Genomic DNA, 72,089 nt, shown 5'->3' with positions numbered 1-72,089 from the left:
CACTATTCGTGAAAAGTTGAAAACAGCCCAGTCTCGTCAAAAGAGCCAATATGATCGTCATCATAAGGCTATGACCTCTGAAATTGACGAGAAGGCTTACCTTCCGGTTACACCTTTGAAGGGTACCCATCGATTCGGTATCAAGGGCAAGTTGGCTCCTCGTTACATTGGTCCTTTTCGCATTCTTGCCAAACGAGGAGAAGTTGCCTACCAGTTGGAATTTCCTCTGCATCTTTCCAAGGTTCATGATGTCTTCCACGTCTCGCAACTCAGGCGTTGCTTTTCGGATCCTATCCGTGAAGTGGACCACGAAACGCTTGATCTCCAAGATAACCTTTCTTATCGAGAATACCCTCTTCGTATTCTCGACCAAGCTGAGCGTACTACTCAACGTCGAAACCTTAAGTTTCTTAAAGTTCAATGGTCAAATCATTCTGAAAAGGAGGCAACTTGGGAAAGAGAGGATCGTCTCCGACTTGAGTATCCGGCGTTATTCCCGATGACTTCTAAATCTCGGGACGAGATTCTTTTGAGTGAGGGTGAGTTGTCACATCCCTGGAACCCTAACCAAGGTTTAGGATTGTGCTCATATCTTCTTTGCATTGCATCCAAGAGAATTGCAACAAGAACAAGCAAGTGGTGAAGGAACACTCAAAAACCCTAGCCACTTCTCAAATTCAAAGGAATTATAAACTTGTTCAAATCAATGAACTCAAAATGGCCTCAAGAAAAGTTTAACTTTTCTGATAAATCATGGAAGCAAATAAGCAATGAAGAAAACCATTTTCATAACACTTTTGGCATTTTAAATAAATGCAAAAAGCTACAGGTTTCAAGTTTAAAATTTGAATTCAAAAACTTTAAGTTTTCAAAAATGTTGAAAACTCCAGGAATGGTTGGATATATTCCAACAAATATTCTGGTGTGTTCAAAATACTTTTTACAAACTATTTTGGAGCTGAAATAAATAGCAAGTCAAATAGTTACCAAAACAGAAACAAAACAGAAAAAAAGGAGGAAAGAATTACCTATCGCTCACCTCAGCCCAGGCCGAGTCGCGCTGTCGTCTTCCTCCTCGCTAGTAGGAGCAGGAGGTGGGCGCCCGACGCCGCGCGCCTCCACGCAGCTCTCTGCCTGCCTGGCCGCCGCTTCACGCTGGCGAGCACAGGGATAACATCCCCGAGCACGTATCTATCCATTCCCGTGCTCCACCTTCCCCCTCTCCTCTCGGTTCTTCCGATCCCCACTGCCGCCATTGACAGGAGCTCGAGCTCGAGCTGCCCGTGCCCCTAGCCACAGGATCTTCCTTCCGAGTGTGCCATTAGCTCCGCCTCGACGAGCTGGTCCTTCCTACAGAAGCCGGCACCTCCCCGAGCCCTGCAATGCCCACGGCACCGTCGTCTTCAACCTTCGGTCGCCGGCGAGCTCTGCTCGATTCGTCGCCCTCAGCGCTTCCCCGAGCCGTCTAAGCCCTCCTCTGCACTTCTCGTGAGCCTGCGCAGCTTTTCCCCAACTTTTCCCCGATGATCTCCTCCTCTAGGCCTAGTTTCACCGAAGCCCGGCGATGACTGCTGCTGCAGCTCGTCGCCGGCAGCCCTCCGATGAACGGCTGGTCCGTCTGAGGCCACCTGCAGCCTCAGGACGCCACGTAGATGCTTTAGGAGCCCATCCCCACGCGATTTGACCCTGTATCCGATGACCTCGACGATGGCCGAACTTGGTCGCCGCCGAGCTCGTCGCCAGCGTCGATTCTGGCCACCCCAGCCCTTGGGGTTTGCCCCATCATGCGCGCCGTCGAGTGGCCGTTCTCCCCGTGGTCTCCGCCATGCGTTTGGACGTCGGAGGCGAGTTTCCGATGCCCTCCGCCGTACTGGTGGTCGCCGGAGACTCCCCGCCGGCGAGGACGACCTCGCCGCCGGTGGATCTCAGCTGGCCTGAGCCACTGATGTGTGGGGCCAGCCTCTGGATAATTTGGACTAATAAAAATAAAATTAAATAAATTAGTAAGTCATTGACATGTGGGTCCAGTGGGGTTAATTAGCTAATTAAGATTAAAACCAATCTAAAAATGACCAGAGTCACTGACCAGTGGGTCCCACTGGTCAGGTTTGACTTTCAACGGCCAGTTGGACCTTCTGATGTCATGCTGATGCAGTAAAGAGTTTTGTGATTTAAAAGAATTCCAGAAAAGTGCCAAAACTTCTAAAAATCACAGAAATTAATCTGTAACTCCAATGAAAATAATTTATATATGAAAAAGTATCAGAAAAATCCAAGGAATCTGAATATGTCATTTTCAAACAGGTTTGAAAATGTTACTGAACCCAAACACATAGATTAATGAATAAGTTAACTCTTATAAATACTTTGGAGATCGAATTTGGAAATTATTTAAATTCCACTTCAAATGATATGATCAAACACCGTCCAAATCACAAAACAGCAACCTAACATGTCATGCCATGCATGTTAAAAGAAAGTTGATGTGAGCATCATGTCGAATCAATTAAAATGGTATCCGAGAATACCTCGTTTGAAGTATTATTTGAATTTGATTCAAATCAACTTCAAACCTAATAAATGTTAGTTATAAAAGTATACCACTTTGCATCCTCATGCCATGCTCATGCATCATCTTGTTGCATATGCTTGTGATTGATTGTTGTCACTCTTTTCGGTAGGCTCCGCTCCTCCGGATTCCATCGAATATCCGTCTGACGGATATTGTCACTCCTCTGAGCAACAAGGCAAGCAACCATTTTGCTCATCCCGATAAATCCCATGTTCTCGCTCCTGCACTTAATTATTGCATTAGGAACAAATGCTTCAAATGCTTTTGCCACGTTAGTTGAACCCACTTCCTTTGCATGACCAGTCCTTGTCATAGTAAATAGCTGAACCTTGCAACCTAGCATACCTGGTAGTTGCTTGAGCCATGATGTGCCCTATCCTGCTATGCATGCTATGCTTAGAGTTGTGTATGGTCTGTCATCTGGGAGATGAACAGAATTGTGAGAATGTGTTCAGTAAGTAAAGGTTGTGTGTTGAACCTGATTTGGTAAAGGTACCGGTGAAAGGATATGTAGGAGTACATGGCGGGTTGTTTCATTGGAACCGTCCTTAGGACCCGAGTTCCGTGTATGTAATCCAAGACTAGATACTACCACACGTTGGGATACTTAATTGACCCTCTCGACTTATTAATCGCTTAGTACTCGGTCCAGGAGTTGCAAGTAGTTTCTGGTGTTTATAGTCATGCTGGAGGCTGTGCATAGCATTGACCTGAGAGGTGGGCTGTGATGCGGTAGGCAGTGGCACGGTGTACCAAGTGGCACCCGGATGGTGGGCTTGGGAACCCTGCGCACATCGTTTGAGGCCGTGGCGGAAACCTCGGCCCGACTTCCATGCGGGTTACTCTCAGATAGGCGATAAACCTCGACTAGGTATTAGTGCGGTTAACGGTCGTGGCCGACTCCCTCGCTGGGCTTCCGCTTGAAGGTTGCCGAGGTGCATGACGTGCACATGGCGATAAGTGACGAGAGCGTGTGTGAAGAAGTACACCCCTGCAGGGTTATGATCTATTCGAATAGCCGCGTCCGCGGATATGGACTACTTGGAGACATATGTTGTTCATAGATAACTTCAATGGCTACTCATAAAATTGTCAAGATAAGCGTGAGTGTCTTGGATGGCATTTCCGTATGGAGACGGAATGATTCCATGATGGAGTATTGTTGTGGTGTTCGTGGACGCGTGTGCGAGAAATCAAGTTGTCAAAAGTTTTTTTTAAATGTAAGTTGTCTAGCCACGAGTCAAATGCTGGCATTCCGCATGAAACCCCACAATTCCTTATTGATACATTGCATGAGTAGATAGTTATCCTAAAGTCTTGCTGAGTACCCCCTTACTCATGTTTGTTTAATAATTGTTGCAGAGGTGGTTAATGACCCTAACGGAGGGTTCTTCCTAGACATCGACGATGACGAGTAGCTAGTGTCCCAGCTACGATCTGGCCCTAGGTTGGGTCTGTAGTATAGTCAGGCCATGTGCCTTCTAGTTTCACCTATCTGTACTCAGACAGTTTTAAACACTTCCACTGGCTTGTAACTGAATGTCTGCTTTGATGGGTCGTGAGACCCTTACTGTGTAATATTATGTGTGTGGCTCTTCCGAGCCTTTTAAATAAAGCTTGTATGTTTATGGTTATGTTGTGATGCCATCAATGTATCTATACATATCAGTATGCCATGCGTACGTGTGTCGTACTTGATATGTATGGGGTTCGATTACCTAGCCGTAAACTTTAGTAGCACTCCTTACAGGGAAATGCCCCTTTTTGATCCAACGAGCCATGGTAGTTCGCTACTGCTCCGGACACATTGGTTGACCGACGTGTGTCCTTCTTAGCTGCTGTGTCTGTCCCCTCTGGGGAAATGTCACGCGATGTAATGGAGTCCTTGTAGCTTGCTACGACTCGTCTACATTCATTGGTGACCGACACCTGCTTTACTGGGTCATGAATGCATGTTCCTGTGCGGAACTGCCACTTTGATTTATGACTAGACATGTTGATTCGGGTTCTTTGTCATTGGATTGCTAGCGACGCAATTGCATACGTGAGTCAAAAGGCACAAACGGTCCCGGCTAAGGTAAGGCTGCAGCCGTGGGGTTAACCGTGTGTGAGACCGCAAAGGAATGCGATGTGTTACAGGCTGGATTCCAATGGCTTAGGATCGGGGTCCCGACATGACAGCTGGCAACGGGAGGCCCCATGGCTCTATCGCCATTGGAGACGGCCTTATATGTTGTCCTAGCAATCTCCGACAGATAAAGGCACGCCAAACGAGCTCTTGTCCGGAGATAACAGGTCGTCCACGGCCAGTCAAGCTCGCCATCGAGGTTAGTTCAATGGACTCAACTATCTTTCCGCATTATGTTGTGCATTGGAACCAATATGATTACATTGCTAACAATGAGTTGTCTTGCAGGCTGCTATTCAGAAAGAGAGAGAGGCAATGCAGGCGGCTATGGTGGAGAAGGATAAGGAAATTAGGGAGCTGGAGGAGAGGACGACTGCATTGGTGGAGGCGGAGAGGGCACGGAATGATGCGTCTAACAGGGCCATATACGAGCTCTTCGTGGTAAGTTTCTTCTTCATGTTATTTCAAATCTTGCATTTGAATGTCCGTTTCATTAATAAATAAAAAGTTTGACTTGTAGAAACCAAATGTACAGTCTATGTGCGAGAACAGCGGCCAAGTCCCTCCGCCGATGCCAGTCATTAACGTGGCGGGGACGGTGAGTTTCATTTCAGTGTAGTGATCTTAAGAGTGTCCTCACGCTAACTACACATTGCAAACGATGTTTGGTGCAGAATATCTCCTAAAACGCATCGCACGACCCTTCTACAGTCGAGCCTTCTCCAGGTGAAACAAGCCAGAGCCACCGTGCTTCACCGCTGTGATGACGATAGTGGTATGTTATTTCTAGTGTTTTAATAAAAAATAGCTAGACTTCCATCTAAATGACATAATTAGCTTAGTTAGCTCCAAAATGGCTATATTGGCTAATTATCCTACGAAATGACATAATTAGCTTAGTTCGCTCCAAAATGACCTATTTAATAAAAAATGACCTATAGTTAGCTAAGTTCTCTCCTAAATGACATAATCAGGCTTACGTAGCTGCAAGATGACCTATTCCCCCTAACTTAGGTATTAAATGGCCTATAACTAGCCTAGCTAGATCCAAAATGGCTTAATAAGCATAGTTTGCTCCGGAATGACCTATTTTACCCAAGTTAGCTCCGAAACGACCTATAGTTAGCTAGGGTTCCACCTAAATTACATAATTAGCTTAATTAGCTCCTAAATGGTCTATTTAATAAAACATGACCTATACTTATCTAATTATTCTCAAAGTGACATAATTAGCTCCAAAAAGGCATTCTTAGCCAATTTAGCCCGAAGAAGGGGACAAGAGGAGAAGAAAGAGGAAAAATGAAAGGAGGGAAGATGAAGAAGAAGAGAAGAAGAAGAAGCGAAGGAGGAGGACAAGAAGAAGGAGAAGAAGGAGGAGAAGAAGGAGCTCCTTCTCCTTCTTCTTTTCTTCTTCTTCTCCTCTTCCTTCTCCTTCTCCTCCTCCTCCTCCTCCTCCTTCTTTTACTTCTTCTTTTACTTCTTCTTCTCTTTCTCTTCTTCTACGTAGCTTAGACTCATCCAAGAAAGGCTAAATTGGCTAATTATCCTACGAAATGACATAATTAGCTTAGTTAGCTCCAAAATGACCTATTCAATAAAAAATGACCTATAGTTAGCTATGTTCTCTCCTAAATGACATAATCAGGCTTACGTAGTTGGAAGATGACCTATTCCCCCTAACTTAGGTATTAAATGGCCTATAATTAGCCTAGCTAGATCCAAAATGGCTTAATCAGCGTAGTTTGCTCCGGAATGACCTATTTTACCCAAGTTAGCTCCGAAGCGACCTATAGTTAGCTAGGGTTCCACCTAAATGACATAATTAGCTTAGTTAGCTCCTAAATGGTCTATTTAATAAAACATTACCTATACTTAGCTAATTATCCTCGAAATGACATAATTAGCTCCAAAAAGGCATTCTTAGCCAATTTAGCCCGAAGAAGGGGACAAGAGGAGAAGAAAGAGGAAAAATGAAAGGAAGGAAGAAGAAGAAGAAGAGAAGAAGAAGAAGGAGAAGGAGGAGGATAAGAAGAAGGAGAAGGATCTCCTCCTTCTCCTTCTTCTTCCTCCTTCTTCCTCCTTCTCCTTCTCCTTCTTCTTTTCTTCTTCTTCTCCTCTTCCTTATCCTTCTCCTCCTCCTCGTCCTCCTCCTTCTTTTACTTCTTCTTCTCTTTATCTTCTTCTACGTAGCTTAGACTCATCCAAGAAAGGCTGAATTGGCTAATTATCCTACGAAATGACATAATTAGCTTAGTTAGCTCCAAAATGACCTATTTAATAAAAAATGACCTATAGTTAGCTAAGTTCTCTCCTAAATGACATAATAAGGCTTACGTAGCTGCAAGATGACCTATTCCCCCTAACTTAGGTACTAAATGGCCTATAATTAGCCTAGCTAGATCCAAAATGGCTTAATAAGCGTAGTTTGCTCCGGAATGACCTATTTTACCCAAGTTAGCTCCGAAACGACCTATAGTTAGCTAGGGTTCCACCTAAATGACATAATTAGCTTAGTTAGCTCCTAAATGGTCTATTTAATAAAACATGACCTATACTTAGCTAATTATCCTCAAAATGACATAATTAGCTCGGAAAAGGCATTCTTAGCCAATTTAGCCCGAAGAAGGGGACAAGAGAAGAAGAAAGAGGAAAAATGAAAGGAAGGAAGAAGAGGAAGAAGAGAAGAAGCAGAAGGAGAAGGAGGAGGATAAGAAGAAGGAGAAGAAGGGGAAGAAGAAGGAGAAGGAGATCCTCCTTCTCCTTATTCCTCCTTCTTCCTCCTTCTCCATCTCCTTCTTCTTTTCTTCTTCTTCTCCTCTTCCTTCTCCTTCTCCTCCTCCTCCTCCTCCTCCTTCTTTTACTTCTTCTTCTCTTTCTCTTCTTCTACGTAGCTTAGACTCATCCAAGAAAGGCTAAATTGGCTAATTATCCTACGAAATGACATAATTAGCTTAGTTAGCTCCAAAATGACCTATTTAATAAAAAATGACCTATAGTTAGCTAAGTTCTCTCCTAAATGACATAATAAGGCTTACGTAGCTGCAAGATGACCTATTCCCCCTAACTTAGGTATTAAATGGCCTATAATTAGCCTAGCTAGATCCAGAATGGCTTAATAAGCGTAGTTTGCTCCGGAATGACCTATTTTACCCAAGTTAGCTCCGAAACGACCTATAGTTAGCTAGGATTCCACCTAAATGACATAATTAGCTTAGTTAGCTCCTAAATGGTCTATTTAATAAAACATGACCTATACTTAGCTAATTATCCTCGGAATGACATAATTAGCTCCAAAAAGGCATTCTTAGCCAATTTAGCCCGAAGAAGGGGACAAGAGGAGAAGAAAGAGGAAAAATGAAAGGAAGGAGGATGAAGAAGAATACAACAAGAAGAAAAGAAGGAGGAGGATAAGAAGAAGGAGAACAAGGAGGAGAAGAAGGAGAAGGAGCTCCTCCTTCTCCTTCTTCTTCCTCCTTCTTCCTCCTTCTCCTTCTCCTTCTTCTTTTCTTCTTCTTCTCCTCTTCCTTCTCCTTCTCCTTCTCCTCCTCCTCCTTCTTTTACTTCTTCTTCTCTTTCTCTTCTTCTACGTAGCTTAGACTCATCCAAGAAAGGCTAAATTGGCTAATTATCCTACGAAATGACATAATTAGCTTAGTTAGCTCGAAAATGACCTATTTAATAAGAAATGACATATAGTTAGCTAAGTTCTCTCCTAAATGACATAATAAGGCTTATGTAGCTGAAAGATGACCTATTCCCCCTAACTTAGGTATTAAATGGCCTATAATTAGCCTAGCTAGATCCAGAATGGCTTAATAAGCATAGTTTGCTCCGGAATGACCTATTTTACCCAAGTTAGCTCCGAAACGTCCTATAGTTAGCTAGGGTTCCACTTAAATGACATAATTAGCTTAGTTAGCTCCTAAATGGTCTATTTAATAAAACATGACCTATACTTAGCTAATTATCCTCGAAATGACATAATTAGCTCCAAAAAGGCATTCTTAGCCAATTTAGACCAAAGAAGGGGACAAGAGGAGAAGAAAGACGAAAAATGAAAGGAAGGAAGATGAAAAAGAAGAGAAGAAGAAGAAGAGAAGGAGGAGGATAAGAAGAAGGAGAAGGAGGAGAAGAATGAGAAGGAGCTCCTCCTTCTCCTTCTTCTTCCTCCTTCTTCCTCCTTCTCCTTCTCCTTCTTCTTTTATTCTTCTTCTCCTGTTCCTTCTCCTTCTCCTCCTCCTCCTCCTCGTCCTTCTTTTACTTCTTCTTCTCTTTCTCTTCTTCTACATAGCTTAGACTCATCCAAGAAAGGCTAAATTGGCTAATTATCCTACGAAATGACATAATTAGCTTAGTTAGCTCCAAAATGACCTATTTAATAAGAAATGACCTATAGTTAGCTAAGTTCTCTCCTAAATGACATAATAAGGCTTACGTAGCTGCAAGATGACCTATTCCCCCTAACTTAGGTATTAAATGGCCTATAATTAGCCTATCTAGATCCAAAATGGCTTAATAAGCATAGTTTGCTCCGGAATGACCTATTTTACCCAAGTTAGCTCTGAAACGATCTATAGTTAGCTAGGGTTCAACCTAAATGACATAATTAGCTTAGTTAGCTCCCAAATGCCCTATACTTAGCTAATTTCCCTCCAAAATAACCTATATACACTTCTTCATCTAGTATTATTCTTCTAACTTTCTTATTTGTCATTTTGCAGATTACATTCACTTCACGGGAAGCTTGGATTATATTGATGGAATGCTTGAAGATGATTTCTTGTACCATGGCTAGTATTGAAACTATTGTAGTATATGGATATATATGAAACTTTGTATGCATGTGGATGAAACTGGTGTAATATATGGTTTGGTACGGATGCAACTTGCATAATATGTATGCACTATGGATGAGAGTTATTTTAATATGGTTATGAGTACGGAAAGAAAGTTATTTATATCAAATATATCTATATATATATATATATATATCCTGATTATTGTTAAAAATGTTGGATATAATAAAAATAAATTAAAAAGGGGTTGGTTCCCCCCTTTGTCGTCTGCCCCCACATGGCAAAGGGGGGGATGGCAGACGGCAAAGGGGGGAATCAGCCCCCTCTCTCTCCCCTCTTTGTCGTCTGCCCCGACATGGCAAAGGGGCGATGGCAGACGGCAAAGGGGGGAACCAGCCCCCTCTCTCTCCGCTCTTTGCCGTCTGCCCCAACATGGCAAAGGGGGGAATCAGCCCCCTCTCTCTCCCCTCTTTGCCGTCTGCCCCCACATGACAAAGGGGGAGGGCAGACGGCAAAGGGGGGAATCAGCCCCCTCTCTCTCACCTCTTTGTCGTCAGCCCCCACATGGCAAAGGAGCGATGGCAGAAGGCAAAGAGAGGAGACCTGCCGTTAACACTTAACGGGGCCGTTGCAGTATGTGTCGTACCATTTATTTTGCCGTCTGCCCCCTCATGGCAAAGATTCTTTGCCGTCCGCTTTGAAAAAGCAGACGGCAAAGAACCTCTTCACCGGATTTTTGTTGCCGTCTAATTTGCCGTCTGCTGACCGACGGCAAAGGCTTCGCCGTCCGTGGTTCCCCCCTTTGCCGTCCGCCATGGCACACGGCAAATTTCTGAATTTCAGTAGTGTCTCCTAGATATTAATTGCCTGATATGCCTGAGTGTTATGCTATGGAGGGAGAGATAGCTGAGGACTTTGTTGCTTGTAAGGATAGCTATGATGTTGAGAAATTACTGCTCAAGTGGAAAGAAAAATCTTTGAACGCTAGGATGAAATACGACCCGAAGTTTGCTACTTCGCCTATCTTTATGACCGATAAGGATTATGAATTCTCTGTTGACCCTGAGTTAATCATTGTGGTCGAATATGATCCTTTTCGCGGTTATGAGTCTGAAAAGTTTGTAGCCCATCTTACCAAACTGCATGATATAGCCACCCTATTCACTAGTGAGGAAAAGATCCGCCACTACTATATCCTCAAGCTGTTTCCTTTCTCGCCAAAGGATGATGCTAAGACTTGGTTCACTTCTCTTGCTCTTGGTTGTGTGCATAGCCCCCAGGATATGCTCTACTACTTCTTTGAAAAATATTTCCCTGCCCATAAGAAGCAAGCTGCCTTGCAGGAAATATACACCTTTAAGCAAGTTGAAGAAGAGAGTCTCCCACAAGCTTGGGGGAGGCTCGTCCAGCTACTGAATGCTTTGCCTGATCACCCTGTTGAGAAGAATGAAATACTTGATATCTTCTATGATGGACTTACCGATGCTTCCAGAGACCACCTAGATAGTTGTGCTGGTTGTGTTTTTATGGAACAAACTGTAGAACAAGCTGAGATCCTATTGCATAACATCTTGTGCAATGAGAATGCTTGGACTATTCCCGAACCACCTCCTAAGCCAACTCCGAAGAAAAAGAGGTATTCTATTCCTCAGTCCTGAAGATATGCAAGAAGCTAAGAAATCTATGAAAGAGAAAGGCATTAAATCTGAAGATGTCAAAAATCTACCACCTATCAAAGAGATCCATGGTCTTGATAACCTGATACAGGTAGTAGAAGTAAATTCTCTTTGTAGATTCAATGAGAGTGATATTTCTTTTGATAAACCTGCTAGCTTATGCCTGGATGAATTTGATAACTTTGTTGCCAAACAACAGAGTTTCAATGATTAAGTTAGCAGACAATTGGAACAGAATGCTTGTATGCTTAGTCATTTAAGTGCTTGTGTGGACAGAAACGTCAATGATCTTAAGCTTCTGAGTAAACATGCCTCTATGGTTACTACTCAGGTAGAACAAGTACTTAAGGCTCAAAATGACTTGCTCAATGAGTTGAATGACAATTCTGTCAGAGTCGTCACTAAAGGCGGTAGAATGACCCAGGAACCTTTGTATCCTCAGGGTCATCGTAAGAGAATTGAACAAGATTCTCAAGGAGTTAGCACTGATGCACCTAGTCATCATAGGAAGAAGAAAGATGATAGGAACTTGCACGCTAGCAACCCTGTTGCTGTTACACTTGAGAGTCCAAACCATGTCTCTGTCTTTGATGCCGAAACACAATCTGGTGATGAACATGAGCCTAATGATAATATCAATAGTGATGTTCAGGTTGATGCTCAACCTAGCAATGATAAGGATGTGGAGATTGAACCTGTTGATCTTGATAACCCACAACCTAAAAATAGGAGATACGATAAGAACGATTTCGCTGCTAGGAAGCATGGTAAAGAAAGGGAACCATGGGTTCAGAAACCCATGCCCTTTCCTCCCAAACCATCCAAGAAAAAGGATGATGAGGATTTTGAGCGCTTTGTTGAAATGATTAGACCTGTCTTTCTGCAAATGCGTTTGACAGATATGCTCAAAATGTCTCCATATGCTAAGTACATGAAGGATATTGTTACTAATAAGAGGAGGATACCTGAGGTTGAGATTTCCACCATGCTTGCTAATTACACCTTCAAGGGTGGAACACCCAAGAAATTAGTGATCCCGGAGTGCCCACTATACCTTGCTCCATTAAAGGAAACTACGTTAGAACTGCTTTATGCGACCTTGGAGCCGGTGTTAGTGTTATTCCTCTCTCTGTTTATCGTAGACTTGAACTGGATAAGTTGACACCCACTGAAATCTCTGTGCAAATGGCCGACAAATCAACTGCTTTCCCTATTTGCATTTGCGAGGATGTGCCCGTTGTGGTTGCTAACGTCACTATCTTAACAGACTTTGTTATCTTGGATATTCCCGAGGATGATGCCATGCGGTGATCCTTGGAAGACCCTTTTTAAACACTGCAGGGGCTGTTATAGATTGAACAAAGGCAATGTCACTTTCCATGTCAACGGTAATGAGCATACGGTGCACTTTCCGAAGAAATAATATCGAGTACATTTTATCAGTGTTATCGAAAAAACTTCATCGATTCTTATTGGGAGCTTTGAATGCCCTATACCTCCTGTCAAGATGAAGTATGATTTGCTTGTTGGGGAAATACACATCCCCATTGAGGTAACCTAGTGACTATTCGAAAATTCTCCATCTTCTTTTGCGATTTGAAAAGGTTTGTCGAGGAGACTTGATCAACCTCATTGACAGATTTCTTTCGATTACCATGAGATGGATGAATCCAGGAGTCACAAACCTCTGTTCCAAGCTTTCACCTTCGGTTGCTTAGAAGAAAAATGATAGGTTTAGTTTAGTTTTCCCTATGTTCTGTTTTAGTGTCCCGTAGAAAAGTAACCCGAAAATAAAAGTTCTCCTAATGCCGTGAAAATCAAGTATGATTTTTTCTGGAATTTTTGAAAAATACTGAGACGAAGAGCTAGTCTGGGGGTTGCACCAGTGGGCCACAAGCCCTGGAGGTGCGGGCACCCCCTTGGCCGTGCCTACGAGGCTTGTGGGGCCCACGTGCACACCCTCCACTCATTCTAGCTCCCATCTAGTTCTCCTACCTCCATAAAAAATCGTTTCGCAGCTCAAACCCGTGTTCTTGCTCTTCTTGCTGGGATTTTCATTCTCCTTGCTCAAAGCACCATTCTACAAACTGTTTTGGGGAAATTACTCCTTGGTAAGTGACTCCTCCATTGGTCCAATTAGTTTTTGCTCTAGTTCCTTATACTTCGCGTATTTTTTCTGCCTTGGTGACCATGTTCTTGAGCTTTGCATGCTAATTTTAGCTGGTCCCAAGTAGTTTTGATGCGTAATATGGCCTCTAGGCACTTGTCGGAGTAGTTGCTATGAGTTTCGTTGAGCCATGTTCACTTTTCCTTAGAATCACTAAAATTTTAGAAATTTTCAGAGATAGAAAAGGGAAAGATGAGGAGGTTCTTAAGAGGCTATTCAAGTCGTGACCCCAAGGATGATGGGAGTGAGAAGAAGAAACCCAAGTATCCGGTCCCTCGAGTTGCAGAAGTTCGAGCGTGCGAATGGCCAAGCGATGTGTTGTTACGCGCCGCCGAACTTTATGAGGACTTTTACCACTTGGTGGAGAACGCAGGCCTTACCGCCTTCGTTGAAGATAAGTGTCCGCAATACCTCCTCCTCACTAATATCTTCGTACAAAGCTTTAACTTCTATCCAAGGAAGAATCCTCCTATGGTTGAGTTCAAATTATATGATATCCCCCAGCGCATGTCACTCTAGGATTTTTGCAATATTTCCAAATGGCCTTTTGTTGGGGATATTCATGAACCTCGTCCACGGGACTTGGAGGCTTTCATAGATACTATTCCTATAGGAGAGGAGAGAGGAGTGTCTTGCGCTAGAGCTGCTAGCATACATTTTCCCGTGCTTCGGTACTTCTCATTATTTGTGGGAAAATGTTTGATTGGCCATGGGAAAGCTGGGTCCCTTAGCTCCCCAGACCTTGCGGTCTTGCGGGAAGCCCTTTATAATGATAAAACTTATAGCTTGCACGCTATAGTAGCTCAATGGTTGAACACGAACCGTTCTAAAGGCGTTGTCTATGGAGGTATCTATGCTACTCGTCTTACTAGACATTTTGAAATACCCATTAGACTGGACGAGAAAGAAGATATTATTCTTCCTGAGAGATATCTAGATTATGATAGCATGGTTCGCCATGATTTTCTTGATAGAGATATAAATAGAAGGATGATTTATAACCTGGTATTTAGTCAAGGTACTCGTGAGACTATTACTTTGCCTGCTCCTTCTTTGTTCAATCTTCATGCAGACAGGTACATTATTATGCCCTCGGACATATACGCATATTGGGGCATAGCCCAATCACAGGTGCCCGTGCCCGAGCCACCAGTCGAGTACCGGACGCCAGTTTATCAGTGGGAGCCAGAGGAGCTCACACAGCAGTGGCATCCTCAATCCACTCCAGAGTACCCCGGAGCTGGTTATTTCCCTCCTTGGGAGTAGACCAACTTAGGCCAAAAGCCTAAGCTTGGGGGAGTACGTGTTTCTCACCAACTTTATATTCTTGCTTATGCTTTCACTTTGTTTGTCGGTGTTCACACTTTGCCACTGTATCATCCATGCTAGTTTATTTCTTTTTCACATTTTCTTTTTGTGTGTCTTTCTAGGTTGAGAAAACCCAGAAAGATTTTCTTGTTCTTATTTTGTTTGTTGGGAGCTTTCCTGTGTAAATAGTTTTCTTTTTCTTTGGGTCAAGGTAGAAGACTATGGTTACAATGTTTAGTAGCTCTCGCATGCATATCTGTTTATCTGTTAAAGAGCCATATTACTTTGTCTTCTCCTTTGTGTTTGCCTGCAGATTCCAGCGTAGTCCAATGCACGAGCACTCTTATTATAGTTCACATCATTCGATCATGCAAGTGAAAGGCAATAATGACGATATATGATGAAGTGACTGAGCCTGGAAAAGCTGGTATGAACTCGATCTATTTTGTTTTTGTAAATATGACTAGCTCATGATTCCAAATTCAGCTTTGTTGTGAGAGTAACATGTTTGCAATGACAACTTAGATATCATAGCTTCTGATGCCATGCTTAATTAGCTAGGAGCTTATAATGGTTTGTCTTGGATGCCAACATGAATTTTGAGATGACTATGATGTAGTATGATAGGATGGTATCCTCCTTTGAATGATTCAAGTGGCTTGACTTGGCACATGTTCATGCATGTAGTTGAAACAAAATCAACATAGCCTGTATGATATTCATGTTCATGGTGATTTATGTCCTACTCATGGTTGCACTCAATGTTGGTTGATCTCAATGCATTTTGATGACTGTTGTCGCTCTCTAGTTGGTCGCTTCCCAGTCTTTTACTAGCCTTCACTTGTACTAAGAGGGAATACCGCTTGTGCATCCACTTCCATAAACCCAAAGTTGTTCCATATGAGTCCACCACACCTACCTATATGCAGTATCTACCTGCCGTTCCAAGTAAATTTGCATGTGCCACTCTCTAAAACTTCAAGAAATAATCTGTTTTGCATGCCCGAACCGCTCATGTGGTGACAGGGGGCTATCAGTATCTTCCATGCTAGGCGTGTTATCCTCGATATGTGTTTATTCACTATCATTCACGAGAAAGGGGCCGGTAATTGGAATGCCCAGTTCCATGCTCAAATCGAAAAGATAAATGCAAACAAAACTCCCCCTGGATTGATGTTGGTATGGACGGCGCCAGAGGATTCGGCTAGTCATGGAGTGTGATTGATCGGTGGTGGGGGAGTCAAAACTTTACTTTTCTGTTTGGGAACCACTTATAACATGTGTAGGGTGGAAGATGGTGAGAACTCTTAGTCATTGCATTGACAATGAAAGCATGCCACCCAAATTATTACCTTTGTTTTCAAAGCTTGAGCACTCGCACCTCTGCAAATCAATGCTTCCCTCTGCAAAGGGCCTGTCTATTTATGTTCCTGTTGAGTCATCCTCTTCTTATAAAAGCACCAATTAGAGAGCACCTCTGTCATTTTTATGCTTTGCTTTTAACTGTGATTAAGTATGACTGTGACTGGATCTTCTTTGCCATGAATTACAATGTTTAGTGAGCCCTTGGTCTTTGAAGGTGCTCTGCATTTATGTTCTGCGGTCTCAGAAAGAGCTAGCGAGATACCATCTATTCGTACTGCTTCATGATTGTTTTGATTGAAGTGTTGACGTTTGAGACTTATTATTATTTGCTCGCTAGTTGATTATGCAATTGATATGAGTTTACCGTGAGACCTAGATGTCATTTTCTTATGTGGTTTGCTTGTGATCTTGCTGAAATTATGGTTATGAGTTAGACATAGTTGCAACAACAAGATCAAACAGAGTTCGTAAAAGTTTTTCTTTTGTCTCTTTTAGTTTGTCAACTGAATTGCTTGAGGACAAGCAAGGCTTTAAGCATGGGGGAGTTGATACGTCTCCGTTGTATCTACTTTTTCGAACTCTTTTGCCCTTGTTTTAGACTCTAATTTGCATGATCTGAATGGAACTAACCCGGACTAACGTTGTTTTCAGCAGAATTGCCATAGTGTTGTTTTTGCGCAGCATTAAATGTTCTCCGAATGACCTGGAAATTTACGGAGAATTTTTGTGGAATATATGAAAAATACTGGCGCAAGAATCAGTGGAGGAAGTGGAGCTGTGAGCCCACAAGCCCACCATGCGCCCCCCCTGGCCGCGCCTGGCAGTCTTGTGGGGCCCACAACTCTCCACCGCCTCCTAATCCAGCTCTAATTAGTCTGTTCCGTCCGGAAAAAAATCAGGGAGAAGATTTCATCGCGTTTTACGATATGGAGGCGCCGCCACCTCCTGTTCTTCCTCTGGAGGGCAGATCTGGAGTCTGTTCTGGGCTCCGGAGAGGGGAGATCGTCGCCATCGTCATCACCAACTCTCCTTCATCGCCAATTCCATGATGCTCTTCACCGTTCGTGAGTAATCTCATCGTAGGCTTGCTGGACGGTGATGGGTTGGATGAGATCTATCATGCCATCGAGTCAGTTTTGACGGGGATTGATCCCTAGTATCCACTATGTTCTGAGATTGATGTTGTTACTACTTTGCCATGCTTAATGCTTGTCACTAGGGCCCGAGTGCCATGATTTCAGATCTGAACCTATTATGTTGTCGCCAATATATGTGTGTTCTTGATCCTATCTTGCAAGTTGTAGTCACCTACTACGTGTTATGACCCGGCAACCCCGGAGTGACAATAGTCGGAACCACTCCCGGAGATGACCATAGTATGAGGAATTCATGTATTCACCAAGTGTTAATGTGTTGGTCCGGTTCTTTATTAAAAGGAAAACCTTAATATCCCATAGTTTCCATTAGGACCCCGCTGCCATGGGAGGGATGGACGATAGATGTCATGCAAGTTCTTTTCCCTAAGCACGTATGACTACATACGAAATACATGCCTACATTAGATTGACGAACTAGAGCTAGTTACATATCTCTCCGTGTTATAACTGTTGCATTATGAATAGCATCCGACCTAATCATCCATCACCGATCCAATGCCTACGAGTTTTTCCTACTGGTCCTTGCTACGTTACTTTGTCGCTACTAATGTCACTGCTGCTACTGATACTCTGTTGCTACTGCTGTTACTTTGCTGCTACTGCTGTCACTTTGATGCTACTCGTTACCATTGCTACTAGTGCTATCATACTACTCTACTACTGATACTTTGCTGGAGATACAAAATCTTTCAGGTGTGGTTGAATTGACAACTCAACTATAATACCTGAGAATATTATTTGGCTTCCCCTTGAGTCGAATCAATATATTTGGGTTGAATACTCTACCCTCGAAAACTGTTGCGATCCTCTATACTTGTGGGTTATCAGCGCACGTAGAGGAACCATTCATCCTAGCCAATGATGTGGCGCGGGTTTTATATATGAAGGACATGTCTACCAAATCGAGAAAAAAATATAAGGAAGTGAATATATCATACGATGAGCCAAAGCGCCACATAGTTCTTTCAGGAAAAAGAGACATCATGGGATTGGAGGGCAAGACAGACATGTCTGAAGATTATGAAAAGTTTCATGAAATTCCTCCCTTCAAAGTCAAGGCTGACCCAAGCACCCTGTTAAACGATGAAGATTATCCATGGTTACGGTGCAATAAGAAAGGAACATAAGAGAAGAAAAAGTTAAGAAATGAAATGCCCTTTGTAATAGATGAGTTTTCATATGTAATCCTGATATATACTTCGAAAGAGATTGTCCGTTTTGTACATGAAGTGCATCCAATTTTTGTCGCAACCCTCTAAACTTTAAAGCACATTTTATGTGGGTGAAATGTGTATACCATGCCAACTTTGAACCTTTTCACAGTTCATTTGTAGTGCTTTTCAATTTAAGGGTCATTTAGCTCAAAAAAATTAGTAAATGCATGAAAATACCAAATGAAGTCAGAAATAGTTAAAAATTGTTGATGTGTCTTTGAATGGTGCATTTTGAACACACAAAAAGTGTTGAGTTCAAATAAGTTCAAAAAATGAAACCCCTTTGTAACAAATGAGTTCTCGTATGAAACCCTGATACTTCGAAAGAGATTGTCCGTTTGGTACACGAAGTGCATCCAGTTTTTGTCGCAACCCTCTCAACTTTGAAGCACATGCTATGTGGGTGAAATGATGATACCATACCAACTTTCAACCTTTTCAGAGTTCATTTGTACTGCTATTCAATTTAAGGGTCATTTGTAGTGCTTTTCAATTTAAGGGTCATTTAGCTCAAAAAATCAGTAAATGCATGAAAAATACCAAATGAAGTCAGAAATAGTTAAAAATTGATGATGTGTCTTTGAATGGTGCATTTCGAACACACAAAAAGTCTTGAGTTCAAATAGTTCAAAGAAATGAAACCCCTTTGTAACAGATGAGTTCTCGTATGAAACCCTGATACTTCGAAAGAGATTGTCCGTTTTGTACACGAGGTGCATCCAGTTTTTGCCGCAACCCTTTCAACTTTTTAGCACATGCTATGTGGGTGAAATGATGATACCATGCCAACTTTCAACATTTTCAGAGTTCATTTGTAGTGCTTTTCAATTTAAGGGTCATTTAGCTCAAGAAAAATCAGTAAATGCATGAAAAATACCAAATGAAGTCAAAAATAGTTGAAAATTGATGATGTGTCTTTGAATGGTGCATTTTGAACACAGAAAAAGTCTTGATTTCAAATAAATTCAAAAAAATGAGACCACTTTGTAACAAATGAGTTCTCGTATGAAACCCTGATACTTCGAAAGAGATTGTCCATTTTGCACACAAAGTGCATCCAGTTTGTACTGCAACCCTCTCAAATTTTTAGCACATGCTATGTGGGTGAAGTGATTATACCATCCCAACTTTCCACATTTTTAGAGCTCATTTGTAGTGCTTTTCAATTTAAGGGTCATTTAGCTCAAAAAACTCATTAAAGGCATGAAAAAAATGAAATGAAGTCAGAAATAGTTGAAAATTGATTATGTGTCTTTGAATGGTGCATTTTGAACACACAAAAAGTCTTGAGTTCAAATAAGTTCTAAAAAGTGAAACCCCTTTGTAAGAGATGAGTTCTCGTATGAAACCCTCATACTTCGAAAGAGATTGTCTGTTTTGTACACGATGTGCATCGAGTTTTTGTTGCAACCCTCTCAACTTGTTATCACATGCTATGTGCGTGAAATGATTATACCATTCCAACTTTCAACATTTTGAGAGTTCATTTGTAGTGATTTTCAATTTAAGGGTCATTTAGCTCAAAACAAAAATTAGTGATTGTATGAAAAATATCAAATGGGCCGACGGACCTTTTATCCCGGTTCTAGCCACCAACCGGTACTCTTCTTCCCGCCCTTTTGGGCCAGCGAAAGTGTGGCTTTGGTCCTGTTTGGTGCCACAAACCAAAAACGAAAGGTTTCGCATATAGTGCGGGAGTTGTCGAAATTGACCTTTAGTCCCGGTTGGTGTAACAACCCGGGACTAAAGGTGTGCTTTGATCCTGGTTTGGGCCACCAACCGGAACAAAGGTGTTTGTATATTGCGGGAGTTGTCGAAATTTCCACCAAATTCCATCCCCCCCCCCGTTCTCTCTTCGTCGCCGTCGCACCCGAGCCCGTGGTCGCTGGCCCGCGCCCCCTCCACGAGCCCGTCGTCGTCGTCGTCGTCGCTCACGAGCCCGTCGTCCCCCCAAGCCCATCACCGTCGTTGTCGCTTCCGAGCCCGCCGTCTCTCCCGAGCCCATCGTCATCATCATCGCCATCGGCCCCGAGCCCATCGTCGTCGCCGTCGTCCCCGAGCCCATCGTCGTCCCCGAGCCCATCGCCGTCACCGTCGTCCCCGAGCCCATCGTCGTCATCTGCATTGCCAATCGCCGCCCATTATCGTCGTCGCCCGTCGCCGCCATCGCCCACGAGCCCATCGTCGTCGTCGTCGTAGCCCGTCGTCGCCGTCGTCGTCGCCTGTCGTCTGTCGTTGTTCCGAACCCCGCCGTCGTCGCCCGTCGACGCACCGGTAGCACGTCCATCGATCTCTGCATCTCCCTATTTGCGAATCCATGTGTGTGAGAAGACGTAGTCTAATTGTGAATCCATGTGTGTGTATTACAGTCATACTAGAATATGTTGGGTACATTTTGGAACTCCCCAATGTGAGACAAGTTATAAAAATTATAAAAATATTTAGATTAGATTCAGTATCAATAGCAAATAAAATTATAAAAATTATAAAAATATTTAGACTAGATTAAGTTAAAAATTAATTTTTTGTGTTAATATTTGGGATTATGTATAAAGGGCTTCCCCCACTTTGAAATATTTGCAGAAACAATGGATATTCCAAGAGACATGGAAAAAGAAAAAATTTAGGGGATATAATCCACGGTGACGGTAGTAATATCGATTTTTTGCTCAACGAACTCGGTGACTACCAAATCCCGGAGGAAGGACATTATCATGATGGCTTCGGTGATCGAACAATGGAAGAGGAAGGACATTATCATGATGGCTTTGGTGACTACCGAATCCCGGAGGAAGGAGACCATGATGACGGCTCCGGTGACCGAACGGAGGAGGGAGCTATTGAAAAGTCCGGATCGAGCCAAACTTCGGTAACGAGACGAGGCCCGACGAGAAGGTTGGGCAAGGATCAAAAGTTCACGATCACAGAACTATCGGACGGTGGCCAACCGATTGAACCCAAGCAGACGAGGAACGCATTTTCTACTCAGTGTGAAGCTATTGTCACGGACAACATCCTGATCAGCATCAAGCAATGGAATAAGCCTAAGGGCGACAACGTCCCTGAAGGTGATTATGTCACTGACAGGACGAAAGATGATCTTTGGACCGTGCTGAAGGAAAATTTCACCCTACCGCCAGAGGAGGATCCAAATAAGCCAGTTATAGAGCCACTAGTCAAGGCGTGTGCTCTTAAGAAGATGGCAAAACTATTCAGGAGGTGGAAGAAAGAGTTGAAATCAAAGTATGTCGACAAAGGGAAGACTCCAGAATTCGTTGACCGATTTGAGAAGATTAGAGATCGCTGGCCCGCATTTGTGGCCTACAAGTCATCGGACAAGAGTAAGGAAATGTCAGAGAGAAACAAGAACAATGCTGCAAAGAAGCAGTATCACCATCACACGGGGTCAGGTGGCTACCTCAAAGGCCGTCCGTTGTGGGACAAAGCTGAGAGAGATCTGATTGCTAAAGGGGTCCAACCACAGACATGGAACTTGCCCGACCGTTCAAGGAATTGGTTATTCGGAATTGGGGGAACTTTGGACCCTGAAACAGGGGAGTGTCGTTGGACGGACGAGCAACTTGCAACACCCATCAACAAGCTTTAGCAGTGTATCACCGCAGCGCAGGAAGGGGCTTTCTTTCCCAAAAGAGAGAAGGACGAGCTGACTGAGGCCCTAGGGAATGCTGAGCACCCTCGACAAAAACGAGGCACACCAGGCTCCGTTCCGTGGAAGGTTGGGTTTCCCGGCACAGCCGGTTACGAAACCGAGAGAGAAAGAGGAAAGTGGAGCTGAGCAACATGGAGAAGATCAATGCACGATTACAAATTCTAGAGGAACTTCACAACCAGCGAGGTGTCGACCAACCATCTTAGCGGCACGAAACTACCCCAGAACTTACCCCGCCATCTCAGCGAGGAAGCAGTGTGGCTTCCACGGAGCTTGTTTAGCCTGACTTCACGACTCCTAGCTACCCCGTGGATACTATCACGGAGTCTCAACCTTGCGAGCTTTTGAGGAAATGCCGGAATCTCACTTTCAAGGCCGCTATCGGCATTGTTGCACCTCCTCAATCCAACGGAACTTTTCACTCTCGTCCGATTCCACGTGGTTATGCTCTTGTGATGGTGGATGAAGTAAATAAGGATTTTGAGCAGCTCGAGCTTGACCACCCTGCAGGTGAAGATGAGAATAATAAGCTGGTTCATGCTTTGAGGAGTACATGTCTATGGCCGAAGGAGTACATCAATCTTCCAAACTGGACACCTCCTCCTCCTCTGGCGAGTGATCAGGGCACTCCTCATCCTCCTCTGGTGAATGATCAGGGCACTCCTCATCCTCCTCCGGCGAATGATCAGGGCACTCCGGCTCCTCCGACACATGAGGGCACTCCGCCTTCTTCTTCGGCTCCTCCTCCGGCGTGTGAGGGCACTCCGCCTCCTTCTTCGACTCCACTTCCGGCCCGTCGGAGCAGTCCACCTCATTCTTCGGCTCCTCCTCCATCACGTCGGAGCACTCCGCCTCCTTCTTCGACTCCTCCAGCGCATCGGAGCAGTCCTCCTCCTTCGGCTCCTGATCCTCCGGCGCGTCGGAGCACTCCGCCTCTTTCTTTGGCTCCTCCTCCGGCGCGTCGGAGCAGTCCGCCTCCTTCTTTGTCTCCTCCTCCAGCGCGTCGGAGAAATCCTCCTCCTTCGGCTCCTCCTCAGGCCCGTCGGAGCAGTCCGCCTCCTCCACAACAGCGGAAGACAGACGTCGTCGCTGCTCCGCCGAAAATTACACAAGTAAGAAAGATGTCGCCTCCTCCTCCTTCCCTCAAGCGGAAGATAAACTCCGCCGCCGCTCTGGCGGCTAGCGGTGATGTAATGTTAGCAAAACGAAGAAGTGGGAAAACAATTCCCCAGGTGGGCCAACAGAAGAAGCAATCGTGCTCCCCGCTCAAGGTGTCTAGTGATATCGTCGTTGCTAATGATTCGGGGTTGCTGGCCAACATCAATCTTGGTGATTACGTGAGCGATTCAGTAATTTTTAAGATGGCTGAGGTAACAAATGAAGAACAATATAAATTTGTGGTCGGGAAGCCTCTCGTCAAACCTGGTCATCCTCCTCTAACATCGAGGATGCACGAATTGCATGAGTGGTACATGAACATCTTCATGGAGAAAACGACTGTGTATATGAGAGTGAACAAAGATCACGAATTCATTGGAGCTTAAGTGGTGCTTGTTGAATTTGAGGAGTTATTTCAGTTATACAATGACCTGGCCCTCGACAAACAACTCCTAACTTCCTACAGTTTGTAAGTATTACTTCTATAGTTAAGTCACTAGCTCAGCTCGTTCATTGCATTGATCTATAATTATGCTCACTATATATAATATGCAGATAAAAGATTGTTGAATTAAAAAAAGAAGGAATCTTTGACATTGGGTTCATTAGCCTAGAACCGGTAAATGTATTGTCAGTATGAAATGAAACCAAAGAGATCGAGGTTAAGTTGCTAAATTCGTTGCTTGTAAATCAAAACAAAAGGGAAATACTCTTTCCTTACAACTTCAGGTGAGTGTTGTTGTCTTCTCTGTATACTCGGTTTCGCTTACTCGAGGTTAATTAGTAAATGTAATTGATGACTTATATATGTGTGCGCTGTTACCACTGGATTCTGCTATCCATTAAGCTTGACGTGGGAAAAGTAAGTGTCTTAGACTCGAGACGTAGAGATCCGGAGGATTATGCAGACATGACTTGAATGCTCAAGAAGTAAGTTCACTCAATACCGGGACCATAGCGTCATGCAACATTCCTTAATTTCCTGATATCAAGTAATCATTTTCTTTGCCTAGCAGGATTTGGAAGAAGTTCATGAATAAGGTTCGTGGTATACCCAAAGAGTTGCAATTTACGCACCCCAGTAAGTAGTACTAGCTATCTAGTTCTGCGCATCTCTAATTGATTCAAACTTTCATCAATATATCACTACGATGCTTGCGTATCAATTTGATTGAACGCTATATATTCTCATAAAGTGCTTGTACCGGGTAGGTGGGACTGAAAAATGTGCATTCTACGTATGTGAGTTCATTCGCCTCTCGACCTTTGGGCGGGGAATCTCTGACGAACAATTTGAAGTAGGTAAATAATATTCACAATTTTATTTTATATATTACCATCAATTGTGTTGAGTTTTATTCATATATATGCATGTATTGACCCCCCCCTTCTTTAAATTAGATCTGGAAGAAGCGGGATGAACCCCTATCAGATGATGGCATATAAGCAATTAAAGAGGAATTGGCGGGATTCCTTCTTGACCACGTCATATCTAGTGACGGAGAATACCATGTGGAATATTTGTGAGTGGATCTTAGGTACATGATGTTAGGCATTGTAAAATATGTTATATTGTAAAAGATGTTAAGTATTCTAAATGGTTTCCTTAATTTTCTTATTAGCTAGCGTCATGTTCTCTCTATATGTATAGTAGCTAGCTTCGACCAAGCATGGAGAAAGAGAGGACAGTTCTCTCTATTAGCTAGCTAACACAATATGAAACCACTAAATTAACCCTCCAACCCCCCCCCATAAAAAACAAAAACCCCAGCTCTGGGCAGATGCTGATGCGTGGATGCCATGTTGTCCCGGTTGGTGTGACCAATTGGGACTAAAGAAACTCCTGCCCGGGCTCGCCGCAGCGGCCACGTGGAGACCATTCGGTCCTGGTTCGTAAGCGAACCGAGACGAATGGTTTTGGGCTTTAGTCCCGGTTCAAGAACCAGAGCTAATGGGCCTGTGGAACCGGGACAAATAGGCCATTTTCTGCTAGTGCTATCATGGCATTCATATAGAGTCATCTTGTATAATAGTTTTTCATATCGAGTTGTAAGTAAATAAAAGTGTGATGATCACTATTATTACGGCAGTGTCTCAGTGAGGAAAGGATGACGGAGACTATGATTCCCCCACAATTCGGGTGAGACTCTGGACGATAAAGCGAAGAGAGAACAAAAATGAAAAATAAAAAAATAGAAAAAAGGGAAAATAAATAAACAGTGAGAAAAGAGAGAACGGGTAGTGCTACTATCTTTTTCCACACTTATGCTTAGAGGAAGCACCATGTTCTTCAGATATAGAGTCTCATGAGTTGTCATTTTCATATGCTACTGGTAGTTTTTCATTATAGAACTTGGGTAGTATGTTCCGATGACGGGCTTCCTCAAATTCCCGAGGTCTTCATGACCACGCAAGTTGGATGCACACAGACTTAGCTTCTGTTGAGCTTCCATACACTTATGGCTCTGGTGCATCCGTTGCATGGCAATCTCTACTCCTCACATTGATATCGTTGATGTGCATCTCCATAGCTTGTGCGTCCTCCTAATTGATGTGAGAATTTCTATCCACTTCCACTCTTTTTGATCCCTACCACCATATTCTATTCCTCCCACATGCCATATCTATGGTTCCCGCTCATGTATTGAGTGAGATTGAAAATGTTGAAGCACGTTAGAAGTATGATCAAATAACTTATGTTGAGAGCAAGGTGCACATGATTTATACTTATGGTATGAGGACAGAGTCATGCCATGCTAATATGATAAAATTAGTAGGCAATAACATTCTTTAAGGATCGTAAATTTTGAATATGATTGATTATGCTTCTTGTGTTTATGGATATTATTATGTTGATATTAATTATTTCATTGTTTCCCAAGATCCTACATAGAAGACATTACATGTTGGGTAGCATGTGACATCAAAAATTCTATTTTTATCATCTACCTACTCAAGGATGAGCATGAATTAAGCATGGGGATGTTGATACGTATCCAATGTATTTATAAATTTTGATTGTTCCACTCTATTATATTATCAATCTTGAATGCTTTATCTGAAATTATATGCTACTTTATATCATTTTTTTGGAAATAACCTATTAACCTAGTGCCATGTGCTACTTATTGTCTACTACGTGTTTTTGGCTTTTCAGGAAACGAGTACCAAATGGAGTCCAAACGCTATGAAATTTTTTGACGATTTTTTATAGACCAAACGATGACCTCGAAGCTTGGAGGGAATCCAGATGACACACGAGGATACAACAAGGCAACATGGCATGCCCTGATGCCTTGTGGGTCCCATGTTTCTTTGTCTTACATGATGCCACATCCATAAATTCTCTAAAATCATGAAACCAACACAGATCCACCAGAAACACTTTTTCTGTCACCGTAAGTTTCTTTTCAAACGAGAGGACATGTGGAGACCTTTTCCGGTGCCCTGCTGGTGGGGGAATCGATCATGGAGCCATCTACATCAACCTTGTTGCCTCCATGATGATGTGTGAGTAGTTTACCACAAACCTATGGGTCCATAGCTATTACCTAGATGGCTACTTCTCTCCCTTTGATCTTCAATACACAGTTCACCGTGATTCCTGTGGTGATCTATTCGATGTACTACTCTTTTGCGATGTGCTCCAATCAATTGTGGGGTTATGATCATATTATTCATGATTATATATTGAATCTTCTCTGAATTCTTTTATGCATGATAGTTATAGCTTCGTATTTTCTGTGATCTGTCGATTTGGTTTGGCCAACTAGATTGATTTATCTTCAGTGTGGGTGGTGCGTTGTGATGGGTTCAATCTTGAGGTGCTCAATCCAAGTGATATAAAGGGACATGACACGCATTGTATTGCTTCCATTAAGGATAAAACCATGGGGTGTGAACATATTTCTTTTCTTAATTTGTCTACATCATGTTATCTTGCCCCACTCATTACTCCGTTTCACACTTAATACTCTAAATGCATGCCGGAGTCGATGAGTGGAGTAACTATAATAGATGCAGGCACGAGTCGGTCTACTTGTCCATGGACATGATGCCTATATACATGATCATTGCCATGAATAATATGTCATAACTATGCGCTATTTTGTCAATTGCCCAACAATAATTTTTTTACACACTGTATGCTTGTAAGTGCATCTAGTGCCACCCTTTGTTGCTTTTGGAGTATTGAAGACAAACGTGGTTGAGGGACTAATGTGTTTGAGAAAGTTCACATGATAACACATATAAAAGTCCGTGGAGATTTGGTTTAACCATCGAAGACGACCCCAAAAATGTCCAAAGACATTGATGATGGCCAAAGCCATTGGTGGTGCACGAAGATAATTGCTTGAAGACAATGAAAATTGAATACGAAGTCTTTTGTTGTATTATTTCTTATTTTCTGAGTCATAGGAACCAACATACTTTTAATTGGGGTGGATGTTATCAAAGTCAGGTGTTGACTTAGTGCTCAACCCATATATACCTATGTCTTCGAGCAAAGACATTCAGAGGAAATCTTTTCCAGAGTTGATTGGGTCAGCATTACTTGCATCCCAAGTAATGTTGTTGTGTGTATCTTTGAAATCCGAGTGTTGGAACACATGTCTGTTGGCCATTCACCCAGGGTCATTTTGTTCATATCAAGTAGGGTTGAGTGTTGTCTATAGATAGCCCACCCCCTCGACCATAAGTTGGTGGTTGCTCAGAGTTGATACGGTTGTTGTTGTTTTGGAGCAACCCACCTCGAAGACATTGAAAGTGAACTATCCTACAAGGATAAACCCAAACACCTACAGCCACAGTGTTTGAGCATTACCAAAGTCATTCTGTTATGAGAGAACTGAGGACTTGTTACACTTGAAGACTGCATACGGTTAGGCGTCGTGGTCTAGTGCATCCAAGAGTCATTGTGGATTGCCGGGTGATGATGGTATAGATCAATCCAAGATTCATTGTGGATTGATAGGTGACCAAGTTCATACGGGTTTCAGAAGTCTCCCATGAAGACTTGCCCGAGTAATTGGGCGTTGCCGGTGAGACTTCGGCTCAAGGGCATCAAGGTTAAGACGAGGTCTAAGCCTCCCCAACCAGACGTACAGTTTTCACAGCAACTAGAACTAGTCCAAAAATCATGTGCCTTCGTCAAGCTACTGGTTCTATCCTTCACACTCTTTACTTACTACACTTTCAAGCCATTGCTTGATCATCTCACTCGAAGACATTCTGTGTAGACATTCCCAACTGATGTTTATCTTCACACTACGTAAGTTTATGTGTGATATATCTTAGTGTGCATGATAAGTATGCTTTGCATGATTGGATGTTTTCATAGTATTGCATGATTTACTTAGATCCTTGATAATTATCCCTAGCTTATCATGTATGTTCTATGCTTAACTTTGAATACATTTACTGTTTCAAAGCTTTACATAAAATCACCTATTCGCCCCCCTCTAGTCGACACTTTCAATTGGTATCAGAGCAAGGTAGTCCCTTGTTTTGTGTTTCGGTTTAACCACCTGAATTTTTAGCTATGTCGACTGCAGGGATAATCAAGGCTTCCACCACGTGCACAGTCTTTGATGGCACAAGCTATCCATTATGAATAAGTTGATGTGTAATCTTCTACAAGTATCGAATGATGACCTATGGACTATCACTAATAGGGGCATCTCAGAGCTCTGCAATGATGCCACCGAGGAAGACATTCGTATGTACACTCAGTTAGATGCCCGCGCCCAGAATGTGATATGTTCACGCCTCTCCAAGACATGGTTCAGTTCTGTATGCAGTTTAGGCTTGGCGAAGATTATTTGGGACAAGATCTCAGACATCTGAGAAGGAGCCTCAACTCATCATGATTCCTTCATCATTGTCTTCTGGAAGCACCTCGATGAAAAGAAGGAAAACATGTTTCAAAATGATTATGTGATCTGCCTCATGGCCTGATGTTCTAAGGTATCTTCTTATGCCTCATCATATTCGAGTGAAGATGAATCAGACAGTGATGATGAATCTAAATGCGAATCCAAACCCAACTACTCTAACCTCATCAAAACTGCTACTAAGCAACAAAATTCTACGGAGAAAATGCAATTCACACTAGAGAAAAGCGACGACCTGTTGCATAATGAGATGAGTGTGAATGTAGATATGTCAAAAGATATGCGCGATGTTCGTTCAAGGTTTGATGATCTCCAAAATTTTCATGACTCTCTCTAAACTGATCATGAGAAGCTTTCTCTTGAATATCTTCAAAGAAAACTTGATCTTGAGAAGTTGAAAGAGGCTTATGAGGATCTTCGGAAGGAAAACGACTCACTCCTTGCTGGACAAATCTGTACCGCTCATGATGAGTTTGATGCTCTATGCTTAAAATGCCTTCCTCGTGAAGCTAATGATTCCACTGATGAATGTTCGGATGCTTCTAAAAATCCAATATCTTCGACTATATCGGTGGTATCTAACTCCTCATCAGAGGAAATCACTCCTATCACTGATGACAATGACAAGTTGAAGACATTGTTCTAGACACGTATGTACAAAGGTCTGAAGGACATCATATTTTGTGTGATGTCCTCAAGAAGACAATCGTGAACAAAAACCCTAGGTAAGAGGGTGTTGGTTTTGAAAGAAAGATCTATGTTGATGGATTTTACTAGAAGCTTGAGCAATACCCGAAAACCACATGGGTTGCTACAAAGAGCCCCACAGTTGATCCATCCACATTATCTGGCTTTTCCTATGCTAATTGTATCATCATTGATGAATCTTTTGATTCCAACAAGAAACTGTTCATATGTCAAAATGGTGAAGTATTTTCTAGGATCATTGGCACTAACTACAGGAATGGTTCACCCATGAAGATGATCTGGGTTCCCAAATGTCTTCTTGAGAAGCTTCCTGTAAATGTCATGACGGCATCTCTCAAGAAGAATGTATTGCCCAGATCAATGTCTTCAAGGAGACAAAAGTCTTCATATGATCGCACTAATAATTATGTTTCATAGGGAATGACTCAAAAGACACATGAATATCATCAATATGGCATGAACCATTATGTTCACCCAACTAAAAGTTTCTTTGCATATTCATTTGAGTATTCTAACCTTCCTGTGAAACATGCTATTAGGGCTACATTTCCTAAGTTTTGTGATGTTGCTTTACGTCTTATTGCTTCTAAGCCTCCCTCAAGATGTGGGTGGTTGAGAAGAACTAATATCTTCATGCAGCATCGGGTCTTTAGAGGGAATGAATCCTAACTCGAATACAGTCTCTAGAGACCCGAAAACTTTCTTGTGTGCATGCAAGAAAACAAATAAGAATGGTGTTACCATTTATATTTTCCAGTGTTACTATTCCTATCACTTTAATATCTTCATCAATGCATGATATTGGTGCATGCTTCGGTGAACAAGACTATTTCTCAATGCAGGAAGACTAATCCAGTCCAACCGAATGGATCATGGATAGTGGATGCACTAGTCACATGACTAGTGATCAAAGCCTATTGATGGAGTCAACTCTTTGACCTCCAACCAAAGATCACACCATCTTTGCTGACGAATGCAACAGTTAGGTGCTCGAACTAGGCAGACTTGCTATATCAAGGGATAGGCACACGGAAAATGTGATGCTTGTAGGATCCCTTGTATACAACTTAATGCTTGTCTCTATGCTCTGTGACCTTGAAATGCTTGTCATATTTGGCAAATTTTGATGCATTGTACTAATGGCCTTTGACAAAACCAAAGTCTTTGAAGGTTTTTGAAGAGGTGATCTATACATGGTAGACTTCTCTGCAGGACCACATGCCGCCACATGTCTTCTAGCAAAGGCTTCAGAACATTCTCTATGGCATCGATGTCTAGGACATGATGGTATGAGTAACTTGCATACACTCGCCAAGAAGAATCACATCATTTCTTTGAGGGTGTCAAGTTCAAGAAGGACCATGTGTGTGGTTGATACTTGTGAGCTGCGTTAAGTTTTCTATGAAGAGGAAAGGGTTATCACAACATAATGTATGTAAGTATTTCCCTCGGTTATGAAACCAAGGTTTATCAAACCAATAGTAATATCAACCACAACCATCTTCGGCAGCTGCACATAAAAGAACTAACAACTTGCACCCAATGCGGGCAAGAGGGTTGTCAACCCCCTGGATCTTGTTATTTGCAATCAAGTGAGGTGTGTAGATAGTTTTAGATAATTGTAACTTGCAAAATAAAATAATAGCAAGTAAATGGAAGCAAGGTATTGATGCTTTTCTAAATATATGGTGAATAGACCTCGGGGACATAGTTTTCCCTAATGACAACTCTCATGAAAAACAACTTACGGTGGGTAAAAATTATTCTTGGCCAATTGATAGAAAAACGGGTAGTTTTGCGATATTCATGACAATGATAATGTGTATATAGGCATCACTTGTGTAAACAAATAGACCGACTCCTGCGTGCACCTATTACTATTACTCCACTCATCGACCGCTATCCATCATGCATCTAGAGTATTAAGTGAAAAAGAGTAATGCATGGAGAACGATGACATGATGTAGACAAAGTTAACTCAAGAAATATGAATAAACCCCATCGTTTTATATTTAGTATAAGCAACACAAAGACGCATATTATCCCCTTCTGTCACTTGGATATAGAAATTCGCCAGGTTGAACCTACTACAATGCACCTCTCTGACTGAAGAAATATCAATCTAGTTGGCCAAACTATTTCAATAGATCTGAGAGAATTACAAGCTATCATGGTCATGCACATAATCTTCATATTAGTATTCAGAGAAGTCTCAAATATTTACCATAAATAATCTGGACATAAACCCACAATTCATCGGATCCCACCAAATGCACATCACAACAGAAATTACATCATGTGGATCCAAACGAACATGCAATGATCATTGTATTGAAGATCAATCAATCAAGAGAGAGAGAGAGAGAGATTACTATCTAGGTACTAGCTATGGACCCGTAGGTTTATGTTGAACTACTCACACATCATCATGAGTGCAATAAAGTTGATGAAGTGGCCCTCCATGATCAATCCCCCCTTCGACAAGGTGCCGGAATGGAGCTCCAGATGGCCTCCCATCGTATAGAGACTTGCAGCGGCGTAAAAGTGCCTTGGACATCCCCAAGCTTAGGATTTTTCTACTCCTCATTCCTTTGTCCATCGGGATAATACCCAAAACTTGGGAACTTCAATCACATAAAACTCAACAAAACTTCATGAGATCTGTTAGTATAAGCAACATATCACATACTTCAGGTACTATTATAAGTTGATTCTTATTCTATTTTAGCATAAGGTACTGTCTCTAACTTATCCATGGCTTATACCCCCCTCATACAATCCATAGCATTGTCAAAACAAGCAAACTATGCAAGCAAAAACAGAATCTGACTCAAAGAAAACAGTTTGTAGTAATATGCAATTAACCCATATTTAGTTAACACCGAAAATTCTGAACAATCAGGATGACCTCAGGAATTTTTATTGCAATACCGTGTAAAAAATCAGCTTAAAAAGACGTTCCAAAAAATCAGAGAAATTATGTAGTGGACGTCAAAGTTTCTGTTTTTGCATCGTATCAATTCTACTCATCATACAAATGATCGCAAAAAATTTACTTGGCCAAAACACTAATTGAAACATAAAAACACAATCAATATAGAGGTAATAATCATGTTATCACAAACAAACAAAAAGTAAACGCAAAAAAGTAAAGATAACTATTGGGTTGCCTCCCAACAAGCGTTATTGTTTTACGCCCCTCACTAGGCATATTGTATAGTTTACAGTGTTGTCATCTTTGACATCAAGCTCTTTAATAACACAACCATGAATAATAGGAACAAGAGGGGGCTTGAGAATAGGATCTTTTATCAGGTTTATAAAGTTGGGGTGAGCGCTAATCATTTTGAGATCCTCATTTCTTTTGGTATGAGGTGTACTAATGCTCTTAGGAATGTATATGAACTTGGGACTTTTATTTCGAGAAGTACTTGCATTAGTTTTAGATGGTGTGAAGGACGACCTCACTTTGTCAATCACCTCCTCCATTTTATCAATTCTACTCAAACCTTGTTCTATCATCTCATCAATAATATTATCCTTTTCCTTAAAGTTTTGGAAGACATTCCTACATGTGACCCAAGTTGAGTGATATGGTTATGAAGTTTATTATCTAACTCCTCAATAGGTTCATTAGTAATCATTTTCCTTTCAATAGTATCAAGCCTTTGCATAACATGTTCCAAGTTTAAATTGGTTTCATTAATGATAATGAGTGATGTTCCAACGAGATTTTCAATAGCATTATAGGCATCCCAAGTATGACACGTTAAAAAGTTCCCTTCGATGATGGTGTCAAGGACAAACCTATACCAAGATGTCACACCAACATAAAAACTATGAAGCAAGCGAGTGGTGGATAGCTTATTAGTTCCTTTATTTTGAGCGTAGAAAATCTTGTACCATGCATCTTTCAAACTTTCTCATCCCCTTTGTTTAAAATTTACAACATCATTATTTGGAGTAACGCGACCAAACGAAGAACTAGCCATGACGTCAAACAAGAAAACTAGTAACACGTAAAGATAAATAATTTTGTATTTTTATTTTTTTATGAAACAAACTAAATATACCAGAAAATAAAAAGGAGAACAAGTGAATGAATTTTTTTATGAAGTTAGTTGGTAGTTGGTAATGATAGTCCCTCGCAACGGCGCCACAAATCCTTCCTAATACTTGTGATCTGCGATGTGTTTTCCGTCAAGAGCAGCGGGTTATCGTAGCATAATGTGGGTAAGTATTTCCCTCAGTTATGAAACCAAGATTTATCAAACCAATAGGAATATCAACCACAACCGTATTTAGCGGTTGCACACAAAAGAACAAACAACTTGCACCCAACGCGGGCAAGAGGGTTGTCAATCCCCTTGATCTTGTTACTTGCAAGCAAGTGAGGTGTGTAGTTAGTTGTAGATAATTATAAATTACAAAATAAAATAAAAGCAAGTAAATGACAGAAAGTTATTGAAGGTTTTGTAAATATATGGTGAATAGACCCGGGGGCCATAGTTTTCCCTAATGGCATCTCTCATAAAAACAAGTTACGGTGGGTAAACGAATTACTGTTAGGAAATTGGCAGAAAAGCAGATAGTTATGCAATATTCACGACAATGATCATGTGTATATAGGCATCAAGCCCATAAAAATAGGCCGACTCCTGCCTGCACCTATTGTGGTTACTCCACTCATCGACCGCTATCCAGCATGCATCTAGACAATGAAGTAAAACAGAGTAATGGATGGAGAACGATGACATGATGTAGACAAAGCTCAAGTAATATGAATAAACCCCATCAGTTTATACTTAGTAGAAGCAACACAAAGACACATCTTTTCCCCTTCTGTCGCTGGGATATAGAAATTTGCCAGGTTGAATCTACTACAACGCACCTCTCTCACCAACGAAATATCAATGTGGTTGTCCCAACTATTTCAACAGATCGGAGAATTATGAGGTTAACATTAGCATGCACATAAGAACCATATTAGTATTCAGAAAACACTCGAATATTTATCATGAATAATCTGAACATAAACCCACAATTCATCGGATCCCAACAAACGCACCGCACAAAAGGAATTACATCACATGGATCAAAGCGAAGATGTGATGATCATTGTTGAAGATCAAGAGGGAGAGAGATTACTATCTAGGTACTAGATATGGAATCATAGGTCCGTGTTGAAGTACTCACATATCATGATGAGGCCATCAAGGTTGATGAAGAGTCCCTCCATGATCGATCTCCCCACCGACAGAATGCCGGAACGAAGCTCCGGATGGCCTCCCATCGGAGCAGACACTTGGGCGCCGTAAAAAGTGTTTTGGGATTGAATTTAGGGTTTTTAGGATATTTGAGTATTTATAAGATAGAGAACCGAGTCAGGAGGGCCTCGAGGGACAATCAAGCCATCAGGGCGCCCCCTAGGCCACGACGTGTTAGCTTGTGGGGCCCTTGGGTTGCCTCCAGCCTCCTTGTGATGCTCGTTGGTCTTCTATTAGTCCAGAAAAATCTCCAAAAAAAATTAGGTCAACTGGATTTCGTTTGGTATTGGAAACCTGAAATGTGAAAAAGATGTAGAAAACAAAAACTCGCATTGGGCACTGGGTCAATATGTGTTGCTGGCTACGCCTATAGAGATTTCCTTGGAAAATATGCAAAGGATTCCCCCGCGGCCTTGGAGCCTTGCGCTGGTGTTCCCTTGAAGAGGAAAGGGTGATGTAGCACAGCGGCGGTAAGTATTTCCCTTAGTTTGAGAACCAAGGTATCAATCCAGTAGGAGGATCACGTCAAGTCACAAGAACCTGCACAAACACAAAGTGCTTGCACCCAACGCTATGAAGGGGTAGTCAATCCCTTATAGATTGTTTGCAAAATGAGAACTGAAAGCAAAAAAGTAAACAAAGCAAAGTAAAAGTAAAATCTGAGATGATAATTGTGAGTAGACCCGGGGGCCGTAGTGTTCACTAGTGGCTTCTCTCATGAAAGCAAGTAGACGGTGGGTGAACGAATTACTCTCGAGCAATTGATAGAACCGTGCAAAGTCATGACGCTATCTATGGCAATGATCATACATATAGGCATCACGTCCAAAACAAGTAGACCGATACTTTCTGCATCTACTACTATTACTCCACACGTCGACCGCTATCCAGCATGCATCTAGTGTATTGAGTTCATAAGAACAGAGTAACGCCTTAAGCAAGATGACAAGATGTAGATGGACAATCTCAAATCTATGATGAAAGCCCATCTTGTTACCCTTGATGGCAACAACATGATGTGTGCCTTGTTGCACCTTCTGTCACTGGGAAAGGTCACCGCATGGTATGAACCCAAAACCAAGCACTTCTCCCATTGCAAGAATCATAGATCTAGTTGGCCAAACAAAACCCAAGACTCGGAGAGACTTATAAGGATATCAAATCATGCATATAAGAAATGAGCAAAGACTCAAATATAATTCATAGATAATCTGATCACAAATCCACAATTCATCGGATCTCGACAAACACACCGCCAAAGAGGATTACATCGAATAGATCTCCATGAAGATCATGGAGAACTTTGTATTTAAGATCCAAGAGAGAGAAGAAGCCATCTAGCTACTAACTACGGACTCGTAGTTCTGTAGTAGACTACTCATGAGTCATTGGAGAGGCAATGATGTTGATGTAGAAGCCCTCCAGCTCCAAAGTCCCCTCCGGCAGGGCACCGGGAAGGGTCTCCAGATGAGATCTCGCGGAAACGGAAGGTTATGGCGACGGAAAAGTGGTTTCATGGACGCCCTTATTTTTTCTGGGATTTTAGGGAACATATAGGCCAAAGAGCTAGGGCAGGGGAGCTCCAAGGAGGCCACAAGCCTGGTAGCCGCGGCCCCCCCTGGCCGCGACTATAGGGCTTGTGGGTTCCCTGTGGGCCTCCTGCCTTGGCCCTCAAGTCCCCTGATCTTCTTCTGTTCTGGAAAAATTCATTTCGGGGATTTTATTCCATTTGGACTCCGTTCCAAAATCAGATCTGAAAAGAGTCAAAAACACAGAAAAAACAAGAACTGACACTTGGCACTGAATTAATAAGTTAGTCCCAAAAAAGATATAAAAGGTATATAAAACATCCAAAGTAGACAAGATAAGAGCATGAAACCATCAAAAATGATAGATACGTTTGAGACGTATCAAGCATCCCCAAGCTTAACTCCTGCTCGTCCTCGAGTAGGGAAGTGATAAATAATGAATTTTTTATGCTTTCATGCCACCTAGCATAGATGTCCTTTGTAACTCCTCTTATGTGACATGAACTTTCAAATCCGTTAGATTCAAAACAATAGTTTGCTATTGACGTGGAGACAATAATACTTCAAGCAAACTAGCAAGGTAATCATGAACTTTCAAAATAACAAGGCCAAAAGAAAGTTAGACCTACAAAATCATATAGTCTGGCTATGCTCTATCATCCTTGCACAACGAATTTAAATCATGCACAACCTCGGTATTGGCCAAGTAATTGTTTTCACACCTTTACTCTCTCAAACCTTTTCAACTCTCACGCAATACATGAGCGTGAGCCATGGTTTTAGCACTATAAGTGGAATGGAGTGTGGTGGAGGTTGCAAGGCAAACAAGGAGAAGATGGTCACATTGACTAGGCAAATCAATGAGCTATGGAGATGTTCATCAATAGATATCAATGTGAATGAGTAGGGATTGCCATACAAATGATGCACTAGAGCTAAGAGTATGTGAAAACTCTTAAAGAAAACTAGTGGGTGTGCATCCAACTTGCTTGCTCACGAAGACCTAAGGCGATTTTGAGGAAGCCCGTCATTGGAATATACAAGCCAAGTTATATAATGAAAATTTCCCACTAGCTATATGGTGGTGACAAAACGAGAGACTCTCAACCATGAAGACCATGGTGCTTAATATGAAGCACAAGTGTGGAAAGGAGATAGTATCATTGTCCCTTCTCTCTTTTTCTCTCATTTTTTTGGTGGGCTCTTTGGCCTCTTTTTTTTGGGCATCTTTGGCCTCTTTTTGTAAATGGGCTTCGCTGGCCTCTTTTATTTCCTCACATGGGACAATGCTCCATCATTGATGACCATCACACTTACAACTCAAAACTTAGAGCAATGATGACTCTATATGAAACGCCTTCGCTAGTGTACCGTGACAATGATCTAGCATGGCATAGACATCAATGGAAACATCATGCTAGTTATCTTATGATCATGCAATGGCAATGTAGAAGTGGTGGCACATGTCATGGTGGTAGTTGCATGGCAATATATCTCAGAGTGGCTTTGAAAAAGCCATAGTAGGTAGGTATGGTGGCTGTTTTGAGGGAGGCTAATGGTGGTTTTATGCACCGGCGAAAGTTGCACGACACTAAAGAAGATAGTGATGGTGGAAGGTGAAAGTGCATCTAAACCATGGACTCAACATTAGTCATGAAGAACTCATATACTTGTTGCAAAAGTTTTACTAGTAATCGAAACAAAGCATTCAACGCATACTCCTAGGGGAAGGGTTGGTAGGTATAAACCATCACGCGATCCCGACCGCTACACAAAGGATGACAATCAATAAACTAATCATGCTCAGACTTCATCACATAGTGGTTCACCATGCGTGCATGCTACGGGAATCACTAACTTAAACACAAGTATTTCTAGATCCACAACACCTTACTGTTATAACTTCAATATTATCACAACCACAACTCAAAACTAATTGAGATGAATCAAACTTCTCTAACTACTCAATGCACATGAAGGTGGAAGTTTTCATATCCCTTTGGATAACTACCCCTTTTGAGACTACTTTCATAGCATAGATCAACTACCACGCCACGCACTTCCGTGCTCTAAAAGATAGAAGTGAAACACATAGAGCAAAATCAACTAGCTAGAAAGATATAAGTGAAACACATGTGAGCTGAATTGTCTAACCAAAGGATATAAGTGAAGCTCGACAAAATCACGGTGAGTGCATGTCTATCTCTCTAGGTGTGCAGCAAGGAAGATTGTGACACAACAAAAATAAAAGACTCCTACGATACAAGACGCTCCAAGCAAAACACATAACATGTGGTGCATAAAAATATAGCCCCAAGTAACGTTACCGATGGATTGAAGACGAAAGAGGGGATGCCTTCCCGGGGCATCCCCAAGCTTAGGTTTCGGCATCCTTGAATCAACTTGGGGTGCCTTGGGCATCCCCAAGCTTGAGCTCTTCCCACTCTTTATCTCTTTGTCCATAAGAACTTCACCCAAAACTTGAAAACTTCACAACACGAAACTTAAACAGAAACTCGTGATAACATTAGTATAAGAAAGCAAACCACCACTTCCTTCGGTACTATAGCAAACTTAAATTCTACTCATGTTGATGTTGGATTACTGTATTTTCAATCTTCCATGGCTAATACCCCCCGATACTATCCATAGTTTCATCAAAATAAGCAACCAACTCAACAAAAACAGAATCTGTTAACAGTAGACCAGTCTGTAGCAATCTGTATACTTCGTATACTTCTGGTACATCAAAAGTTCTGAAAAATTACTATAGTCTGAAGAATTTGCGTAGAAATCAGCAGAAAAAAGAATCAACTCAAAATCTCTCACAGAAAAAAAAAATCTTTTCGTGAGCAGAAAGTTTCTGTCTTTTCCAGCATGACCAAACGATCATCCCCAAGACTAATCATAACGGTTTTACTTGGCACAAACGCAAAAGAAACACAAAAAACACAATCATAACAGAATTATGAAAGTGTAGAAAACACAAAATAGAAAGAAAAAGGATAGATTCGTTGTGTTGCCTCCCAACAAGCGTTATTGTTTAACGCCCTTAGCTAGGCATTGATAATTCAATGATGCTCACACAAAAGATAAGAATTGAAGCACAACGAGAGCATCATAAAGCATGTGAAAATCACATCTAAGTCTAACATACTTCCTATGCATAGACATTTTATAGGGAAACAAATTGGCAAGACAACCAATAGTTACCAAATGCAAGGAAGAAGAAAGAGACAATAGCAATCTCAACATAACGAGAGGTAATTTGGTAACATGAAAGTTTCTACCATAATATTTTCCTCTCTCATAGCAATTACATGTGGGATCATATTCAAATTCAACAATATAGCTATCCCATAGGATATTATTTTCATGATCCACATGCATGCAAAATTGACGCTCTTCAAAAATGGTGGGATTATCATCAACTAAAGTCATGACTTCTCCAAACCCACTTTCAATATTATTGCAAATATCATTGCAACAAGTAGTGGACATAGCAAAACTAGCATCCCCAAGCTTAGGGTTTTGCATATTTTTAGCATGATTGCCATTAATAGAATTTCTAATGAAATCATTACAATCATGCTTTTCATTCAAGGAGCCCTCGTGAATCACTTCATAAATTTCCTCATCACGATTTTCAGATTCACGCATCTCAAGCAAAACTCCATAAAGATAGTCAAGTCCACTCAACTCACTAGCAATTGGATCAACATAATTGGATCTCTTAAAGATATTAGCAAGTGGATGAGGATCCATATCACTAGATTTTCAGCAAGCGAAGATGCAAGCATATTGAAGGCACATAGCACACAAGCAAAGAAAAGGCAAGCGAAAGAAAAGGGCAAACGAAAAAAGCAAACGAAAAAGGTAAACGAAAAAGGAAAATTGGTGAAGTGGGGGAGAGTAAAACGAGAGGCAACTAGCAAACAAAGTAAATGCAAGAGATGAGTTTGCCACACTTACTTGGATAGATCTTGACTTGATCTCTCGCCGGCAACGGCACCAGAAATCGGCGTGTTGACGGGAGATTATTCTTGTCTTGATACTCCTCGGCAAACGATCCTCCCCGGCAACGGCGCCAGAAATCCTTCTACTGCTGGCTACGCCTATAGGGATTTCCTTGGCAAATATGCAAAGGATTCCCCCGCGGCCTTGGAGCCTTGCGTTGGTGTTCCCTTGAAGAGGAAAGATGATGTAGCACAGTGGCGGTAAGTATTTCCCTCAGTCTGAGAACCAAGGTATCAATCCAGTAGGAGGATTGCATCAAGTCACAAGTACCTGCACAAACACAAAGAGCTTGCACCCAACGCTATGAAGGGGTTATCAATCCCTTATAGATTGTTTGCAAAGTGAGAACTGAAAGCAAAAAGTAAACAAAGCAAAGTAAAAGTAAAAGCTGAGATGATAATTGTGAGTAGACCCGGGGGCCGTAGTGTTCACTAGTGGCTTCTCTCATGAAAGCAAGTAGACGGTGGGTGAACGAATTACTCTCGAGCAATTGATAGAACCGTGCAAAGTCATGACGCTATCTATGGCAATGATCATACATATAGGCATCACGTCCGAAACAAGTAGACCGATACTTTGTGCATCTACTACTATTACTCCAGACGTCGACCGCTATCTTGCATGCATCTAGTGTATTGAGTTCATAAGAACAGAGTAACGCCTTAAGCAAGATGACATGATGTAGATGGACAATCTCAAATCTATGATGAAACCCCATCTTGTTACCCTTGATGGCAACAACACGATGCGTGCCTTGCTGCCCCTTCTGTCACTGGGAAAGGTCACCGCACGGTATGAACCCAAAACCAAGCACTTCTCCCATTGCAAGAATCATAGATCTAGTTGGCCAAACAAAACCCAAGACTCGGAGAGACTTACAAGGATATCAAATCATGCATATAAGAAATCAGCAAAGACTCAAATATAATTCATAGATAATCTGATCACAAATCCACAATTCATCGGATCTCGACAAACACATCGTCAAAGAGGATTACATCGGATAGATCTACATGAAGATCATGGAGAACTTTGTATTGAAGATCCAAGAGAGAGAACAAGGCATCTAGCTACTAACAACGGACCCGTAGGTCTGAAGTGGACTACTCACGAGTCATCGGAGAGGCAATGATGTTGATGTAGAAGCCCTCCAGCTCCAAAGCCCCCTCCGGCAGGACACCGGGAAGGGTCTCCAGATGAGATCTCGCGGAAACGGAAGGTTATGGCGGCGGAAAAGTGGTTTCATGGACGCCCTTATTTTTTCTGGGATTTTAGGGAATATATAGGCCAAAGAGCTAGGGCAGGGGAGCTCCAGGGAGGCCACAAGCCTGGTAGCCGCGGCCCCCTTGGCCGCGGCTACAGGGCTTGTGGGCTCCCTGTGGGCCTCCTGCCTTGGCCCTCAAGTCCCCCGATCTTCTTCTGTTCTGGAAAAAATCATTTCGGGGATTTTATTCCATTTGGACTCCGTTCCAAAATCAGATCTGAAAAGAGTCAAAAACACAGAAAAAACAGGAACTGGCACTTGGCTCTGAATAAATAAGTTAGTCCCAAAAAAGATATAAAAGGTATATAAAACATCCAAAGTTGACAAGATAACATCATGAAACCATCAAAAATTATAGATACGTTTGAGACGTATCAATATGTTAGTGCTAAAAATAAATAAATTGGTAAATAAATACCCAAAAAGTATTCTAGAATGATAACATATCAGCATGGAACAATAAAAAATTATAGATACATTGGAGACGTATCAGTGGTGCCTACAAAGTCGGAAATATGACAAGGGCTAAACATCCCTCAAATAGAATCATGAAGTCTTCCAATCCCTTCGAGCTATGCCACATGGAATTATTCAGATCTACTCACTATTCCACGTTCTCTAGCACTTCAAATCTATATGGCTTCGTAATTGTTGATGATTACTCTATATATACCTTGGTCCACATCTTACTTTATAACACTTAAGTGCAGGATGTCTTTAGGCGAGTTGCAAACAGGTGCATGACCAACTATAGCATTAAGACCAAGCATATCAGGGGTGACAATGGAACATAATTCAAGAACATGGGCCTGGATACCTTGCTTGATTATCTTGGTATCACTCACGAGTTCTATGCTCCATACACACCACAACAGAATGAAGTTGTGGAGTGCAAGAACATGACACTTATTGAGATGGCTTGTACAATGCTTGATGAATACAAGACGCCAAGAAAATTCTAACCAAAAGCCATTAACACTGCATGCCACATCATCAATAGGGTATATCTTCATAAATTCTTAACGAAAACCTCATATGAGCTACTGGCTGCTAAGTTACGCAACGTAAGCTATCTCAAAGTCTTTGGTGCAAGATGTTGGATTAGAGATCCACACCACACATAAAACTTTGCACCGAAAGCACATGAGGGTTTTATGCTCGGTTATGGAATGGGCACACCTACAGAGTCTCCAACATTTTTCACAATACAATTGTTCAAACTGTAGATGTGCGGTTTGATGAAACTAATGGATCGCAAAGAGAGCACCTACCTCCTGTGCTAGATGAACTTCCATCTGTTGAAGCTATTCGGCTGATGGGTACTGGTGAAATCATACTAGAGGAACCAATTGTTGAGGAAGTCATCATTCCTCCACCACCTCATCATGAAGACAATGTTGCTCCTGAATATAATGCAGTTGATGAAGACAATGATGTGTAGCAGAACCAAAGTCTTCCACATGCTCATCCTCGTGTGGAAAATGAAGTTCATATTGTTGGAAATATGTCCTAGAGGCAATAATAAATTGGTTATTATTACATTTCCTTGTTCATGATAATAGTTTATTATCCATGCTAGAATTGTATTGATTAGAAACTCAAATACATGTGAGGATACATAGACAACACACTGTCCCTAGTGAGCCTCTAGTTGACTAGCTCATTGATCAAAGATGGTCAACGTTTCCTGGCCATAGACGAGTGTTGTCACTTGATAACAGGATCACATCATTAGGATAATGATGTGATGGACAAGACCCAAACTATAAACGTAGCATATGATCGTGTCAGTTTATTGTTGTTGTTTCCTGCATGTCAATGGATCTGTTCCTATGAGCATGAGATCATGCAACTCCCGGACACCGGAGGAATAGCTTGTGTGTATCAAACGTCACAACGTAACTGGGTGACTATAAAGGTGCTCTACAGGTATATCCGAAGTTGTCTTTTGGGTTGGTGTGAATCAAGAGTGGGATTTGTCACTCCATATGACGGAGAGGTATCTCGGGGCCCACTCGGTAATACAACATCGCAACAAGCCTTGTAAGCAAAGTAACTAAGGAGTTAGTCACGGGATCTTGTATTACCTACGAGTAAAGAGACTCGCCAGTAAAGAGATTGAACTAGGTATAGAGATACCAATGATCGAATCTCTGGCAAGTAACATACCGAAGGACAAAGGGAACATCATACGGGATTAACTGAATCCTTGACATAGAGGTTCAACCGATAAAGATCTTCGTAGAATATGTAGGAGCCAATATAGGCATCCAGGTCCCGCTATTGGTTATTGCTGGAGAACGTCTCAGGTCATGTCTACATAGTTCTCGAACCCGCAAGTTCTGCACACTAAAGATTCGGTGATGTTTCCGTATTATTGAGTTATGTGTGTTGGTAACCGAACGTTGTTCGGAGTCCCGGATGAGATCCCGGACGTCACGAGGAGCTCCAAAATGGTCCGGAGGTAAAGATTGATATATAGGAAGTCCTGTTTTGGTCTCCGGAAAAGTTTCGGGCTCATCGGTAGTGTACCGGGAGTGCTGTGAAGGTACCGGGGGACCACCGGGATGGGTGTGACGACCCAAGGGCTTAATGGGTTGTGACAGGAGGCAGACCATCCCCTTGTGGGATGGCCGAAGCCTCCCCGAAGGGCTCATGTGGCTGCAGTGGAGGGATAAGGCAAAAAGCCAAAAGGTGGAAAGAGTTTCCAAATTAGGAAGGAGTCCTAATAGGATTCCACCTCCCTTGTGGGAGGTGGATTCGTCGCTTGTTTGGTTCGGCCGAACCTGCTTGGAGTAGGGGCCAAGGCTACCTCCTCTCCCCTTCCTCCTATATATATTGAGGGATTTTGAGTGCATACCCTAACCCTAATTGCCACGTGCTTCCCTCTTGTTCCTCTAGATTTGTTCTCCTCTAGATCTGTTCGGTATAGCTTAAGGAAGCTCTGCCACATCAGCTCCACAAGCACCGCCACCACACAGTCGTGTTGGAGAACTCATCTACCTCTCCGACCCTCTTGCTGGATCAAGAAGGTCGGGATCTTCATCGAGTTGTACGTGTGATGAAGGCGGAGGTGCCGTCCATTCGGCACTAGATCGGGATGGGATCGTGGGACGGATCGTGATGGGATCATGGGACGGATCGTGATGAGATCCCGGGACGAGCTGCGATTTCGATCGCGAAGATGGTCCACTACATCAAACGCGTTATATACGCTTCCGCTTAGCTATCTACAAGGGTATGTAGATTCACTCTCCCCTCTCGTGTGCGTAGGAATTTTTTTGTGTCCCATGCAACGTTCCCAGAAAGTGGTATCAGAGCTAGGTCTATGTGTAGATGATATCTCGAGTAGAACACAAAAGAGTTTGTGGGCGTTGATGTTAAATTTGCTTCCCTCAGTCTTTTCTTGATTCGGTGGTATTGTTGGATTAAAGCGACCCGAACCAACATTACTCATACGCTTACGAGAGACCGGTTTCATCGTCTAACATGCAACTTGTTGCATAAAGATGACTGGCGGGTGTATGTTTCTCCATCTTTAGTTGAGTCGGATTTGACCGAGGCGGTTCTTGGAGAAGGTTAAATAGCAACTTGCATATCACCGTTGTGGCTTTGCGTAAGTAAGATGCGATCATACTAGATAGCCATAGCAGCCACGTAAAACTTGCAAACAACAAGTTAGAGGACGTCTAACTTGTTTTTCCAGGGAACTAGTAAGCTGCACGTGCAACGCACGTTTCAACTAATATTACCGTTGCTGTGAGAATTAACATGTTCAGAAAGATACTTCAATGGTACTATTATTTTAGAAATAAACTGTAATTTAAATGAGCTTTAAGATATGCTACAGTTTAACCCGCACACTATTGTGAAGACACAACTAATTATCCTAGTATTTCTTATGTGTTTACGCAATTCTTAACGTGGCAAAAGCTTACAAGGTGCAATGCATGTCTAGATTGTTATAAATTATATTTGTAGGTGCAGGAATTTTTTTAGAAACATAACGAAAATTTAGGAAACCTCAAGACACCATATAAAAACTACAAGATTGAAATCTTTACAATGTCGTAATGGGTCATTAATTAGATGTAGCTTTTCATAATTCATGTAACACATATAAATCACAAATGTCGACAGGAAAAAAATTTCTCTAAGTCCGCATTTTTTCTCAGGTAGAGAAAACATAGTTGTTATGAGACAATTACTCTCCTATTCTACACGATGAGAAAACCATGAGCTGATGAGTAACCAAAAATAATAGTGGGAAAATATGTACTCACGCTACTCAAATATTTTTTATCACGCATACAGTTGAATTAGTACTCAAGGTAAATATCACTCTGAGGTGCCAAATTCGCTATACAGAAAAATGTTGCAATGGCCAATGGGAAGTATTTGTTAAGTTTCTTCAAGACACGGCAAAAAATAAAAGCTTAATTCCAAGAGTGGTAGCAGGATCATCTAGGGCAGGTGATGTAGGTTCATTGCACATTTGTTATGATAATTTTCAAGTTCGGTGACTGAATATCTTCATCCTGGAGTCTTTTGAAGGCTGTACACTATTGCACACTATAGCATGATACTACTTCAGCCATTTTTTGCTTTTGCTTTAAACCAAGCCCCTAACTTCTTCATATCTGTGTTCAAGGATGTACCAAAGCACCCCATTTTCATATTAGCTTTGGTAACAATATAAATGAACTGAGCATACCAACAATTAAACAAGAATTTAGTAATATTGCATCATTTAAATAGTGTTTGCACCACTTTTAATTAATAATTATATAAAAAGAATAGTACATGGGACAAGAAAAAAGAATGAGAATCAATCAGCACTGGTATGCGGTATGCAAATGGAATGATCTCTCACCACTCGACTATGCAACACATGAACACTCGAACTGGGCACTCTTGCTCGGTAATTTGGATGGTGGCGACCTTCCTTCGCTTCAACGGCGTTCACCCTCTGTGTCGTTATCTTGGTGGCCTTCCCATTGTGCAAAAAGCACCGGCTCTTGTGCTTGATACCAAAATATGTTGCTCTTGCCTCCAGCCATGAAGGCGATGACCGGCTCGCAAGCCAAAGAATGGTCGTTCCGCAATGAAATAAAGCAGTGATACTTCAAGTTGCCGGTAATGTGTATTACCGAAGGCAAATCCCAATAACATTGAAGTGAAAATAAGACAGGTGGTTGATACTTGATACTTATTACCAAGATTATTTATAATCCACATGTTGTACAAAAGATTGGAATGGTGAAATACAGACAAATTATTTCTGTCATCCTGAATGTCAACGAAAATAAGGTCATTGTCAACACAGCCCAAATAATCCAATGTACAAATGTGAAACCATACTCCAAAGGAGGTGGAACAAAAAAAGTAGTTTCAGCTTTTAGACCAAAGTTTCTTAGTTTCACTCCATTCAGAATTAGGAATGTCTATCAAATGTTAAGTACTCAATGTAATGCTACAAACTATCTCTATCAAATGTTTCTTAGTTGCACGTTAGTAAGAATGATTCCTCTATCTTGCTTTGCTTGCGTCACAGCAGTCTAGAGACTCTTCCTTGAAGCTGGATCTAGTCCAGTACTGGGTCGTCCATGTACACTACCTGAGACACATTTATAAAAGTATGAGCATGGATCACCTGGTGACTGAAGAAAATAAAGATGACGTCGAAAGCTATACTTCTGCATCTCCAATCAGCAAGATGGCGATGCTAAGACGCCTCTTCATGCCACCGCTGTACTTCCTGACTTGCTTGTCAGCAGCACCACCAAGAAGTAAATTTACAGTTCCTAAGGATTCTTCGATGGCCTAGAAATCATTGCCATCAGATGTCAAATCAGAAATCATTTTCATTTCAGTAAGTCTTTTTCAGGTTTCTTTGTAACTCCATAGAACAAAAAGGTATTGTTACATATCTTACATGGTAAATCTAAGGTAAGTAGAGAAATTTAAGTCTCAAAAGAGCATACACCGCCTTTTCATCTAGAACATATATCGGATTCACCTTAGAGATTATGCTAATGCACTATGTAATTAGTGAACTGTTGTAACTTACAAAGTCCAAAGCAGAGCCACTCAGAATCTTCAGTCGACCATAGAACTGGAGATGTTCCCTCCCAGTCAGCATCTCCCATAGCATACTGCATCCCAAAATAGAGACAACGTAATGTAAGATCAGAAGGAATTTAACATGAACTTGACAAAAATTACTGAGAAATTATTTTGAAACAAAGAAGTGCATATCCTATTGATTCTGCGGGCAAACCCCCATGTTGTTATATATGTTTTCCATGTCAGTATGTATGCTGAAATCCTGTACAAAAGCATTCCCTCATGTTGGCTTTGAAAACCCAATCATCTGTCAAGCATCAGCAAGAAGGATGAATGTCACAATAGGATTAAGACACCACAACTAACCAATGATAGTATGCAACTCAGAACTTTGAAAAGGAGTTAGTAATTTAATCATGAAGAAAGATGGTTAAACTGAACCACAGTACAGATGAATAATAAAGAATATTGCAAATGAAAGAATCAGCATGGACAAGATAATAAAATTAGAATTAATGTGTTCAAAAAATGTAAGTTTGGATAGAAAGGACTTGATGTCTTCCACATGTACATTGTAACACAGTTAGGATATAGCAAGTCAATTAAGGGTGACGAACCATGCTAAAAAAAGAGCTCTTGCCAGCTCCATTAGGACCAAGAATACCCAAACACTCTCCATACGGTAAAGCAAGTGATAGACCTCGAACATCATACTTATCAGGGTTACCATCCTTTCCATGATATACTTTCTTGAGATCATCACACACAACAACGTAGTCACAGATATCAGGTGAAAATTTGAATTGTATGCAGGAGTGATGAACTGTAATATAATAACTTACTTCTTTGATAATGTCTAGCTTGTCCATTTCTACATGGACATCATTATCGGCAACTTCGTTAACAGTTATCCTTCTCCACGTGGGGTTCTTCTTTAGGAGACGTTTGGTGATGGAAATGAGACCAGAGCTGTTTTCCAACTGAAGCAACATAGTCAAAATAACATGCAACGTGAAGCAAAACTAACCACTCAACAATAATAATGATCATCACATCCCTCATTCCATTTGTACGGTCCTTTAGATCACTCCATCGCATGCCAGGATTTCCTGTTTCTGAAGCCCTAATAGCATACTGGCTAAGCTCATATAATCCTCGGTATAAACAAAATGCAGGTATTATCTCCAAAACTGTAATCCAGTGTCTTGCGGTAACACAATAGGAAAATGATGGTGAAACTGGAATAGGCAAGGGTGCAAGATTGGTCTCAAAATGGATGGTATATGTTCATCAGAAAGAAAGATATTTACTTGCTATGGCATTGTTAAAAATAAAAAATACATACATCAAAAACTTCCACACCAACTTCTACCAGAACACACTTCTCGTAGATGAAAAGTTATGTGATAATGCACTTAGAGTAATCTATTATTCTGGAAAATATACCACAACGTCATCTTATATAATCAAGTAATTACTGTACCTTCTGCTCTAGCGATTCAGAGAAAATAACAATCATAAGGAAAGGTTCTATGCGCTAAACTGGAGTAAAATGAACACTATGCAGGGGGCATTTGAATACTTCGGTAAAATGACAATTAGTGTTCTCTGAATGATAATAAGTTTGATGCCATCTGTGCAATCAAGCGAAGTCACAAATTATTATTTTTGAACCAAACAAGGTAGATTTTATCATGACAACCAAACATGGTACTGTACAAAAACAAGTTTGACTAAACTGAAGAACTGAACTAAAATCAGGAAAAAAAATATGGCGCAAAATAGGTTGGTTTAAGGTTTCTAACACACCTGTAGAAGCTAGCGTCCTGGTTCAATATTTACAAAACATGCATGATGGACGTGTATTTCTTTGAGTTGGATATTTTAGGTGCCCAATGTTGAGCTGTCTGTTTTGAATATTCCAGGGGATTCTGCAGCATGATTTGCCCTCGAACTCTGAAAAGTTGCTAGCAATGAAGAATAAGGTACAATAGCTAGCATACAGAAATGTTATGTTCTTTTCAGACAAGCTTAAAGGAAGCATAACATTTATGGGTTGTTAAATTTCAGGCGACAGGCAATGTTTCATCTACAAGGCAAAATAGTGTTTTTTCTACAGAAGTGTTTGTTTGTCTTAGTGCAATCTCAGTTTATTTATCAACGCCATTATTAAGTGTTTTTTGTGATGCCTTTCTTAATTATTTTGTGGCTTACTGGTTTCTGCTTTTGATTTTTTAAACTACTTTTAGTTCAGTCTTCTCATGTTCTATTATCCTGCACTTCTTATATCTATTTTGTACTTATTTGGTAAGCTCATCCTTATGCCCACTAATAGACCTAAATTTATCATCTCTAACCTATGTTTATTTCTCCATTTCTTATTGCAGGATCTTGCTATCGCTTGCCATACAAAGAACCATGATAGACCAAGATATCTCTCCAAGTATAGTAACCCATTTCTATTTCTCAAGTTTCTAAATTTTTGATGTGCAACAAGTCATCAGGTCCTTATAGAAATTCAGATTACTCTATTTGCTGGCTCAAAATTGTATTGTTACCTCTAACCTTTATCTGCCTAACCTACTTCGTGCATGATACGATACCAGGAGACAAGGGTGTCAAAGTCCACATGTTTTGGGCTCATGAGATATAATAAAGCTCCATTTGTGTGCAGTTATTCTCTGGAGGTGTTGTTCATATGTGTTATACATTCAGATTTTACTGTGGCCTTTGTCATCAGAGTTATATTTTATATGCCCTAATTTTTCTAATAATTGGCATTCATTTTGTTTTCCATCATTTAGATCACTCATTTTGTATCTATTGATTGTTTTTTTCATGAATGGTATAAACATTTTAAGGATTTCTACCTTATTTGGTAGGTAAGAGTTGGGGCTGAGGTAATTATCAGTTAGCTTTCTTATTGTGTTGCTCTCTAACTTATTGTAAGTCACATTTTAGCCTACTTCAAAACAGCTGCCCTCACTCGATGTCACAGAAAATGTTTTAAATAGTCGTCTATACCACCTACATAGTTGTTCCCATTCTAGGCCCTATTTATCCCCCTTCCCGCGTTAAGCCATGGTGGCCGCGGTGTCTACCTGATCATAATGACCTATGCCTAGTCAATTACAAAGCGAGCTCGGCGTGAGGCAGGCAACGACCATTGACGTACTCTTAGGCCCGGCTTCGAGTGAAACAGACGTGTATCATAGGGCCACAACAAGGTCAATCTGATGCCCATACGACAAGGTTTCTTCGACTCACTATTAAGGAGTTTCCATGAACCACTTTCCATTAACCAGGTGACAATGCGGCTAAATCAATCAAACATATGATTAAGTGATACACGGTATACATAAGTTAGGAATATGATATTTTTCATTCACGGTTTCTACAGGTTTAATTGCTTCCTCTCTTGAATAGTATATCAAGACATGATCTAATATATGCTTTCCGCTCTTAATGTTTTATGAGATTTTGCTATCTTTTATACATGATCAAATAAATAGACCATATGATTATACATACCATCTCTGAATGTCGTTGCATGTATATGCAGGTATGGATCACTAATCCTCTCTTCGCTCAGTCCCCTGCATGTAATCATATGATCCTCATGATCTCCAAATACCTGAGCACATTATCCATGCATGATGCATCATACAAAAAGTAGTAAATTAGATATAATACTTCATCCTAATAAACAAACTTGTGGTTTCAGTACTTATCTTTATGAAAAAATCGAACTGCATACGAAGCTAATGGTGTTGTATAATGTATTACCATACTAAATTGCTTATGATGGGTTAATACTCCACGGGATAGATAACGAGATTTAAATGGAAAGCCAAAAAGGAGCATAAAGTTTTTTCATTCAGGCATTGATACAAACAGTTGTTGGGTAGCCTACTTGAACTGGAACTGGAAAAAGAAAGGACGAACCTTCAGCTTTAGAATAAATTCACAAGAAGTAGGAGCATAGATATCCCCACACCACAAGAGAGATTGCATCGCATCCATTCAGTGTTCACCAACAGTAATATGATCATATTCCTGTTCTGAACAGGAAGAAGATATAGCTGAAGGAAAACAGCAGGAACGCTCATGTGCTATGTTCGATACCTGACGTTCGCGTAGGTGCGAGCAGTTCATGTTCGAGCTGTTGCCGCAGATATTTGCTTTCGCCACATTAGGATAGGCGACAGGGGCGGCTAGACGTGGGTCGATGGCCGAGCAGCGGGCGGAGACCCGCGCATGACAGTCCAGCAGCTCGAGGTGAGCACGAACTGGTTCACCTCGTGGCCCTCCAGCCGCAGCCTCCGGAACAGCGCCGCGGCGGGCTCGTACTCCCCGCGCAGCGCGTGGGCCTGGAGGAGCGTGACAAAGGACACCGTGTTCCGCTCCGGCAAGCCGTCGAACACCCTGCACGCGCCGGCGAAGGGGCCGAGCTTGGCGTAGAGCCGTAGAGGTTGAGCAGGACGTTGGCGCAGAAGAGGTCCAGGCCGCCGCCCCGCAGGACGTGGCTGTGCACAGCACGGCCGCCCTGGGCGTCGCCGCGCGCCACACAGCCCTGCAGGAGCCTGGCGCACGCGTGCGCGTCAACCCCGGGCCCGGGCACGGGTGGTGGTCGGGCGAGCGTCGTGAGCTCGTCGTCGAGCCATTGCAGCGCCGCGCTGGCCGTGTGGGCGCGGCGGTGCGGGGCCGTGCGGCGAGGGATCTCCGGGAGGAGGCGGCTGCTCGCTCGCCGGAGCATCGGCCGTGGCGGGGTGGGGCGAGCGCGACGAGTGACGCGACGCGGCGTCCTGCGCGACGAGTGGGGGAGGCGGGGCGAGCGCGGTGAGCGGCACGGCGCGGCGGCCTGGCGAGCGGGGGAAGGTGAGGTGAGAGGGGGGAGGCGGGGCGAGCGCGGCGAGCGGCGCGGCGCGGCGGCCTGGCGAACGGGGGGAGGCGAGGCGACCGGGTGGAGGAGGGGCGAGCGCGGCGAGCAGCGCGGCGCGGCGGCCTGGCGAGCGGGGGGAGGCGAGGCGACCGGGTGGAGGCGCGGTGTCCTGGCGAGCGGGGGGAGGCGAGGCGACCGGGGGAGGCGCGGCGTCCTGCGGGGGAGGCGGGCGAGCGTGACGAGCGGGGAGAGACCGCGGGAGGTTGCGGCCGGGATTGACCGCGAGACGATGTGGAGGATGTGCGATTAGCGTTAACGAAAACTGTCTAGTTCCATTAACGACGTTTTTAGACCCTTGATTAAGTGATTAGACGGTTGAGATTGTGATTTGGATCTGCTCTCTCGTGCTTTTATTAATAGATAGAAGAAGAAGATGCACGTGATGTGATATGGCCAAAGACATGATATGATATATTAGATGTATGAGATGATCATGTTGTAATAGTGAAATATTGAGTTGCACGTTGATGCTACAGCAACCGGCTGGAGCCATATGGTTTTCTTTAATTTTTTTGCACTTGGTGATGCTTTGCTTTATCGCTAGTAGTAGCTTTAGTAGTAACAACATAGTTAGTGCGACTACCTCGATGGCAACACAATGATGGAGACCATGGTGTGGCGCCGGTGACGATGGAGATCATGTCGGTGCTTTGGTGATCGAGATCAAGAAGCACAAGTTCATAGCCATATCATGTCACTTATGATTTGCATGTGATGTTAATCCCATTATACACCTTATTTTTCTTAGGACGACGGTAGCATTATAAGGTGATCCATCACTAAAATTTTAAGATAAAATTGTGTTCTCCCCGACTGTGCACCATTGTGACAATTTGTCATTTTGAGACACTGCTAGCAGTCCCCGGCAACGGCACTAGACAAACGTTGTTGACGTGTTCCTGACTTGATGCCTCCACGGCAACGGAGCCAGAACTGCTCCCAGTTGCTCAACAATTAGCAATTGTCTTGCAATGGCCCACCAGCGCGTGGGTTCGCGGCAATTTTCGCGGTTGAGTATTCAACCCAAATTTGTTGGTTCGCCCGTCAAGAAGTGGAAGAATATTCTCAAGTATTAGCAGCTGAATGTGCCAGATTCAACCACACCTGAAAGATTAGTATCTGCAAGCAAGGTATCAGCAGCAAAGTAGTACGATAACAACGATGCCACAAACGATATGTTGACGGTAGACTATTCCTAACGGTTGTATCAATGGCGCCAGAAGTAGACCGTGGACGGAAAATATTCTTTCCTGTCAACGGCGTGAGAAAAAGTATTGTAGCAGGTAGCAGCAGTGTAACGAGTAACAGCAGTGGCAAGGAACATCAATAGTGACAGCAGTAGCAAGTAGCAACAGTAGCAAGTAGCAACAGTAGTAACAGTAGCAGAGCAAGACAAGTAATAGCAGCAGTAGGACAAACTCGTAGGCAATGGGTCAGTGATTTGTTTGGATGATATTCATCATGCAACAGTTATAACACGGAGAGATATGTGGCTAGCTCCCGTTCGTCAATGTGATGTAGGCATGCATTTCGTGTGTCGTTATACGTGCTTAGGGAAAAGAACTTGCATGACATCTATTGTCCATCCCTCCCGTGGCAGCGGGGTCCAAAAGGAAACTACAGGATATTAAGGTTCTCCTTTTAATAAAGAACTGGAACAACGCATTAGCACTTGGTGAACACATGAACTCCTCAAACTATGGTCATCACCGGGAGTGGTTCCGGTTATTGTCATTCCTGGGTTGCCGGATCATAACACATAGTAGGTAACTACAACTTGCAAGATCAGTTCTAAAACACACATATATTGGTGACAACATAATAATTTTAGATCTGAAATCATGGCACTCGGACCCTAGTGACAAGCATTAAGCATGGGAAAGTAGTAGCAACATCAATCTCAGAACATAGTGGATACTAGGGATCAATCCCCGTCAAAACTAACTCGATTACATGATAGATCTCATCCTACTCATCACCGCCCAGCGAGCCTACGAATAGATTACTCACGAACGATGAAGAGCTTCATGGAATTGGAGAGGGAAGAAGGTTGATGATGACGATGGCGACGATTTCCCCTCTCCGGAGCCCAAAACGGACTCCAGATCTGCCCTCCAGATGAAGAACAGGATGTGGCGGCGCCTCCGTATCGCAAACGCGACGAAAACTTCTCTCTTGATTTTTCTGGGACGAAAGTGAATTTATAGAGCTAAGTTTGGGGGCAGCAGAGCCACTTGGGCCCCACAAGCTTGGTAGCCGCCACCAGGGGGCGGCGGCTACAGGGCTTGTGGCCCACTCGCCCACCCCCTCCGGTGGATCTTTGTGCAGGTATTTTTCATATTTTCCAGAAATATTCTCCGTAAATTTTCAGGACGTTACAGGAACACCAAGGCAATTCTGCTGAAAACATCGTCACTCCAGGTTAGTTCCATTCAAATCATGCAAATTAGAGTCCAAAACAAGGGCAAAAGAGTCTGGAAAAGTAGATACGATGGAGACGTATCAACTCCCCCAAGCTTAAAACCTTGCTTGTCCTCAAGCAACTCAGTTGACAAACTGAAAGAGAAAGAAAAACTTTGACAAACTCTGTTTGATCTTGTTGTTGCAACTATGTCTAAATCATAACCAGAATTTCAGCAAGATCATAAGTTAAACACATAAGCAAGTGACACAAAGGTCTCACGGTAAACTAATATCAATGGCATAATCAGCTAGCGAGCAAATAATAATGAGTTTCAGATACCAACAATTCAGTCAAAACAAGCATGAAGCAATATGAATAGGTGGTATCTCGCTAGCTCTTTCTGAGACCGTAAAACTTAAATGCAGAGCACTTTCAAAGATCAAGGGCTGACTAAACATTATAATTCATAGCAAGGAAGATCCAGTCATAGTCATACTCAATATCAATCAAAAGCAAACCATAAAAATGACAGAGGTTCTCTCTAATTGGTGCTTATACAAGAAGAGGATGACTCAACAGGAAAATAAATAGAGAGGCCCTTCGTAGAGGGAAGCATTGATTTGCAGAGGTGCCAGAGCTCAAGCTTTGAAAACAGAGATAATAATTTCGGGTGGCATGCTTTCATTGTCAATGCAATGATCAAGAGTTCTCAATATCTTCCATGCTACTCATGCTATAGGCGGTTCCCAAACAGAAAAGTAAAGTTTTAAATCCCCCACCACCAATGAATCACACTCCACGGCGAGCCGAATCCTCAGGTACCGTCCATACTAACATCAATCCGGGGGAAGTCTTGTTTTAGAGTTATGTTTTCGATTTAAGCGTGGAACTGGGCATTCCAATTACCGGCCCCTTTCTCGTGAATGACAGTGAATAAACACATGTCGAGGATAACACTCCTAACATGGAAGATATCAATAGCCCCCTGTCACCACATGAGCGGTTCGGGCATGCAAAACAGATTATTTCTTGAAGGTTTAGAGAATGGCACATGCAAATTTACTTGGAACGGCAGGTAGATACCGCAAATAGGTAGGTATGGTGGACTCTCATGGAAAAACTTTTGGGTTTATGGAATTGGATGCACAAGCAGTATTCCTCTTAGAACAAGTGAAGGCTACCAAAAGATGTTGGGGAACGTCGCATGGGAAACAAAAAAATTCCTACGCGCACGAAGACCTATCATGGTGATGTCCATCTACGAGAGGGGATGAGTGATCTACGTACCCTTGTAGATCGTACAGCAGAAGCGTTAGTGAACGCGGTTGATGTAGTGGAACGTCCTCGCGTCCCTCGATCCGCCCCGCGAACAATCCCGCGATCAGTCCCACGATCTAGTACCGAACGGACGGCACCTCCGCGTTCAGCACACGTACAGCTCGACAATGATCTCGGCCTTCTTGATCCAGCAAGAGAGGCGGAGAGGTAGAAGAGTTCTCCGGCAGCGTGACGGCGCTCCGGAGGTTGGTGATGACCTTGTCTCAGCAGGGCTCCGCCCGAGCTCCGCAGAAACGCGATCTAGAGGAAAAACCGTGGAGGTATGTGGTCGGGCTGCCGTGGAAAAGTCGTCTCAAAATCAGCCCTAAAACCTCCGTATATATAGGTGGGAGGGAGGGGAAGAGGCAGCCTCAAAACCTAAAGGTTTGGCCGAAATTGGAGGTGGAGGAGTCCTACTCCAATCCTACTTGGAGTAGGATTCCACCTTCCCACTTGGAAACTCTTTCCACCTTGTGTTTTTTCCTTCTCAAACCTTATGGGCCTTAGTGGGAACTTATTCCAGCCCACTAGGGGCTGGTTTATCTCTTCCAATAGCCCATGAGACCCCTTGGGGCGTGACACCCCTCCCGATGGTCCCCGGCACCCCTCCCGGCACTCCCGGTACACTACCGATGAGCCCGAAACTTTTCCGGTAATGCACGAAAACCTTCCGGTAACCAAATGAGGTCATCCTATATATCAATCTTCGTTTCCGGACCATTCCGGAAACCCTCGTGACGTCCGTGATCTCATCTGGGACTCGGAACAACATTCGGTAACCAACCATATAACTCAAATACGCATAAAACAACGTCGAACCTTAAGTGTGCAGACCCTGCGGGTTCGAGAACTATGTAGACATGACCCGAGAGACTCCTCGGTCAATATCCAATAGCGGGACCTGGATGCCCATATTGGATCCTAGATATTCTACGAAGATCTTATCGTTTGAACCTCAGTGCCAAGGATTCATATAATCCCGTATGTCATTCCCTTTGTCCTTCGGTATGTTACTTGCCCGAGATTCGATCGTTAGTATCCGCATACCTATTTCAATCTCGTTTACCGGCAAGTCTCTTTACTCGTTCCGTAATACAAGATCCCGCAACTTACATTAAGTTACATTGCTTGCAAGGCTTGTGTGTGATGTTGTATTACCGAGTGGGCCCCGAGATACCTCTCCGTCACACAGAGTGACAAATCCCAGTCTCGATCTATACTAACTCAACGAACACCTTCGGAGATACCTGTAGAGCATCTTTATAGTCACCCAGTTACGTTGCGACGTTTGATACACACAAAGCATTCCTCCGGTGTCCGTGAGTTATATGATCTCATGGTCATAGGAACAAATACTTGACACGCAGAAAACAGTAGCAACAAAATGACACGATCAACATGCTACGTCTATTAGTTTGGGTCTAGTCCATCACATGATTCTCCTAATGATGTGATCCCGTTATCAAGTGACAACACTTGCCTATGGCCAGGAAACCTTGACCATCTTTGATCAACGAGCTAGTCAACTAGAGGCTTACTAGGGACAGTGTTTTGTCTATGTATCCACACAAGTATTGTGTTTACAATCAATACAATTATAGCATGGATAATAAACGATTACCATGAACTAAGAAATATAATAATAACTAATTTATTATTGCCTCTAGGGCATATTTCCAACAGTCTCCCACTTGCACTAGAGTCAATAATCTAGTTCACATCACCATGTGATTCCAACGAATCCAACACCCATATAGTTATGGGGTCTGATCACGTCTTGCTCGTGAGAGAGGTTTTAGTCAAAGGTTCTGAAACTTTCAGATTCGTGCGTTCTTTTCAAATCTTTATGTCATCTTATAGATGCTGCTACTACGTGCTATTCGGAAATGCTCCAAATATCTGCTCTACTATACGAATCCGTTTCACTACTCATAGTTATCCGGATTAGTGTCAAAGCTTGCATTGACGTAACCCTTTACGACAAACTCTTTAACCACCTCCATAATCGAGAAAAATTCCTTAGTCCATTAGTTACTAAGGATAAATTTCGACCGCTGCTAGTGACTCAATCATGGATCACTCTTTGTACCTCTCAACATACTTTGAGTCAAGGCACACTTCAGGTGCGGTACACAGCATGACATACTTTAGATTCTACGGCTAAGGCATAGAAGACGACCTTCGTCTATTCTCTTTATTCTGCCGTGGTCGGGTTTTGAGTCTTACTCAAATTCACACCTCACAACGCAACCAAGAACTCCTTCTTTGCTGGTCTATTTTGAACTCTTTCAAAAACTTGTCAAGGCATGCATCTTGTTGAAACTTCTATTAAGCGCTTTCGATCAATCTCCATAGATCTTTGATGCTCAACGTTCAAGTAGCGTAATCCAGGTACTCCTTTGAAAACTTCTTTCAAACAACCTTGTATGCTTTACAGAAATTCTACATTACTTCTGATCCACAATATGTCAACCACATATACCTATCAGAAATTCTATAGTGCTCCCACTCACTTCTTTGGAAATACAAGTTTCTCATAAACCTTGTACAAACCCAAAATCTTTGATCATCTCATCAAAGTGTATATTCCAACTCCGAGATGCTTGCACCAGTCCATTGAAGGATCACTGGAGCTTGCATACTTGCTAGTATCTTTAGGATCGACAAAACCTTCTGGTTGTATCACATACAATGTTTGCTCAAGGAAACCGTCGAGAAAACAATGTTTTGACATCCTACGTGCAATATTTCATAAATAATGCATCAACAACTAACATAATTCTAACAGACTTTTAGCATCGCTACGAGTGAGAAAGTCTCATCATAGTCAACTGTTTGATCTTATCGAAATCATCTTTGCGACAAGTCGAGCTTTTCTTAATAGTGACTTATCACCATCATCGTCTGTCTTCTTTTAAAGATCCATCTTTACTCAATAGTCCTATGACCATCAAGTAATTCTTACAAAGTCTACACTTTGTTTTCATCCATGGATCCTCTCTCGGATTTCATGGCTTCCAGCCATTTGTCGGAATCTGGGCCCACCATCGCTTTCTCCATAACTCGTAGGTTCACTGTTGCTCAACAACATGACCTCCAAGACAGGGTTACCGTACTACTCTGCAGCAGTACGCGACCTTGTCGACCTACGAGGTTTGTAGTAACTTGATTCAAAGCTCAATGATCACCATCATCAGCTTCCACTTCAATTGGTGTAGGCGCCACAGGAACAACTTCCTGCGCCCTGCTACACACTGGTTGAAGTGATGGTTCAGTAACCTCATCAAGTTCTACTACCCTCCCACTCAATTCTTTCGAGAGAAACCTTTCCTCGAGAAAGGATCCGTTTCTAGAAACAAACACTTTGCTTTCGGATCTGAGATAGGAGATGTACCCAACTGTTTTGGATACCCTATGAAGAAGCATTTATGTGCTTTGGGTTCGAGCTTATCAGACTGAAACTTTTTCACATAAGTGTCGAAGCCCCAAACTTTCAAGAAACGACAGTTTAAATTTCTCTAAACCTCAGTCTATACTGTGTCATCTCAACGGAAATACGCGGTGCCCTATTTAAAGTGAGTGCGGTTGTCTCTGATGCATAACCCATAAACGATAGTGGTAATTCGATAAGAGACATCATAGTATGCACCATACCAAATAGTGCGTGGCTATGACATTCAGACACATCATCACACTATGATGTTCTAGGTGGCATGAACTGTGAAACAATTTCCACATTGTCTTAACTGCGTACCAAAACTCGTAACTCAGATATTCATTTCTATGATCATATCGTAGACAGTTTATCCTCTTGTTACGACGAACTTCACTCTGAAACGGATTTGAACTTTTCAACATTTCAGACTTGTGATTCATTAAGTAAATACTACTGTATCTACTCAAATCGTCAGTGAAGTAAGAACATAATGATATCCACTGCGTGCCTCAGTACCCATTGGACTGCATACATCAAAATGTATCACTTCCAACAAGTTACTATCTTATTTCATCTCAATGAAAACAAGGCCTTGCTCATGTGGTATGGTTTGCATGTCACTAGTGATTCGAAATCAGGTGAGTACAAAGATCCATCAGCATGGAGCCTCTTCATGCAATTTATACTAACATGACTCAAGCGGCAGTGCCACAAGTAAGTGGTACTATCATCATTAACTCGTATCTTTTGGCACCAATATCATGAACATGTGTAACACTACGATCGAGATTCAATAAACCATTGAAGGTGATTATTCAAGCAAAATAGAGTAACCATTATTCTCTTTAAATGAATAATCGTATTGCAATAAACACGATCCAATCATGTTCATGCTTAACGCAAGCACCAAATAACGATTATTTAGGTTTAACACCAATCCCGATGGTAGAGGGAGCGTGCGACGTTTGATCATATCAACCTTGGAAATACTTCCAACACGTATCGTCACCTCACCTTTAGCTAGTCTCCATTTATGTCGTAGCTTTCATTTCGTGTTACTAATCACTTAGCAACCGAACCGGTATCCAATACCCTTATGATACTAGGAGTACTAGTAAAGTACACATCAACATCATGTATATCAAATATATTTCTTTCGACTTTTGCCAGCCCACTTATCTACCAAGTATCTAGAGTTGCTCCGCCTTAGTGACTGTTCCCCTCATTACAGAAGCACTTAGTCTCGGGTTTGGGTTTAATCTTGGGTCTCTTCATTAGCGCAGCAACTGTTTTGCCGTTTCACGAAGTATCCCTTCTAGCCCTCGCCTTTCTTGAAACTTAGTGGTTTTACTAACCATCAACTATTGATGCTCCTTCTGATTTCTACTTTCGCAGTGTCAAACATCGCGAATCGCTCAAGGATCATTGTATCTATCCTTGATATGTTATAGTTCATCACGAAGCTCTCACACCTTGGTGGCAGTGACTTTGGAGAACCATCATTATCTCATCTGGAAGATTAACTCCCACTTGATTCAAGTGATTGTCGTACTCAGACAATCTGAGCACACGCTCAACGATTGAGCCTTTCTCCTTTACTTTGTGGACAAAGAATCTTGTCAGAGGTCTTGTACCTCTTAACAAGGGCACAAGCATGAAATCACAATTTCATCTCTTTAGAACATCACTTATGTTCCGTGACGTTTCAAAACGTTTTCGGCGCCTTGCTTCTAAGCCATTAAGTATTTTGCACTGAACTATCGTGTAGTCATCAGAAATGCATATGTCGGATGTTCACAGCATCCACAGATGACGCTCGAGGTGCAGCACACCGAGTGGTGCATTAAGGACATAAGCCTTCTGCGCAGCAACGAGGACAATCCTCGGTTTTACAGACTTAGTCTGCAAAGTTTGCTACTATCAATTTTCAACTAAATTTTCTCTAGGAACATATAAAAATAGTAGAGCTATAGCGCAAGCTACATCGTAATTCGCAAAGACCATTAGACTATGTTCATGACAATTAGTTCAATTAATCATATTACTTAAGAACTCCCACTCAAAAAGTACATCTCTCTAGTCATTTGAGTGGTACATGATCCAAATCCACTATCTCAAGTCCGATCATCACGTGAGTCGAGAATAGTTTCAGTGGTAAGCATCTCTATGCTAATCATATCAACTATACGATTCATGCTCGATCTTTCGGTCTCATGTGTTCCGAGGCCATGTCTGCACATGCTAGGCTCGTCAAGCTTAACCCGAGTGTTCCGCGTGCGCAACTGTTTTGCACCCGTTGTATGTGAACGTTGAGTCTATCACACCTGATCATCACGTGGTGTCTTGAAACGACGAACTGTAGCAACGGTGCACAGTCGGGGAGAACACAATTTCGTTTTGAAATTTTAGTGAGAGATCACCTCATAATGCTACCGTCGTTCTAAGCAAAATAAGGTGCATAAAAGGATTAACATCACATGCAATTCATAAGTGACATGATATGGCCATCATCACGTGCTTCTTGATCTCCATCACCAAAGCACCGGCACGATCTTCTTGTCACCGGCGTCACACCATGATCTCCATCATCATGATCTCCATCAACGTGTCACCATCGGGGTTGTCGTGCTACTCATGCTATTACTACTAAAGCTACGTCCTAGCAAAATAGTAAACGCATCTGCAAGCACAAACGTTAGTTATAAAGACAACCCTATGACTCCTGCCGGTTGCCGTACCATCGACGTGCAAGTCGATATTAACTATTACAACATGATCATCTCATACATCCAATATATCACATCACATCGTTGGCCATATCACATCACAAGCATACCCTGCAAAAACAAGTTAGACGTCCTCTAATTTTGTTGTTGCATGTTTTACGTGGTGACCATGGGTATCTAGTAGGATCGCATCTTACTTACGCAAACACCACAACGGAGATATATGAGTTGCTATTTAACCTCATCCAAGGACCTCCTCGGTCCAATCCGATTCAACTAAAGTTGGAGAAACTGACACTTGCCAGTCATCTTTGAGCAACGGGGTTACTCGTAGCGATGAAACCAGTCTCTCGTAAGCGTACGAGTAATGTCGGTCCAAGCCGCTTCAATCCAACAATACCGCGGAATCAAGAAAAGACTAAGGAGGGCAGCAAAATGCACATCACCGCCCACAAAAACTTTTGTGTTCTACTCGAGAAGACATCTACGCATGAACCTAGCTCATGATGCCACTGTTGGGGAACGTCGCATGGGAAACAAAAAATTTCCTACGCGCACGAAGACCTATCATGGTGATGTCCATCTACGAGAGGGGATGAGTGATCTACATACCCTTGTAGATCGTACAGCAGAAGCGTTAGTGAACGCGGTTGATGTAGTGGAACGTCCTCACGTCCCTCGATCCGCCCCGCGAACAATCCCGCGATCAGTCCCACGATCTAGTACCGAACGGACGGCACCTCCGCGTTCAGCACACGTACAGCTCGACGATGATCTCGGCCTTCTTGATCCAGCAAGAGAGGCGGAGAGGTAGAAGAGTTCTCCGGCAGCGTGACGGCGCTCCGGAGGTTGGTGATGACCTTGTCTCAGCAGGGCTCCGCCCGAGCTCCGCAGAAACGCGATCTAGAGGAAAAACCGTGGAGGTATGTGGTCGGGCTGCCGTGGAAAAGTCGTCTCAAGTCAGCCCTAAAACCTTCGTATATATAGGTGGGAGGGAGGGGAAGAGGCAGCCTCAAAACCTAAAGGTTTGGCCGAAATTGGAGGTGGAGGAGTCCTACTCCAATCCTACTTGGAGTAGGATTCCACCTTCCCACTTGGAAACTCTTTCCACCTTGTGTTTTTTCCTTCTCAAACCTTATGGGCCTTAGTGGGAACTTATTCCAGCCCACTAGGGGCTGGTTTATCTCTTCCAATAGCCCATGAGACCCCTTGGGGCGTGACACCCCTCCCGATGGTCCCCGGCACCCCTCCCGGCACTCCCGGTACACTACCGATGAGCCCGAAACTTTTCCGGTAATGCACGAAAACCTTCCGGTAACCAAATGAGGTCATCCTATATATCAATCTTCGTTTCCGGACCATTCCGGAAACCCTCGTGACGTCCGTGATCTCATCTGGGACTCGGAACAACATTCGGTAACCAACCATATAACTCAAATACGCATAAAACAACGTCGAACCTTAAGTGTGCAGACCCTGCGGGTTCGAGAACTATGTAGACATGACCCGAGAGACTCCTCGGTCAATATCCAATAGCGGGACCTGGATGCCCATATTGGATCCTAGATATTCTACGAAGATCTTATCGTTTGAACCTCAGTGCCAAGGATTCATATAATCCCGTATGTCATTCCCTTTGTCCTTCGGTATGTTACTTGCCCGAGATTCGATCGTTAGTATCCGCATACCTATTTCAATCTCGTTTACCGGCAAGTCTCTTTACTCGTTCCGTAATACAAGATCCCGCAACTTACATTAAGTTACATTGCTTGCAAGGCTTGTGTGTGATGTTGTATTACCGAGTGGGCCCCGAGATACCTCTCCGTCACACAGAGTGACAAATCCCAGTCTCGATCTATACTAACTCAACGAACACCTTCGGAGATACCTGTAGAGCATCTTTATAGTCACCCAGTTACGTTGCGACGTTTGATACACACAAAGCATTCCTCCGGTGTCCGTGAGTTATATGATCTCATGGTCATAGGAACAAATACTTGACACGCAGAAAACAGTAGCAACAAAATGACACGATCAACATGCTACGTCTATTAGTTTGGGTCTAGTCCATCACATGATTCTCCTAATGATGTGATCCCGTTATCAAGTGACAACACTTGCCTATGGCCAGGAAACCTTGACCATCTTTGATCAACGAGCTAGTCAACTAGAGGCTTACTAGGGACAGTGTTTTGTCTATGTATCCACACAAGTATTGTGTTTCCAATCAATACAATTATAGCATGGATAATAAACAATTATCATGAACTAATAAATATAATAATAACTAATTTTTTATTGCCTCTAGGGCATATTTCCAACAAAAGACTGGGAAGAGACCAACTAGAGAGCGACAACAGTCATCAAGATGCAATGAGTTTGACTAACATGAAGTGCAAACATGAACAGGATATAAATCACCATGAACACGAACATCATAGAGGCTATGTTGATTTTGTTTCAACTACATGCATGAACATGCGCCAAGTCAAGCCACTTGAATCATTCAAAGGAGAATACCATCCTATCATACTACATCATAGTCATCTCAAAATCTATGTTGGCATTCAAGACAAACCATTATAAGCTCTCAGCTAATTAAGCATGGCATCAGAAAGTATGATCTCTAAGTTATCATTGCAAACATGTTTCTCTCACAACAAAGTTGAATCTGGGACGACAAGCTAGTCATATTTACAAAAACAAAATAGATAGAGTTCATACCAGCCTTTCCAATCTCAGTCACTTCATCATATAACATCATTATTGCCTTTCACTTGCACGATCGAACGATGTGAACAATAATAAGAGTGCTCGTGCATTGGACTAAGCTGAATCTTCAGGCAAACACAAAGGAGAAGACAAAGTAATATGGCTCTTTGAAAGCTAAATAGGTATGCATGCAAGACCCACTAAACATTGTAACCAATATCTTCTACCTTGACCCAAAGAAAAATAGAACTATTTACACGGGAAAACTCCGAACAAGCAAAAGAAGAAAGGAAAATCTTTTTGGGTTTTCTCAAAAGGACACAAAACAAGAAAACAAGAAAATGAAAATAAACTAGCATGGATAATACAGTGACAAAGTGTAAACACCGGCTAACAAAGTGAAAGCATAAGCATGAATATAAGGTCGGTGAGAACACGTACTCCCCCAAGCTTAGGCTTTTGGCCTAGCTTGGTCTACTCCCAAGGCGGGTCCTGGCGAAACCCAAAATCATACTGGGTGCTATACAGGAGTGCTGCAGCCACTGCCTGAATAGCTGCCTCACGAAGACGGGCAGCCGTCGCCTCCTGATATGTCCATTTTGCATCATGCTTTCATGTTGATATTTATTGCTTTTTGGGCTGTTATATTACTTGTGGTACCATATTTATGCCTTTTCTCTCTTATTTTACAAGGTTTATTTGAAGAGGGAGAATTCAGGCAACTGGAATTCTGGACTGGAAAAGGAGCAAATCATAGTCCACTATTCTGCACATCTCCAAATGCCCTGAAAAGTTACGTGGATTTTTTTGGGATTATATAAAAAATACTGGGCGAAAGAACTACCGGAGGGGGGCTGCCAGGGCGCCACAAGCCCTGACACCGCCACCCCCTGGTGGCGGAGTGGGGGCTTGTGGGCTCCCTGACGGCCCACTAGCCTCCCTCTTTTGCTATATGAAGCGTCCTGGTCCAGAAAAAAATCAAGAAGGAGCTTTTTCGTGGTTTCGCCGCCGCCACGAGGCGGAACTTGAGCAGATCCAATCTAGAGCTCCAGCAGAACGATCCTGCCGGGGCAACTTCCCTCCCGGAGGGGGGAATCGTCGCCATCGTCATCACCAACACTCCTCTCGTCGGAGGGGAGGCATCTTCATCAACATCTTCATCAGCACCATCTCCTCTCCAATCCCTAGTTCATCTCTTGTAACCAATCTTCGTCTCGCAACTCCGATTGGTACTTGTAAGGTTGCTAGTAGTGTTGATTACTCTTTGTAATTGATGCTAGTTGGATTACTTGGTGGAAGAGTTTATGTTCAGATCCTTGATGCTATTCATTACACCTCTGATCATGATTATGATTATGCTTTATGAGTAGTTACTTTTATTCCTGAGGACATGGGATAAGTCATGCTGATAATAGTCATGTGAATTTGATATTCGTTCGGTATTTTGATATGTTGTATGTTGTCTTTTCCTCTAGTGGTGTTATGTGAACGTCGACTACATAACAATTCACCATATTTGGGCCTAGAGGAAGGCATTGGGAAGTAGTAAGTAGATGATGGGTTGTTGGAGTGACAGAAGCTTAAACCCCAGTCTATGCGTTGCTTCGTGAGGGGCTGATTTGGATCCACTAGTTTAATGCTATGGTTAGACTTTGTCTTAATTCTTCTTTTGTAGTTGCGGAATCTTGCGAGAGAGGTTCATCATAAGTGGGATGCTTGTCCAAGTAAGGGCAGTACCCAAGCGCCGGTCCACCCACATATCAAACTACCAAAGTAACGAACGTGAATCATATGAACTTGATGAAACGAGCATGACAGAAATTCCCGTGTGTCCTCAGGAGCGTTTTTCCTCCTATAAGACTTTGTTCAGGCTTGTCCCTTGCTACAAAAGGGATTGGGCCACTCGCTGCACCGTTGCTACTACTTGTTACTTTTTACTCTTTGCTTGCTATGTTTCACCTCGCTACACAATCACTTGTTACCGCTACTTTCAGTGCTTGCAGATATTACCTTGCTGAAATCCGTTTATCAACGCCTTCTGCTCCTCGTTGGGTTCGACACTCTTACTTATCGAAAGGACTACGATTGATCCCCTATACTTTTGGGTCATCAAGACTCTTTTCTGGCGCCGTTGTCGGGGAGTGAAGCGCCGTTGGTAAGTGGAAATTGGTAAGGAAACATTTTTATACTGTGCTGAAATTTATTGTCACTTGTCATTATGGAAAGTGTTCCTTTGAGGAGTTTGTTCGGGGTATCTTCACCACGAATGTAAGCACGAGGAGTTGCTCCTCAACCTGAGGTACCTACTGAGAATATCTTTTATGAAATTCCTTCGGGTATGCTTGAGAAACTGCTGGCTAATCCTTTCACAGGAGATGGATCTTCACATCCAGACTTGCATCTGATCTTTGTAGATGAAGTTTGTGGTTTATTTAAGCTTGCAGGTTTGCCCGAGGATGAGGTAAAGAAGAAAGTCTTTCCTTTATCTTTGAAGGATAAGGCGTTGACATGGTATATGCTATGTGATGATACTGGATCATGGGACTACAATCGGTTGAAATTGGAATTTCATCAAAAGTTCTATCATATGCATTTAGTACATCGTGATCGGAACTTTATTTATAACTTTTGGCCTCGTGACAGGGAAAGCATAGCTCAAGCTTGGGGGAGGCTTAAATCAATGCTATATCCATGCCCCAATCACGAACTCTCGAGAGAAATCATCACTCAAAACTTTTATGCTCGGCTTTCTCATGAAGATCGTACCATGCTTGACACTTCTTGTGTCGGTTCTTTTATGAAGAAGGATATTGATCACAAGTGGAATTTATTGGAGAGAATCAAATGCAACTCTGAAGATTGGGAGCTGGAGTAAGGTAAGGAGTCAGGTATGAGTTTCCAGTTTGATTGCGTTAAATCTTTTGTTGAGACAAACACTTCTAGAGATTTTAGCGCTAAGTATGGACTTGACTCTGAGATAGTAGCTTCTCAATGTGAATCGTTTGTTGCTCATGTTGATCTTCCCAAAGAGAAGTGGTTTAAATATCATCCTCCTGTAGAAAGCAACATAGACAAAACCAATCTAGTTGAGGAGAAAGTCATTGCTTTTAGTGATCTTGTTGTTCCTTGTGCTTACACTGAGAAACCACCATACCCTGCTAGGATAAAGGATTATTCTAGATCTCCAACTGTGATACGTAGGGGTTACATTAGACCACTTGCACCCCCTGAGGAAATTAGAGTTGAACCTAGTGTTTCTATTATCAAAGATCTCTTAGCCGAAGACATAGATGGGCATGTTATCAAATTCTATGAGGACTCCGCTAGAATTGCTAAACCTCACGCGAAAGACAAACACGAACCTGTAGTTGGCCTGCCCGTCGTTTTTGTTAAGATAGGAGATCACTGTTACCATGGTTTATGTGATATGGGAGCTAGTGTTAGTGCAATACCCCATTCTCTATATGATGAAATTAAAGATGAGATTGCACCTGCTGAGTTAGAACCCATTGATGGCTCTCCCCTCCCCCCCTCCTCCTCCTCCCACCTCCTCCCACCCCACAGCCTCCCCAATCCTTCCAACCATGAAGATTTCTCCTGTTAATCATGATGGAAGGGCTCCTACATTGGGATTTCTCACCAGGGTTAGCCCTGGCCAAGCAGGTGAGGATCAAGTTTGGCACCACGATGCATTTTTCTTCTCCCCGGTCAGGCAAAGCTTTCTATTTGGTGGTTTCATTCTCCTCGGCCTCTTTCCCTTTGACTGAGCATTCAGTGGGCATTGCTCTCCAATGTTGTTTGGGTGGAATAAGTTTGGGTTTCTCTATCTGAAAAATTTCAGCAAGAACATTTCGGTTTAGTGTTGCCAACAACAAAGTGGGACACTTCATCTATGGGCTCAAAGACAGAGTTTGGCCAGATTTTGTTTGTCATTTTCACCTCTTCAAGGGACGCTTTGCGCAGATGGTACATTTTGATTCTCATTGGCATGCTGATGAGGAACTAGTCAACATCTCGTCTAGGAGGTCCATGGCGATCAAGAGTGATTTAAGTTTTCTTGGTAAAAAGATTATCAATGATTCTCCCTCGGGTTCGTGCTACCCCCCGAATTCGGTTAAGTTTGATCCTATCAACTCTTGCAATCGCCATGGGAGTCACGCTTCAGCATCTTAGGCAATTTTCCCTGACCTCATTCCACGTAGCATGGCTCATGCAAGTTTGAATACCACCCCGACATCATCGGAAGCATGTCCGCATATGCGTTTAATGGAGAGTTACGTTGCCCTAGCGGATTTGGAGGACGCGGGATATGCCTCTCAGGAAAATTACCTTCTTTTAGGCAGTCTTCGGTTTCGGATTAATGTTCCATATCCTTCTCCACCGCAATGTTTCCTTACATCTGCGATCAAATATGCGCCACAATCTTCGGAGTGGCCACCGGTTTTAGAGGCTCGACACAAGGCAGATTTAGCGCAAGCCCAATATTCTGCTGACGAAATATCAGAATTAGCCATTAATTGGCCGTTTTTATGCGCAAGATGCCTTCAATGGGGACATAATAAACGGGACTACTGCTTGCGTCTAATTTGCATTAACTGCTCAGCTCCTAATCACAAAATGATTGCATGTCCTGCGATTATTAAGCATAATATGTCGACTGACACGACTACTATTCGAGCAAGTAGCACTAGTGATTGCAATCAACCCAAAGTTGCCGCTTCCCGCTTGGTTCAATATTCAGGTAAACACCGTCGATACACCAGGTGCGACTGGTGTGGGGCATATGGGCACAAGATACATTCCTGTTTTAAACGAGAAAAATCCTCTAAATGGATTTGGGTACCTAAAATTTCCGTTTCTACCCCTCTCGCTTCGAATTCTTAGCCTCCCCCCACAGCGCTCATCACTCTCCTGTCGCATCCGAGACTTCGGCCGCCTCACCCTCCTCTGTCTCCTATCTCATTGCCGTCGCCTCGTCTGCTCACCACCTCCATTTCCATGGCGAACTACCCGCTGAACCCAGTGTCGTTCCTACCGCCTGGTTTCGCCGTGGAACCTGGCCCGGATGATCGAATCGTGCGGAGTGGGATGGTGGTTGGGCCGTTTCCACCCCTCAACCACGACTTCTTGTCGATTGCGGAGGCCAATCACTATGTTCCACTACATCACCGCGAAGCCATCCGCACTCAGATCGAAGGTTTGCTGCACGAAGCTCACTTATTCACCACCGAATCATGTGATCATCCATTGGGCATTGGGATTTTTGGTTCTGCGGATGCATTCATGAGAGATACCACCATTGCTTCTCCCCTAGAGCTCGAGGACGAGGACCTCCTCATCACTTTTGTACCTCATAATGAAGCTCTGAATCATCGTAGTTCCACCTTTGGGCCTGAACTTTGGATTATGTATTTTGGGTTTCCCTATGACTATCAAACATAGTACTACATTCAGAAATCTCTAGGAGGGTTTGGTGCTTTGGTTTCCTGGTATAATCCGAGACAGGATAGGAGATTTGTTCTGCTCAGAGTGAGAGTCCTTAATATGCGCTTGATCCCAAAGAGCTTTGTAGTGTGGCAACTTGGTGGTGCTAGGGACTGCTGGACTGTGCAAGTTACTATCTTGCATAGAAATGACTGGAATGGTCTACTACCTGAAGTCCCCCCTGCTGGGGAGGAACCACCTCCTCCTAATGGCAACCCACACCCTCAATTTGGCCCTGAGCTCACTGCTGAGCAACTGTATCAACAGCAAGTGCATAACTGGCTAGTTCAAAATGGAGCTCAACCCCAGGGGGCTCCTCCTGCTCATGAAGCTCCACAGCAACAGGATCAGCACAATGGATGGGGAGTGTGGCCTGCCTCACCACCACAGGCACCACAACTACCTCCTTATCTCTACAACTTTCAAGCTTGGCTTGCTGCACAGGGACTACAAGTACAAGATGGCCTGGTTCCTGAAGATAACATCTCAGATAGTGCTTCCCAAGCTTGGAATGATGCTATCTCTAACTCCAACAGCTCTGCTAGCACCAACCTATCTACTGGATCTCTGAATCCCCTGGTGATACACTGCCAAACACATCATCAGCAACATTCTGAGGGTCTTTTGAGAATCTCCTAGGAAGTTCACAATAGTGGAATTCGATTTGGCTTATCTAAACATGGAGAATCAGTGCTCACCCTGCTACTAACTGATCCAGCTCCAAGACAGCAGCTAAATGACTTCATCTTTAGAGCCATCAAACCTCTAATGGCTTCTAGAGGCCCTTGGGATTCTGACTATGGTTTCAGGCATGAATGTATGCAGGTGGAAGTTGCAGTTGCTTTGAATGATGATGGCATAATCTTTAGCAACACCTGTCCTGCTCTCCCCATGAACAGTACATCATCTTCTATTATCATAGAAGCACTTTCCCCTGAGCAAGCACTGGTTCCACCTCCTGAGCCTTCGGAGCTATTGGAAACAGAATGCAGCATGGACTAGGCACTACAAGTCAGCACGATCCCTCTGAAGCACAAAGAAAAAATGAAACTGCAAGTGGATACTTCCAACCTTCGCCGCAGCCTGAGATCAAATAAGTATGATGGCTTCAA

At 42.6% G+C, this 72,089-nt stretch overlaps 1 protein-coding gene across 1 annotated transcript; it reads right to left on the bottom strand.

The window, feature by feature from the left end:
• Nucleotides 1-47,286: 47,286 nt before the first annotated feature.
• LOC123450358 (serine/arginine repetitive matrix protein 1-like) lies at nt 47,287-70,493 on the bottom strand. Its single transcript, XM_045127654.1, has 9 exons — nt 70,479-70,493; nt 52,082-53,164; nt 51,902-51,907; nt 51,488-51,590; nt 48,799-48,936; nt 48,574-48,705; nt 47,961-48,263; nt 47,585-47,713; nt 47,287-47,507 (listed from the first exon to the last, which is right to left on the bottom strand). Exons 1-5 carry the CDS (start codon nt 70,491-70,493, stop codon nt 48,857-48,859), a joined length of 1,287 nt encoding a protein of 428 aa, XP_044983589.1. The 3' UTR covers nt 47,287-47,507; nt 47,585-47,713; nt 47,961-48,263; nt 48,574-48,705; nt 48,799-48,856.
• Between the last annotated feature and the right edge of the window lie 1,596 nt (nt 70,494-72,089).

The sequence above is a fragment of the Hordeum vulgare genome, chromosome 4H (genome assembly GCF_904849725.1).
Source record: "Hordeum vulgare subsp. vulgare chromosome 4H, MorexV3_pseudomolecules_assembly, whole genome shotgun sequence".
Classification (NCBI taxonomy): domain Eukaryota; kingdom Viridiplantae; phylum Streptophyta; class Magnoliopsida; order Poales; family Poaceae; genus Hordeum; species Hordeum vulgare.
This window is presented reverse-complemented; position numbering and strand designations above follow the sequence as displayed.

Bases quoted from the DNA above. Each gene is read 5' to 3' on its own strand.
- LOC123450358 (XM_045127654.1), bottom strand. The intron at 48,937-51,487 runs GTATGTATAATC...ATGTTGCTTCAG, and splicing joins TGCAACGACATTCAGAGATG to TTGGAAAACAGCTCTGGTCT.